At 41.7% G+C, this 72,089-nt stretch overlaps 3 protein-coding genes and 2 long non-coding RNA genes across 5 annotated transcripts in view; 3 read left to right on the top strand and 2 right to left on the bottom strand.

Moving 5' to 3' along the window:
- Window positions 1-4,189: 4,189 nt before the first annotated feature.
- On the top strand, window positions 4,190-6,092 carry LOC147798360 (uncharacterized). The gene is made up of 2 exons (XR_015426175.1): window positions 4,190-4,371; window positions 4,580-6,092. It is a non-coding gene; the product is annotated as an uncharacterized LOC147798360 (long non-coding RNA).
- A 2,749-nt stretch (window positions 6,093-8,841) lies between these two features.
- On the top strand, window positions 8,842-16,127 carry LOC147798359 (isoamyl acetate-hydrolyzing esterase 1 homolog). The gene is made up of 6 exons (XM_087140154.1): window positions 8,842-8,990; window positions 11,002-11,054; window positions 11,500-11,698; window positions 12,588-12,696; window positions 13,196-13,314; window positions 14,299-16,127. The coding sequence occupies exons 1-6, from the start codon at window positions 8,946-8,948 to the stop codon at window positions 14,467-14,469; spliced, it is 696 nt and encodes a 231-aa protein (XP_086996280.1). The 5' UTR covers window positions 8,842-8,945; the 3' UTR covers window positions 14,470-16,127.
- Window positions 16,128-18,543: 2,416 nt separating this feature from the next.
- Window positions 18,544-60,817, bottom strand: LOC147798358 (glycine receptor subunit alpha-3-like). The gene is made up of 10 exons (XM_087139970.1): window positions 60,484-60,817; window positions 44,928-44,998; window positions 35,005-35,072; window positions 28,862-28,933; window positions 27,961-28,205; window positions 24,900-24,982; window positions 21,560-21,694; window positions 21,151-21,380; window positions 20,698-20,787; window positions 18,544-18,771 (listed from the first exon to the last, which is right to left on the bottom strand). Exons 1-10 carry the CDS (start codon window positions 60,540-60,542, stop codon window positions 18,544-18,546), a joined length of 1,281 nt encoding a protein of 426 aa, XP_086996096.1. The 5' UTR covers window positions 60,543-60,817.
- On the top strand, window positions 36,476-43,709 carry LOC110988551 (uncharacterized). The gene is made up of 3 exons (XR_002599457.2): window positions 36,476-37,049; window positions 41,652-41,744; window positions 42,264-43,709. It is a non-coding gene; the product is annotated as an uncharacterized LOC110988551 (long non-coding RNA).
- An 8,716-nt stretch (window positions 60,818-69,533) lies between the features above and the next one.
- Window positions 69,534-72,089, bottom strand: part of LOC147798357 (uncharacterized) — a 3,959-nt gene continuing 1,403 nt past the window's right edge. The window contains exons 1-3 of the mRNA XM_087140521.1: window positions 72,015-72,089; window positions 71,342-71,505; window positions 69,534-70,617 (exon numbers count right to left, since the gene is read on the bottom strand). The exon at window positions 72,015-72,089 is cut by the window's right edge and continues 1,403 nt beyond it. Of these exons, the coding sequence (XP_086996647.1) occupies window positions 70,472-70,617; window positions 71,342-71,505; window positions 72,015-72,089 (385 nt within the window). The 3' untranslated portion in view covers window positions 69,534-70,471. The remainder of the gene's footprint in view (window positions 70,618-71,341; window positions 71,506-72,014) is intronic.

Here is a 72,089-nt window from a genome sequence, read left to right as displayed (position 1 = left end):
AAAACAGTGTTATAGATTTCGAGTGGGTTATTTAATAAGAAGAAAGTGGTCAGTTAATTCCGGAAAATGATGTTCTTGAATTTTTGTCCGCTCTTCGAGGGAGACGCCTAGGGCATGGCACCCTCCCATAAGAAAATTGTTTTCTCCGTGACATATTTGACTAGGTACCGGTAAACGAACAGCATACAGCATCACATTACCCTCCTGAAACGCAGCGCGCCGTCACTGTTCAGCCGCACATTTTGCGCAAAAAACAATGCGCGGTGTCCTATCCAGTCTTTATAATGCGGATCAATGTGTTGGATGCACTCCCGCAAAACAGTTGTTCCTGTACACGCACAAAACAAAATGGAGAACTATCTTGCTTGTGCTAGTACAATTTGCCCTAAATAAAGTTTGTGTATACTTAACATTCGGCTGTCATTTCTGTTTTCCACAAACAACGCCAGACAACACACGCCAAACGGCACGGTAGACACAACGTTGGGTCTATGCGCACGGCCTGCGCTCCTGCTGGACATGACAAGATTGAGCGGGGGAGTGGATCAAAGAGGGGGGGGGGGGCTGGAGAGCGTACAATGGCTATTGCCAATTGTCCCGACATGTTTGTCCAGGATTGTCTGGTTTTACGTATGCCCGCTGATGTGTGTGAGAAGGATAGAGTGTGCGAACCGTTTTCGGCACTGGTCGATTCGATTTAACACTAACTTGAAATGAGCATCAAATGCGCCGAACTCACCCTCAAAACATCACATGCATTGGCACGATTGCATAATAGACCCTACTCACGTGGAGGCCATTTTCGATCTTATTCCCCAAATCTGTTGTATATATTGCAAAGTGTCGATTAGGATGGCACCAGACTGTTTTGTAGTTTCGTGCCTTGTGTTCCAAGCCTCCCTTTCAGTAATGTTCACAATCTGGCGATGTACGATTCTATGTCTTGAATCATGTATTTCAAATGATTCATCAGAGTAGACACTCGGGTGGAAATTCATCATGAAACTTCATTTTATTGCTTCATGTGTGCTCTCCACTTTCAAAAATGAAGAGTTAACAACGCTTTCAAATTCAATGTGGCCGGCCCCGTGAATAAAGTCCATATCTCAACCTTCAGCCAATAGAACGTCCGTAACGCGCTAATATATTAGGGCGCGCGGGTGCGCGCGCGATAGGTACAAGGCACACTGCCAACGTTGGGCCACAATGCATCATTAAACAACTTGAGTCTCCCCCTTTCTTTTTTTTTTACGGTTTTCATGGATCACCGTTACATTGGACTGTAAAAAAGGGACTAATAATAAAAGGCAAGAATTTAATACGAAGAATTACACTAATGTATTCACGTCAACATTTCGCACAACTGAAAAGACAAGTGAAGGTGTACAATGTTGAAAAGGAATTATTATAGTTCAACAGGAAAGTGCTTTTTCAACCACGTCTCTATAGAGAAAGGATTCGCTGAAGGTGTCTGAAGAGCTATACACCACAAATCAGATGCACCAGACAGTACCTGTTATTCAGCAGAACCATTGGGTTCCTGATTAGGCTGTCACTTTATGCTAGTAAAGGAAACGAGAGAAAACGTACCCCTCCCCCCAACAAGGGCAAAAGTGGCGTGTCATTCACATAATACTGTGAAAGAGTTGGGACATATAGACAGGTGTATCCGGTTCGTGAATGTGACGTCACTTCAGTTTAAACCAGGCGCTCTGCGCACGCACTGCACATGGAGTTACATGCATCGCTCGCCGTTATATGGAACCATGGAACCGGAAGTTAACGCGCAATTTCAGCGGCCGTCCAATGGGAGCCTGCAAATCGTGGCGCGTCCGCGCGTATGACAGAGTTACTTACGAACCGAATAGACACGGTCCGGGGATTTGCCCATGCTGATTCGCGTTCATTTAAAAAAAAAATGGTACAGAGAAGCTGTCAGGGAGAGCATTTAATTTTGACCTCCATTGTTTGCGTGAATGTGTATTAGTTTTTGCTACGTGATGCACTATTTTAATCACTCGGGTATTTACACAGCAAGATTCTGTGCAGTGAGGCTAATGACTCTGTTATATCCTTGATATGAACAGCAAAGACCAATATCTCTGAGATGGCCGAGTGGTTAAGCGCGCGGTTGTCAGATCGTCAGACGGTGGGTTCGAATCCCAGTGGTGGTTTTTTATTTTCCAAACGCTTGCCGTCAGTGAGTGGCTATAAGAGACTCTAATTCACCCCGTCAAATACCAGCAGTACCTTAGCCTACTGGATAAGCTCTGCGGCTGGCACTGTCCGCGAAGTCCAGGTGAGCGCCTTAGTACAGGTTCGAGACGTATGGCCGACTCGGCGGCCAGGGCTTAGGGGCCTGTCTCGTTCCTCCCTTGCATGGTCGCTCGAACCCTTTTGGGGGTTAAATGGATGGGCAGGGAGGAAGTGCGTTGGGCCGGGAACCCCGAGATCCCAGAAGAGTCCTATATGGAAGCCGGTAACTGCGATTCCTTGCGAATTTCAGGAGTCCGTGCGCCTGAATGCTTGGTCAACACCGCATAACTTTTGTCTTTTTCCGCCTCGGCACTTTTTTTTTTCCCCCACGTCCCCGGGCGCGGAAGAACCCACAGGGTAATTTTCTAGGTTTGAATACGGTGAGCCAAAGGATTGATGCTGATTTACTTTCATTTATAATATTAATTTCCTAAATTTTAGACAGTGATGCCGACCTTAACCGTGTTGGGCCCAATTTTCTTTTCAGTGATCTCAGTATTAAAAGCTGTGTGGTGTATAATGTTTATTACTGGTGATTCAACAGTAAGAGATCCAGGGTGGCACAGTCGGGCTGCACTCGCCTCCCTATTCCATCGACGGAAATACATTTTCATTGGTTATAACAGGAAATTTGGTTCGCTTTCAAGTGCAGAATAATTTGATATTTGAAGAGAAATTCTCACAGAAGATACGTCTCGCATATCTTCTTGGGTTACCCCCAAAGTTGCAACAGGTGCGCTGCAACTGCCGCTCTTTCTTGCGAATGGTTGATCCATCGCTGGCCGGACAGGTCTGCCCGAAAAATACGAGCAGGAAAACGACGAAATAAACTCCAAAGAAACGAACCATCCCCAGGTGCTGGAATTTCAACAACAGCAAATGATATCGAGAATGCAATGGATGTCAAATCAGTGAGCACGTTAGATTTAATTTGGATGGGACTTCACTTAATCCGTGCCTCTTCGGCCATAACTTGAATATCGGAATTCGGAGTTACAAAAATGCCACGGCAAAAAAGTCACCATTGCATAGTCAAGCAGATCCCCTTTCGAACTCGGATAGAATACTGCCAAAATGTACCCGTCATTTCTCATAAGTTTACAAAAATCAAATGCAAGTATTGGCCCTCGCACATTTCCCTGGTTGCCGGGCGTGAAAACGGCACGATGGGCACCGTGAGTTGTTTCTGTACCAAAATGGGCCCGACATACACAAAAACAGTAGTATAGATTTCGATTCGTATTTTCCTTCACTCCATTTGAAGTACACTGATCCCTGGAAGTACACGACACTCCATCAGAAATACACCTCTGACAGTCGACCTAGCCACGTAGCTCTGGAGGGTGCATGCCGCACCTCTAAAAATAAATTCCCTTAGACACCAGTGATAAAACCCTATTTCAATTTGTACTCATCTCTCCTTCAGTTTTTAGTGGGTTGATCGACGAATTTTTGAAAAATTCTCACCCAAATTTAAATCAGACTACCCCTCAAATGAAGGAAATTTCACTGCTGGGAAACTCAGCCATTTGAAAAATGCATCCCTCTGCAAAACGGCTAAATAGTGCCACTTTCGGACCCAGTTGCATCCAAGTTGCTCAGGATTGGAAGCCCCGAGTCCGGGCCTGAGGTTTAGTGCCACATTTCTTGAATCCTCCAGTTCCATGGCTCTCAGGACGCTGTAATATAGAATAGTTTGAGTGTATAACTTTTATTAATGAGCTCCGCAAGGCCCTTCGCATTAACAGAACACATCAACGAATTTTGCACGTGCAGTTTTGGGCAGAAATGCCACGCTGCATCGTCTACGATCATTGATCTCCGTTGTAATTATAGACTGGGTAGGACATCGCGTCCAAAACGCGTCCCGCGTATGCGTATTTTCAGCAGGGTAAATAACGATCGTTGCGACTTTTCTTGCGCGTACCTTCAAACGGAGTCTTTCAAAACCTGCTCGAGGTTATTGTACTTCAGTCGTCAGATTTGGAAGGAAAACTGAATTCCACACCTGAAAAGGATAAATTTGGAAAGAGTGAAGGTTGACGTGTGCACACAAGCAGCGAATTGCCGGAGATTGACGGTAAATCAACTTTGGGAGGGAACTGCTTTTGACATGTGAGCCGCACTTTCAATTCAGAAAGTTTCAACATGCCCTGTACTTTATAATGCTAGACGTAAAGCCTGTTATAGTAAGAAATGTGCGACAGTGTATCGAGCCCATCGGGCTCAGTGTATGAGACTACGCTATGTCGCAGTTCTGATATACTTGTTGGCAAATGTGGTTTCAAAACATGATGATTACTTTGTCTTTTATTTTCCACAGATTTCACAGGAAAATTATCCAAGAAAGCCACGAGTTGTGTTTGTCGGGTCTGCAGAGGCAGTGAACCCAAATCATGAATAGATTTCGATTGAACCAACCCAGAGTGAAAATGCCCAAGCAAGACCGCGTAGGCAACACGTGTGAAAAGTGAATAAAGACCAAAAACAAACACACACATACACAAAAACAGTGTTATAGATTTCGAGTGGGTTATTTAATAAGAAGAAAGTGGTCAGTTAATTCCGGAAAATGATGTTCTTGAATTTTTGTCCGCTCTTCGAGGGAGACGCCTAGGGCATGGCACCCTCCCATAAGAAAATTGTTTTCTCCGTGACATATTTGACTAGGTACCGGTAAACGAACAGCATACAGCATCACATTACCCTCCTGAAACGCAGCGCGCCGTCACTGTTCAGCCGCACATTTTGCGCAAAAAACAATGCGCGGTGTCCTATCCAGTCTTTATAATGCGGATCAATGTGTTGGATGCACTCCCGCAAAACAGTTGTTCCTGTACACGCACAAAACAAAATGGAGAACTATCTTGCTTGTGCTAGTACAATTTGCCCTAAATAAAGTTTGTGTATACTTAACATTCGGCTGTCATTTCTGTTTTCCACAAACAACGCCAGACAACACACGCCAAACGGCACGGTAGACACAACGTTGGGTCTATGCGCACGGCCTGCGCTCCTGCTGGACATGACAAGATTGAGCGGGGGAGTGGATCAAAGAGGGGGGGGGGGCTGGAGAGCGTACAATGGCTATTGCCAATTGTCCCGACATGTTTGTCCAGGATTGTCTGGTTTTACGTATGCCCGCTGATGTGTGTGAGAAGGATAGAGTGTGCGAACCGTTTTCGGCACTGGTCGATTCGATTTAACACTAACTTGAAATGAGCATCAAATGCGCCGAACTCACCCTCAAAACATCACATGCATTGGCACGATTGCATAATAGACCCTACTCACGTGGAGGCCATTTTCGATCTTATTCCCCAAATCTGTTGTATATATTGCAAAGTGTCGATTAGGATGGCACCAGACTGTTTTGTAGTTTCGTGCCTTGTGTTCCAAGCCTCCCTTTCAGTAATGTTCACAATCTGGCGATGTACGATTCTATGTCTTGAATCATGTATTTCAAATGATTCATCAGAGTAGACACTCGGGTGGAAATTCATCATGAAACTTCATTTTATTGCTTCATGTGTGCTCTCCACTTTCAAAAATGAAGAGTTAACAACGCTTTCAAATTCAATGTGGCCGGCCCCGTGAATAAAGTCCATATCTCAACCTTCAGCCAATAGAACGTCCGTAACGCGCTAATATATTAGGGCGCGCGGGTGCGCGCGCGATAGGTACAAGGCACACTGCCAACGTTGGGCCACAATGCATCATTAAACAACTTGAGTCTCCCCCTTTCTTTTTTTTTTACGGTTTTCATGGATCACCGTTACATTGGACTGTAAAAAAGGGACTAATAATAAAAGGCAAGAATTTAATACGAAGAATTACACTAATGTATTCACGTCAACATTTCGCACAACTGAAAAGACAAGTGAAGGTGTACAATGTTGAAAAGGAATTATTATAGTTCAACAGGAAAGTGCTTTTTCAACCACGTCTCTATAGAGAAAGGATTCGCTGAAGGTGTCTGAAGAGCTATACACCACAAATCAGATGCACCAGACAGTACCTGTTATTCAGCAGAACCATTGGGTTCCTGATTAGGCTGTCACTTTATGCTAGTAAAGGAAACGAGAGAAAACGTACCCCTCCCCCCAACAAGGGCAAAAGTGGCGTGTCATTCACATAATACTGTGAAAGAGTTGGGACATATAGACAGGTGTATCCGGTTCGTGAATGTGACGTCACTTCAGTTTAAACCAGGCGCTCTGCGCACGCACTGCACATGGAGTTACATGCATCGCTCGCCGTTATATGGAACCATGGAACCGGAAGTTAACGCGCAATTTCAGCGGCCGTCCAATGGGAGCCTGCAAATCGTGGCGCGTCCGCGCGTATGACAGAGTTACTTACGAACCGAATAGACACGGTCCGGGGATTTGCCCATGCTGATTCGCGTTCATTTAAAAAAAAAATGGTACAGAGAAGCTGTCAGGGAGAGCATTTAATTTTGACCTCCATTGTTTGCGTGAATGTGTATTAGTTTTTGCTACGTGATGCACTATTTTAATCACTCGGGTATTTACACAGCAAGATTCTGTGCAGTGAGGCTAATGACTCTGTTATATCCTTGATATGAACAGCAAAGACCAATATCTCTGAGATGGCCGAGTGGTTAAGCGCGCGGTTGTCAGATCGTCAGACGGTGGGTTCGAATCCCAGTGGTGGTTTTTTATTTTCCAAACGCTTGCCGTCAGTGAGTGGCTATAAGAGACTCTAATTCACCCCGTCAAATACCAGCAGTACCTTAGCCTACTGGATAAGCTCTGCGGCTGGCACTGTCCGCGAAGTCCAGGTGAGCGCCTTAGTACAGGTTCGAGACGTATGGCCGACTCGGCGGCCAGGGCTTAGGGGCCTGTCTCGTTCCTCCCTTGCATGGTCGCTCGAACCCTTTTGGGGGTTAAATGGATGGGCAGGGAGGAAGTGCGTTGGGCCGGGAACCCCGAGATCCCAGAAGAGTCCTATATGGAAGCCGGTAACTGCGATTCCTTGCGAATTTCAGGAGTCCGTGCGCCTGAATGCTTGGTCAACACCGCATAACTTTTGTCTTTTTCCGCCTCGGCACTTTTTTTTTTTCCCCCCACGTCCCCGGGCGCGGAAGAACCCACAGGGTAATTTTCTAGGTTTGAATACGGTGAGCCAAAGGATTGATGCTGATTTACTTTCATTTATAATATTAATTTCCTAAATTTTCGACAGTGATGCCGACCTTAACCGTGTTGGGCCCAATTTTCTTTTCAGTGATCTCAGTATTAAAAGCTGTGTGGTGTATAATGTTTATTACTGGTGATTCAACAGTAAGAGATCCAGGGTGGCACAGTCGGGCTGCACTCGCCTCCCTATTCCATCGACGGAAATACATTTTCATTGGTTATAACAGGAAATTTGGTTCGCTTTCAAGTGCAGAATAATTTGATATTTGAAGAGAAATTCTCACAGAAGATACGTCTCGCATATCTTCTTGGGTTACCCCCAAAGTTGCAACAGGTGCGCTGCAACTGCCGCTCTTTCTTGCGAATGGTTGATCCATCGCTGGCCGGACAGGTCTGCCCGAAAAATACGAGCAGGAAAACGACGAAATAAACTCCAAAGAAACGAACCATCCCCAGGTGCTGGAATTTCAACAACAGCAAATGATATCGAGAATGCAATGGATGTCAAATCAGTGAGCACGTTAGATTTAATTTGGATGGGACTTCACTTAATCCGTGCCTCTTCGGCCATAACTTGAATATCGGAATTCGGAGTTACAAAAATGCCACGGCAAAAAAGTCACCATTGCATAGTCAAGCAGATCCCCTTTCGAACTCGGATAGAATACTGCCAAAATGTACCCGTCATTTCTCATAAGTTTACAAAAATCAAATGCAAGTATTGGCCCTCGCACATTTCCCTGGTTGCCGGGCGTGAAAACGGCACGATGGGCACCGTGAGTTGTTTCTGTACCAAAATGGGCCCGACATACACAAAAACAGTAGTATAGATTTCGATTCGTATTTTCCTTCACTCCATTTGAAGTACACTGATCCCTGGAAGTACACGACACTCCATCAGAAATACACCTCTGACAGTCGACCTAGCCACGTAGCTCTGGAGGGTGCATGCCGCACCTCTAAAAATAAATTCCCTTAGACACCAGTGATAAAACCCTATTTCAATTTGTACTCATCTCTCCTTCAGTTTTTAGTGGGTTGATCGACGAATTTTTGAAAAATTCTCACCCAAATTTAAATCAGACTACCCCTCAAATGAAGGAAATTTCACTGCTGGGAAACTCAGCCATTTGAAAAATGCATCCCTCTGCAAAACGGCTAAATAGTGCCACTTTCGGACCCAGTTGCATCCAAGTTGCTCAGGATTGGAAGCCCCGAGTCCGGGCCTGAGGTTTAGTGCCACATTTCTTGAATCCTCCAGTTCCATGGCTCTCAGGACGCTGTAAGATAGAATAGTTTGAGTGTATAACTTTTATTAATGAGCTCTGCGGACATATCTCTGGCCTATTTGCCTACTAAGTTACGTTGGTGCACCCTGAAAGCCGTTTCATTTAAGGCGGCCAGCCATCGAGCGCTGACACAGTTATCATCTCTTGGTGGCGCCCTTGAGAAATATCCAAACGTGTGGCGCTCTTGCCCCATTTCGCTGCAAAGGGTACCGTTACATGTTATTTAATCGTGTCCACAATGTCTTGGCCAAAAGTTGTATTATTTGGAGATTCTATAACACAGGTAAGTACAGGTACTTGCTTACGTTGCACTTTCGCCCAAAACTGGGTGAAATGAAGTAGGCACGGACACTCCGTCATGCCCTGTTCCTCAAGTCCGAGTAGGCCACCTACTGCTAGGCCTAGTACTAGTTACATTTATTATATAGGCTAAGTAAGATTTTGAGCTTTGCGTGGTGGAAGAGACACGAGAAATAGGTTTGTGGATACACCATGGAATCAATCTCTTTTGGGTGGGGTGTGGTTCTTAAAAGAACCGGTGAGTGTTTACTCGACGTTTCGTCCAGTGTTAGTTATTTATTCTTCATTCGACATTCGACATTCAATGTGCAACACGTCACTGTTTGATATTCAACACTGAATTAGTAACCAAAATGATTTGACATTCGGTGCCCACACAGGTCAGGATGCACATGATGTACGTCCTTAGAAATGAGGGAGTGCAAAAGGGACAAAAAACAAACTGTGCGCACCACCTACATTCTTGTTGCACACCACCATCATTGTTGAAGAGAGGCAAGATCATAAGTAAAAGGTCTGAATTCTGCCAAAAATAACTTGTAAATGGTCCAAAACCATCGTGATTACATGTTAATGAGACATTATTTAGTATGGATGGCTTTTTGGGGACGATTTGATTGAAAAAGTGCAGTTTTAGGCAAAGTAAACGGGCACATTTAGAATCCCATAGCATTTCAAAGCAGTGCAAATTTTGAACTGTGAGTCACATGGACACATCATGTCCAAGTTTTGAAAGAGGACAAAAGGAGCAAACATTGCCTCTTTTACCCTCCCTATGTGGATATAGTGATAAAAGGCATATGCCTGATCGTATTTACACAGACTATCTTTTGTGAAATATCAGCAATAACTTACATCAGCAGAGATGTGTTAAATGTGTGTTCAATGCCAAGATAAAGAAACTCATTCTACTGTACCATTCAGTTCTAAGCAGTGCTGAACGGTGCAAACAAAACAGTCGTATTTGCACAAAAAAAATGATATCCAACCAAATGTTTTATTCTTATCTCAATTGCGACCATGATTTGTGCCTGTTAGTCGCCCGCCTTGTCAGTTGTATTTCACGAATGATCACTGCCCAATTTTCTTCTCCGTGCACCGAGCAATGCTTTTGTAACATGATCTATGATCGCGCGGTTTATTCTCCGTCTTACTACGGACACAGCATGAGCCCACGTTAAACTGCAACGTAGATGTAACGTGCATGTAGATACATTCACTCACGCACAGGTACTAGGTGCTAGAGTTGACTGGTTTGTGGTTGCGGTTACCGTTTGTACAAAAATCGACCTGGCGCCTGGCATTTTTTTCTAAGAGCCAGTGGCTCCTTAACAGCCACTGTTACAGCAGAAGATGGTCACCATAGCAACATGAGTCAGGTCATCCCTTGGAATGCATCTTGGGAGAATGATGCGGCCCCAGGTGGTGTTATAACCTGAGAAGCCACTGTTACACCAGTACAGCACTGGTTCTAAGAAGTGGCATACACGGTGTATCTAGGTACCCTCCTATACAGGTCTTGCTCTTTGGTACGGAGCGGGAAAAGGAATGCAGGAATGTTGTAACTGTTCAAATTTGTGGTAGTTTTTAAAATGCATGTACTTTCAATTCCATACAGTAATTCTAAGTGGGAGATACAGCAGGCCCCCTCATCTGAAATTTGGATCATGTGAAGTAACCCTTACTTTGCTAGAGGAATATTTGTCTATGGGACTGGAGCCAGTCCGATTCATTCAGTAAAACCGTGGAGAAGTAACAATGATTAACTCACAGTGCTCTTAAAATATTTGATATTATGTGCTTTCATTGGGGGCATTTACAAATCGACTCAAACATATTACTTAACCCACAACAGATGATTTACCAAATTTTCAAGATCTTTCAAGGAATGAATGAAATGTTTCGCTGATGCTGTACTGACCATGGAAGACAAGTAAATCTTGTCTGGAAATTTTGGACTTCTAGAAAGTAATGAAAATCTCTGTGTTTCACAGTTGTCTTTCGGTGATGGAGGATGGGGTGCATCTCTAGCAGATCAGCTACAAAGGTAAACAGAATTTTAACCATGCAGCGTCTTTGTTAAATTACAGGTGGAACTTTCAGATCAATGGTTTTGTGCTTTCTCCCGGTGATATGGTTATAAAACCCTTGTGCACTAGACTCCAGCCACATTGACAAAGACAGGCTATATGAACAGGCACTGCAACAGTGTGCACCTGTGCACTTTGTTTTGAAATCTAGGATTTGGTGTATTTTTATCAAGATCCACCAATAGATTGTTATAAGTAAATACTGAAACTCATAACGAAGGAATTACATGTTTGTTTGTAAGTAAATTGTTTGCCAAAAGTTGCAGTATCCTGTTATTTAATGAAGCAGTAAAATTGGATGAAAGGCCATGAATTGAAACGCGACTTTTCAGCACTGACACGACGATATAATGATGGACACAGTACATGTCAATACATTTTCTCCTTTTTTATCTCACACAGAAAGTGTGATGTTGTGGTCAGGGGCTTCTCAGGTTATAACACCACCTGGGGCCGCATCATTCTCCCAAGATGCATTCCAAGGGATGACCTGACTCATGTTGCTATGGTGACCATCTTCTTTGGAGCCAATGATGCCACCCTAGAAGTTACAGAGAGCTCCAAGTATGTCAGTGTGGATGACTTCATTGGAAATTTACAGGTGCTTTGTGCTCAGTCTGCTGATACAGTGAAAGATCATGCAACATTGCAGATCATTCAGATCTGAGCATAACTACATGTACCTAAAAGAACGTCCCAAGATGAATTAGTTTCTGAAGATATCTTTCAAAGAACTCTGAACATTTTGCAACGGAACTTCCTAAGCATCATCACCCTCATGGCCTTTAAATAGTCCCACTTACACTGTATGTAGTGCATTGTCATGAGGATGGATCCAAGTTCATGGAAAGATAGAAATATAATGGAACATGCAAGGCCATGGCCTTCTCGTACATCTACATTATCTGACCCTTGCCTTTTCTATTCTAAATAACCTAGCTCTGCCACTGCTTACCTCGTCCATTTGATAATCCAGTTTGGGAAGTGTTTCCTTCCTGACTATGTTTCCTCCTAGGAGCACTTAAAGGATGCTATGTGTCAGCTGTGTTTAGGTCGATATCACCCTCTAACATATAAAAGCTGAAATGTCTTTCTTTTTCTTCGCCCATGGAGCTGAAGGAAGATATTACATGAACTAAAGCAATGATCAGAGGGCCACAGAAAGTTGGAATAAATGAATTTGTTGCAGAATATCCAGAAAAGTAACCTCATTAGAAAGAGATGAATACTCAAGTATTAAAGTAAAGTACTGTTAAGAATGACTTTTTAGTAAGGCAGTGACATTTTGGTTGATTACCCAAATTATGCAAAGTGGAAAATGGAGCCTTAATTTGTAAATTTGGAGTGCACTAATACTAAATAGAGAGACATTGGTTGGCTGGATGGAAAGGATCAAACTGTTGTTAAAAAAGTGAATTTTATTTTTGTACATGGTTCAGAATAATTATGGACTTTCTAAGTTTCTTTCTCCTACGTAAATGTTTCTTCAGGGTATGGTGAAATATTTAGTGGAGGGAGGAGTCAGCCCACAGAACATCATCATCATTTCTCCACCGGCACTGGATGACAAAACCTGGAGTGAAGGATGCATGAAGAGTGGTAAGTGCTGAATGCGGTAAGGCTCAAAGCAACCATTTAGTGACAGTCGTGATGGTTTGAAATGGATGACTTTGCCATCACTTCTCCGATATGTTTTGGAGGATTCTAAGGCAGATAAATCAGAGAATTGTTCTGGTGCATTGAACCTGCACTGCAGCTTCCTGCCTGGTGAAGGGCATTGCCTATTGGCTGTTTGGAAGAACTGTAGAGGGTGCTGTGACTGTGCCACCAGGGGGGGAAGTGAGCAGATACCAATTAAAGTAGGCACAAAAGTGGCAAAAAGGGAAAGGATAGGAAAGGAAAAGAGTCCAGAATTTTAAAGTCCACTACAAGTCAATCACAAATCTTAGAAATCTTGGACTTACCACATTTTGCCAAGCCTGACCTAGAAGGGGGGGGCTATGTGTGCAGCACCAGAGGAATGCTGGTGTCAGAATAAGCGACACTCTTCAGTAGTTTGCCACTGTCCTGTTTACACCCATGCTCTGTGTTTTATCAGGTGGCCCAGTCAACAGGAAGAATTTCAACACAGGTCTCTATGCCAAAGCCTGCTGTCAGGTGGCCAAGGAATACTCCACGGGAATCCTTGATCTCTGGACACTCATGCAAGAGGAGCAGGTGTGAGCAGATTGGTATAGCAATTATACTGAGACAGCTAGAATAAAGTACCACTTAGCAATGTTGCACCCAAGCCCATGTTTGGATTCTGGGCTTTGAGCTTTTAGTTTGATTCAGGAGATCTTGAGCTACATGTATGTCTAACATGTTTCCTTAGCAAAGCGGATTGACTAATGAACGACCAGAACCAGTATGCCTCACAATACTTGTGGCCTGAATGTTCCATTGCTTCGTAATTGCACAAGGTGAAGTGCATTCAATTTTTAGAGATCAGAAAATGTTGACTTTAAAGTACCCTACTTGTTCCCAATCCTGCACTAGGTGTAAGACTGGGAACTATTAAAGTTAGAGCGTTAGCCCCCAGGTTTCTTACATTAAAGTCATATATATTCAATTGGACCGGGTCAGGCGGTTCATGTCTCCCCTCTAGAATCCAGCCAGTGAAATTGTTTTCATTCCTTGATTTCTATCCCTGGTCCCTTCATGAACCCTGCTGCAGTTTCTGGCAGTTGCAGTGTGGATAAGCTTATTCAGTACTTATCTTACTCAAATGTCAGAGTAGAAATAAAGATTTAAAAATACTCTGCAATACCTGAGCGGTTGATTGAAGTTTCTCAGGGGGATGAATCCGGAAGGAAGCAAATTGCTCAACTGACAAAAGGCATGCTGCTTCAAAAAAGGGACTTTTTTATGAGTATGGGCCGCGAGCTGCACCAAGAGAGGGTGCTGTTTTCTTAGCAGCAGAGGCTCCTTTGGTCGGAAATGAATTTTGGTGGGTCACAAACGACAAGGAAATGCACGCATCACGGTCGCATCGCTACCAACTAATTGAGCACTCCCGACCAATGCGGCTCTTTTCAACTGATGAGGTAGTGCTTCTGCTCAAGGCCTATACCTAAAAGGAATCTCTCTGTTATAGAAGTACCACAACACCATTGACTTTAATGTTTAAGTTGAGAACAACTCTGTGCTTCCACCCATCAGAATTGGCAACGTTTTTTAGTGGACGGTCTCCACCTCTCGGCTGAAGGGTCAAGATTTCTGGCCGGGCATCTGTTGGAAATGGCAGCCATCAGAACTAACCACCTACCAGACCAACTGCCCGACTGGAAGGACATTGATGTGGCTAATCCCGAGAAGAGTCTGATGGCTTGACGTGAAAGGCTTTGGAGTGGGAGGTGAAGAGTGTTCTGGAACTGTTCAACGTTGCTGGCATGTACATGTGTGTGCATGCTGAGACATTGCCATGTCACTAACATCTGCTTGTGCAACAGTTGATATGACAGATGGATCTATATTGGTAATAGCTTTTCTATGAGTCTCTGTACAGTATTTAGATTGTTCAGTATGTTATGTTGCTTTAAGGGGGAATATTTTTGCTGTTGTCTTTCCTTTGAGTCTTAAAAGATTGCTCCCCTAATGTGCACCTTCAGTGGTCCTAGAACTGGGCCCTCATGCAAATCGGTTTCAACACTCGGACATCAAACAATAAAAACACACTTACATGTACACACCTGCAGCCATGACTCAAGGCCGACATCCTAGAGTCTTCCACCGCCTTGCCTACAACACAGTGTAAAGGCACCTTCATAGTCAAATATCATCATTTAAGACCATCATTTAACCCCTTTCCTCTAACCCTCCCAAACCGTATCATAATGCTTTTCCAACTGTAAAAGAACGAGAGAAGGGGCTACTATAGTTCATGAATGATGAGGTCGGCACTTTATACGTGTAGACTGCATTTCCAGCAAGGTTTGAGGAGTTGTGCACCAGTGAGAACTGAAAGGTCCTGACGTAAGAAGTCAAAAGACCTGAAAGGGTCGTGTCGGTCGGTGTTTCAATGAATGCATGATAGGGTGACATTGTACATCTAAAGTGCCCGCTGCCTGGAAACTTAACTGTATCCTCCTTTGGTATTCGTGTGAGGATCAATCACAGATCCTTCAGTCTGCAGGTAATTAATGACGGATTCCTCGTAATCGGTGCTAAACTTGTGAGGGGCTTGAGAATCTCCCAGTGGATTAAAGGGTTTCGATAGGTTTGGGTCAAGAAGATGAAGTTGTTCTATTGGTGAGACACCTGAGGTGCAGGGTTCCCACTCTCCTGGAAATCCTGGGAAAAAGTTATCCTAGAAAGACATGGAAAATAATATGATGTCATGGAATCCTATTGTAAGAGGAAAAAAGTGAGGGATGTGTCATGAAAATCAAGATCATACAAGGGTTATTTTTGATAGGCGGCTGTTGAATTGAAAATGGAATAATGATGAACTCACAGGCAGCCCTTGTCAGTGTAGTAGTGTCTATGACAGTCTTCCAATTCATAATATCAAATTTTCTCTGCAAAATGGGGTTGAGTGTCATTGAAATGGTCATATTTTAGCCCTGGAAAGTCCTGAAAAAGTTACGGAAATTGGTTTTTACGTTCCTGTGGGAACTCTGACGTCTCGGGCCAAAACTTTCAAGTGGGTTGCACTGACAGTGTGCAAAGATAGAATTCACATTGGCGAGCGGAACACACGAAGTGGAGGCCCGTCTATTACATCACAGATTGTGTGCTTTGGTCAAAATATTTTTTACTGTTTTTCAAGATTTTCGGGGTTAAAATATAAAGCCCCAACTTGTTTTTACCTCTGTGTAGATGGTTATATTAACCGAGTTCAAACCTTTTTTCTCAAAATTAAAAATTTGGAAATGCTCAGTGTTTAAAAATATCCACAAGAGGGTCTTAAGGGATTGTTCAAAAAATTGTTTACAAATTTGGAGTGCAGAGGTGGCAACTCAATTACCAATAAATAAGTGTAAGGATGATGGCTTCTTGAGTTTTTTGTGTGTCTCCTCAGTAGGGGCCCTGAAACAGAAGTGAACAAAATGTTTCTTCTGACCAGGAACTCTCCAGTTTGTTCAAGAAAACACACCTAATACGGCAGCCTACTATGTATTTGGTGTGTCTTCAGTTTGAAAAAAGTCAGGTTCACTTTTGCAGAATAAGAGGTAAGTTTGTAATTTTGTTTATAATCCAGAATATTTGTTTTATCACTGTTTCCCTAAACCTGATGAATTGCGAGGATTTTGTGTACCAGGAAGTAACCGAAGATGATACGTACTAAGAAAATTTCTGTATGATAGACGTTGCGTTTTCTATCCAGTCTTGTTTAGCAAAGGCGGTGACCATTTTGAGTGTTTGCTTTGCGATGATGATTGTGGTGGGGAAGGTGGTAATGGTTTTTATGAAACTGAATGAGCGATTCTGACAAGCATTTGACACCGGGAAATGTGAAAATATAGTGCAAAACAAACTTGAAAAAAAGTTTATTCGGTAAAACCGGGATGTATCAATCGACTAATTTGCCATCGGCAAAACCAGCAGTGCTTACAAGTCCTGTTCATGCTTGATTACTAATTTGCACATTTTATTTTATTCAAGCATTTGTTTTTCACTCGTGTCGATGAAAACCACCGTTTTACAGTATTGTTTGTTGACATAAACAGTAACTCAGTTTGTACATCTCAATCAAAATAGGATAATCTTCAAGAACCGAGGTAAATGTATGCAAGGAATTGTACATGTCTTATGTCAAAAGCCTTTCATTCGTAAAAAATACCTGCAGAGTTTACGAGGAATACGCAAAGTTCTCCGATTGGAAGCTTTCAGATATGATGTTTAATTATGGATTAATTAACTCTCATTTAATTTGACACCCTCTTGCACATATTCGAAGTGTCGTGCTCACAGTAAACTTACACATACTATGGAGCCCCAAGGTTAACTAATGCCCTTGCATCTGGCATTCCAGTTACAGCAATGTACTCTCAGATTGATTACAATGCAACACGTTACTATCCGGGTTTTAGTACCCAGAGTGAAGCAGCGAACAACCCTGGAAGAGTAAAGTTCATATAATACAAATAACTCTGGGTTGAAAAGTATACATGTGTATGTTTATACATCACGTTTTGAAGAAATATGGATCGAATTTCACACTTGCACACCAGGTCAATGATGTCAAATACTTGGGCATACTGGCCCTGATATTTAGGATAAAAGTATTTCGAGCGATTCTCCAAACCTAATAGATGTTGAAAACATTCCACACTGGGCACGGGTACCGCTTGACAAAAGTAGACAAGCAAGCCCTATAACACCCCCAGGGAGTTAAGTACATAAAGTAACTGTTTGCTTGCTATTTTGTCGAACGTAATGTCCCCCATTTTCTCACATTCTCTCCACATTGTTCAGGCCATTAGAATTCTCAGTGACCACTCTCAAAACGTTTTGCCTTTCGCTAGTCTATTACCATGGCCTATTTTTCATGGCCTATGGGTTAGAGAAAGCTGGACGTATAAAGCAGTCAAACGAGACAGAAACTTGTTTGCCTCATTAAAATATGGAGAATATTATGCTCAGTGCATTTAGGAAGAGTAGCCGGGGTTTCAAAGTCATGTGGAACACTTTGAGTCATAGAGAAAGTAATTGAACACTGGTCCACGTAGGAATCACTTGTTTGAGAAGCCAGCTTCATTTAGTGACTCACGGTTCGCCAGTGACTTGCAATATTAAGAAGACGCTTGGTGGCAGCAGCTTACAAAATTCAAGGCAGCTCTGGCGCATATACGCTCAAGCCACGCTCCACTGTGGAAATGTATCTAGACACAGAGGAGCATGCTCACAGCTCTTGTTGTGGGGATGGAAGGGTTGTGGGAATGGGTAAACAAGTCTTGTAATCTGCCTCCCGAAACTGCAATTCTGCACGTAATTTTCGAAATATCAACATGAGAAAGATTCATAATATAGGTTCCAAAAAATCACCCATCTTTCATTTTTGAGAGGGAGGGGGTTGCAACAAGGACGGGTCGGGAGCAGGTGGTTGTTGTAGGTGTTAAGATAAGTAGACGCTTCAGGCCCACTTTTGTCATGATGCTGGCAGTTGCTGATCTCTTTGGACAACATGCGGCGAAAATGCCATTTGATCAACACTTATGTGGCTCACGCACAACCCAGTCATGGCCGTACAAAATAGTGCGCTGGAGAATCAGTATGTCCCATTGTCTAAGTTTCCGATAAGTTGGCACTTGGAAAAAGTGGGGGGATGCATGGTGTTGGCCTGTTATTAAGAAGACACCGCCGTCCACGCCAAGTGGGTTTGACTGGCCCCCCTTTCCCTGTTCCACAATGGCGTCTTCCGTTCCAGACAGCTGAAACACCTTTGCGTTGGACAGTGGTGCGTCACGCCTTCAAGTAAACAGGCCAGTAGATTGCGTTGAATAATGCAAAAACGACAGGAAAAGAGTAGCGGCAGATTCTGTCCAATTTGTCTGCGGTCAGTGGCTCACGGTAGCCGGGTCGCCTGGCCACTCCTAGGCCGTAGTGGAACTCGAATACTCGCAAGTGGTCTACTTTCTCGTTGATTCCGTTCCCTAGTTTCTTGGTGTAGTTTTTCAGCTTCCGTTTGTTCTGAAAGAATCATAATGGCAGCTCATTACGTGGGTGTGTACGTATAATCTTAAAACCTCGCACCAAGCATGCCAGTGATTGTTCAGTAATTAATGGAAGATTGAACATGAGGCCACTGATGTAACTTAACAAACCCAGACTTTCAAAGGGGCAGCGTAGAATACCTCACGGGTCAATCGTCATTAGTTATAATCAGTTCGAGAGATGAACATAGAGCATCTTGCGCTCAGGAATGAAATTAATGTAATGAAATTAAGCGACTCATTGGCACGCAGAAACTTGGGACTTAAAGGGTTTATGTAGTGCACGTGTTTCAATTACACAATTCACATTTGAGTTTGAGTTTCAACTGACCTGATTGTTAATATGTGTTTTACTATTTGAAAAGGTATTATGGCACCTATTCTAGTGTTTAAGCTAATGTGAATTTCCATATTTATGAGCACAGTTGTAATGTCATTCCTGGGAAAAAATCTCATTGTTGCACTGATTTTTGCTCAACTCGTCTGAAATTTGTTGACATTTTGCTCCTCTAAATTCCCTTTTCTTTGGTGATTCATTGAAATGTTTTAATAAGCAAATAGTGGGTTCACAATTTAAACAGAAAGTCTGGTAAACAGAGCAGTATCTTCCCTGAATACCAACTGCTAAGCCGGTGTCCGGAAAAGTTACAAGTTTACACAGCCCCACCTTTTAATTTTCTCATTCCTGGAAGGGTGTCCAGTTGTTTTCAAACATTAAAAAGGTTGCGCAAAATGTGTGTCTGAGAAAACGTTGTCGCCTGGAACCTTTAACGAAATTTTGCTTTTGTTGGATTTGCAGCTCTAGAAATGGGTGTGGCCTTGGACACACTGTAACAAATTGTTTCCATAACTAGTATACGAAAGAGTTTGGCTTTTTTCCCATAAGCAGCAAATCATGTTGGACTCAATGAATCTTTATTGCTTCATTGGTGCTTGGCACTTGTGCCTCAAAGTTTTCGCTCCTTAAAGCTGCAGTAGGTTAATGTTTTAGACTGAATCAGAGACATTATTCATTAACTCAGAGGGAGTGACATTGAGACACTGACACACCCGATCCGGCTACCAAGCGCCGTTACAGCAAAATGCCAACATTCGAAACGTAGAAGTAAAATGTCACCGTATTATGTGATATAAATACCACGCTAATCAGAGAGGCTCAACGTCGGTAACGCGTTGACGTGGACAATTTTCCCTCAAATAAAACAAACTTCAAGGCTACTCATATGGAATGAACTTAACTACATTCAAGCTTAACAAACTGATCTTTCCAACGGAAAACAAACCTGAGAAAAAAGGGCGGAAGTGGTGCCTATTATAATTTAATGAGCCTTAAATGCGAGTTACATTTAAACAAATCTGGTACACTGAGTTATCTCACTGCATTTAAACATGAAAATTTGAATTTCCCCAGACTAAAGACACTGTTGCTATACCTCGTGATTCGGGGAAAGCTTTTGCATAGGTTTCACCATCTCTTATCCACTGAAAACAGTGTATTGGTGCAAGGCATCTCTTAGGTAACTAAGCAAAAGCTTGCCCCGAATCACTAGGTAAAGTAACAGTGTGTTCAGTCTGGAGAATTCAAATTTTTATATTCATGTGAATTTAAAAAACTCAGTGTACCAGATTTATCAAATTTAACTCGCAAAAGGCTTATTCTGGCATTCTTTGCACAGTGGCATGAGCACTTTGTTGTAAAAGCCTCATTTGTTATTAGCAGTGGGTAGCAGGATTGAGAGGCCGAAGCGTGTCCACGAGTAACTCAATTATTCATTTAGAATGGTGGTAACTCCCTGATAGTATTGACTTTAAACGCATGTAAATTAATCTACTGATTTTATTCCTCCTCCAAGATCCCTGCCTAAATGCTTATACCTCTCAACATGTTAACCTGCACACTTACTTCCAGAATGACTAAGTAGTTCGCACAAGCATACTCCATGAGCGATGAGAAGACAAATACGAGACAGACGGTTAACCATACGTCAAGGGCCTGTCAAAAAGTTGCAAAACAAAACACACACAAAAAACGGAACAAAGAGGGAGAGAAAACAACTAGTTATGGAGAGAAAATGAACTAAAAATCAAATTTTTAGAGAATAGTTGGCATTGAGTGAGCTCTAATCGCTTTTTGTTGCACCAAATAGTAACCGTTCGTGAACACCGAACAGTGTCACTGAAGGAAGAGAAAGACAACGCAAGAGAAATCGTAATACATGTATTTTGATTGCAAAATATTAGTCTTATTTCAAATAATTTCGCGCAAAGTTTTAGACTTTTTTTTAAATGTCCATCATAATACAGCATAGTTTGCATACACGGGGTCCCACTGCATACCGTGGCAATGGGAACGTACCTTGGCGTACGTCACAAGTGGCATTGTCTCTTGCATGCCAGCCGTCATGGTCGTGATCGTCAAAACAGTCGTTATCCCCAGGGATACGCGCGCGGGTGCAGCCTTGGCGTCGATCCAAAATGACAACCACGCAATGACGACAATCAAGCTGCTGGGTATGTAGACGGTCAGGATGTACGACTGAAGGTGACGACTGAAGCTAAATATGACCCTTGCCACGCTGTAATTACCTAGTGTGCCGCAGAGAAAACGGATTAACAAAAACAATCAGCTGAAGCATGGAGGTTTGAACATTCTCTTCCAACAGTGTAAAAATGGAGTAACATTCCTTTCTGGTACCCTTTGCAATTCAACAGAATTGACAGTGTATGTCTTGGCACTTGATTTGCATGTATTTTAAAAGTCTTACCCGTCGGCCCATAGCCAATCTCGGTCATGTCGGTCTTGTATCCATCCAGTTGAAATCGCGGAATTTGCAGATCGGCGTCAATTTCCAAGGAATTGTTGCTGATGGTGAGGATCATTTCGTTGGAGTTGTAAGTGTCTGCAAAAGTACAGTGACAAAACATCGGCTAAGCAACACTGGCGATTACTTGAGATGCATTTTTATAGAGTTGGACGCGATACAGACTGAGCTTTATACCATAGAACAGACTGGAGAATGTTGGTGGATTTCCTTCATAAACTTCCCGTTTCCAAAAAGTATCGGTGGCAATAGGCCTTAATATTAAAACATATGTCACCGAGTAATTGAGATATATGTACTCTGTAATACCTTTGGGTATACGTGCGAGAAACAACATCCAGCATGCCCTCTTCATTTCTGACCAAATAAAAGAGTGATCGCTTAGCCACTCGTGCGGATATTCTTTATAGGACCTAAATATAATAAGCGCAAACGTGTCTGCATTAAAGTCTACGAAAAGAAAGATTTGCCAACTTGTTGATGTCTCATCAAAAGGATCAGAGGTTAAAAGCTTATTTTGTGTTAACTGAGATTTACAAAACAATTGTTTTATTCCTCTATAAAAAGGTTTTACAAGTGTAAACGTACATGGTCTGGGCATTATAATATAGATAAATAAATACATTATTTCCATGTGTATCCTTTTAAAACAATGCATCGTTATCAGGTAAATGTCATCATGCGACAGTGGTTGCACTTTTTTAACGTTGTCTTTCTTTTTCTCGCGTCGTCAGCAGTAGGGCTTACTCGTAATGCAGTCCACGTGTACCCATCAGCGTAAAATCACTCAAGTTAAAGTGCAGTACAGGTGCATTTTTTTTTCAAAACGATGTTGTCAGTAGACCAACAGCTGCCCCCACAATCTTCTTCATATGACACTTGAACCTGTGCATGTCGGGAGGGTACCAAGGCTGTGTCAGTCACTTGGGATACACGCAGGATACCTAGGGTTCGTGCAAAAAGTAGCAAATCCATTGCTACTACGCACTTGCTACGAACTGAAAAGTGACATGGAAGACAGTTCTTGACGTACTTCTTCTCCGTAAATACATTGATGACTCGCTCGTGGGACCGGATTTACATCACATCGCTGCGAAACTGCCTTGCTACATGAAGGGGCGTTCAGTAGATCAGTAGATGGTTTCGATTGCCAGTTATAATTTGTTATCCATGTCAGATTGGAAATAAATCACTTGTGAATGTGATTTACCCGTGGGCATTCCTTTTTGCCCATTTAATGGCTGAATCTGGAGCGCGGTTTCAACATGTCTCGTCTACTGCAACCATCCATTCATGTTGACTGTTATCTGAATTGTAATTTTCCGCTCTGAATGCGTCACCAGCATGTCTCCCATGCACGCTGTTGACGTGCGCCCTAAAACAAGCATATCACGGCTATTTCTGTGACGGCGGCGCGATGTGATTTGCTTTTCATTTCCCTCCTTTGAGGAGAAGCGAACTGGTAATACGTTTCCAGATTATGGTTGTGATGAATCTACAACAGTAAGAAAAGAACATGACCACCAAGTCTGCCAGAGCACGACGTTCAGCAGCAAACGAGACTCGAAGTTGTTTACTCTCGCTCAAGGCCTTGTGATCTCCTAATCCGTGCAATGGAAAATTTGGGAAAGTACCCTTTGACTTTTGAGAAGTCTGCCAACGGGCAACATTGTGTCGATTCTTGCACATTCGTTAGGCGCAACACTGCGCACCTTTAGATTGAATTTGGAGAATCAATCTGTTTTGGCGCCAAGTTGCCTGTGTCCTTCAGTTCAATTCATGAGTAGGGTCCTCGTTCCCATGAAATACACTGGGGGTTTCAGTAATGGTACGACCTTACTTTATTTTTTAAGTTCTCGGACACTAGATTCGCTTCGAGGCAAACATAATATAATGGCGTGATGTAATAGGGCAATATTTCTGATTGGGCAACCGAGGGTGCAAACATCTTGTCCCAGGGGCCACTGAAAGCGACTTAACTGTAGTTTGTACATAATTGGGCAACCGGGGTGGAAACATCTTGTCCCAAGGGCCACTGAAAGCGACTTAACTGTGGTTTATACATATTTGTTTCCATTCCAAAATCTAAAAAGGGGGCACCTGTAATTATGCCACTGCCTCCAGGGCTTCTAGGGGTGAGTGCAACAAAGCTCACAGGGAGTATTCCCCGAGCGTGTTGCCTATTCAACAGAGATTTTACGGGTATTTTGAGACAATGTCAAGGAGTAGTATGGTCTAGCGGTCCTGGTATCTGAAAGACGCAAGAGTATTCGCGGTTCGAACCCAACACGTGCTATGGAGCTTGTGTTCCTCCCGTATTTTAGCCACAAATGCCAATATGATGCACCACACGCAGCAAAGGGGGACCCGTCTATTTTGTGTCTTCTTTTGTGTTGTAGGTATCTTGAGCATTGTTTTTAGATTTTCAGGGGTATGCAGTATGTACATATCATGCAATAGACATGGATATATAGCTTACACATCACACGAGGGCCCACTTTTGCCTCACATTGTCATGCCTGTCAACCTGTTGTACTCCTTCCTGAGGTCAGGCATCATCACATAATTGATTAGAATTTTAAATGAACTGGGGGCTCATTTAAATAAATTTTTAATCTATTGTGTGATATTGCCTGACCTCAGGAAGAAGTGCGACAGGTTGGCAGGTCTGCATTCTGCTGGTTATCACAAGGGCCTCTTTCCCTCCAGGACTAAGGGTACTTAGGAGTGCGGCTATCACACTGCGCTGATCTCCAGCTCATGGTCTATGTACGCCTGTATTGTTGGATTTTTGGGGGGTGGGGGTACTGTGTTGTGGGCCTTTTTGGTTACCTGATCCAAACCCCACCCCAGCCAAAATACCTAGAGAAATATCCCCCCAAATGGTGGAAAGTTCCAATGCAATAATAAACCAGCCTTTAAAGGTAATATACGGAATATCAAAGATTCCCAAAACTGTCAACCAAAGTACCAATAACCTTCCAAGAGTATCACTTTGTGCGGAAAAGCTTCACAACCACATGAAATGGTCCTAATATGTCTTGTGACGCAAAACCTGGGAAACTGCCCAATATGGTTTTTAGAAAAACCAGATTAAAGTGTGAAGATTGTGAGCTGTTTGGGTTGTTTCATAAACGAGTGCTATCAATCCCGTTTTGTTTAGCGCACATAAAAAAACAATAAGGTCAATAAGGCTATTAAGGTCAAATCTGACTGTTTGAGATCAAATCGACACAAGTCTATGAACAAAACTGCCCTTAAATGAAGCCAACTTGGTACTTACAGCTCATCATGATCATCTGACACTCTTGGGTGTCCATTGGAAACCTCGCCAAGTCCATGTTGCACGAGAGCGTAACTGAAACTCTGGAATGAATTGGATGTATAAATTGGACGTATAAATACATTGATTTAAAATAGGAGTCGACATAACATAGAGCAGGGAAATAGCCTATGACATTGACATGACACAGGCATTGTGGAATAGTGGTATACTTAGTCGATTGGTCATTCTGCCTCATCAGGCCCCGCACACGTCATGTTCTCGCCATATATCACGACATTCAGCCCTCACTCGAAGTATTCCTGCCCGATGCACTTGTTCCACTCAATAACATGATAAATCACATCGGTCGAGTGCTTAAAGTTGAGGTTCAATCCATGTCGCCGTTCAGTTACTATAGAGTTTTCTGTTCTCTGTTTTCTGGGTTTTTTTCTGCATCAATTTCTGCTAATGCGGTTTTATGCGAAGGCTGGTTTGCGTTTTTGACGCGATAGGCCGACCGGACAGGCATCTAGATCTTGAAATATAGAATTCTTGTGATGCTTGTGGGAAAAAATCAAGATACTTTAAAAACAAAAACCGGCACAAATTGTTCTATTCATCGCAGTCCTCAATTTTTTTAACCTTGAGTCCACACCGTGTTCATTGTGAACGCACATTTTGACAATATGTTGATTTCACTGTACTCGATATCAACATCTGATTATAGCCTGATTATGGGAGACAGAACTGGACCAAACCGACCCAACTAAGCCATTTTCAGTAAATTTCCATAGCTTCAATGCCAACATCTTTTCTTTTGCTATGCACTTTTTCGCTGTCTTTGACAGTGAAGATTTTGTTCATGCCTAAACGGATTTCAGCCATAGTTATTTTAGCATCGCATTGTGCGTCTATTTACTCGAATGCATGAAAGGGAGGTAAGATCAGTTAAATTGAGTTGAATCGAATAGAAATGAGCAGGCAGGGGCTATAGTGTTAATACATCCGATCTCGTCGATTGTATCGACCATGCCGTTGCCTCATTTGACATGACACAAAAAGTCAAGTTCGCTGATCAGGCCGGGTGCATCTGTGTGGAGCATCCTGCACTTTGACTCGATGCGGAACATTATTCATACGTAATATATTTCAGAAGTTTATCACCACGCCAATCGGTCGTTCAAATTGAACTCTTCCTGTGTCTGTTTTCCCCTCTTGAATTCCATTTACTGTTTAACTTTGCGTTCAAAATATCACAGTTTATCCTTGAAGAAACTGTCCTGCACGTAGTTGTAACAGTACATGTGTTTATCTGACTTCCAGCACAGCGTTGTTATTGCAGTTTATACAGATTGCGCGGAGACCGTACCGTGAAAGTGGGATTTCCATTTGGTAATATTAAATGTAGGACGGAATTGATCTTTGGGCGGCACATGAGTCGCCAGCTCAGCCATCAAGTCACCGCCTTAATCCTTTTTTTTAAATTCTTGAACAGGCCTCTTATCCTACGTACCGTCATTTCAACGCACGTGCATTTAGAGTAGTACTGTTTTATCAAGGCAGCCGCTTGTTTCATATCAAATTAAGTGTCACATGGGATGTAACGTTGGACAGTCTAAAAAGGCTATTGTCTGCCTGAGGATTGGGATAATGATTACAGCACTGGCAGGGTTCAACTTCTTGTCGGCTATATCAGTGTCACAAGTTTAATTAGCCAGGGGCCACATCACAGTGGTTACCAAAGTGACGGGAATGAACAGTTGTCACATTTCATTCGAACAACTCATGGCACAGCTTGAGACAGGATGAATTGTGATGGACTGATAAGCGTTTGTTTTGGACTGGTCCAACTGAATTCTGGAATAAAGACTGGTTCATACAATAGGCAGGTGTGAACGTGAAGGGCAATCTACTGATTGCGCCCGCGAAATCACGTGACCTATTGTGGGAATCAACCCCATAGCAACGTGTGTTTTGAGTAATGTTTACAATACATCCAAGTTACGGTATAGCACCCAGCAGATCAATACTCTGAGTACGGTACCTACCGTCGGCTCTATTTTTGGCAAATGATACTTATGCAACACTTTGCTTTTGGTGGACAAAGTGCTTGTTGATATAATAGTAATACCTACTACAGGTCATGTAACCTAACGGACGCAGTCAGTTCGACCAGTAGTCAGATGCTTTTGAACAGTGCGCATGCGCAATGCAGTTACACTCGGGCGACCCTAGTCGACCTTTTTTAAATTCTCATCGTATTACTCACATTTTCACCGTTGGCTGCGAATCTCGCAGCGAACATGGCCACTGAAATCTCTGACGTTTATTTTCATGTGAATGGTTCCCTCCGTAATGATAAATGAAATGAGTTATCGATAACCAGCGGTGCGACCATGCCGAGGAGCCTGGTCCCAAATGGTGGACTAGATAGTCCAAACTATCTATCGTTCGGGCAGTTTTAGTCGAAATAGTGATTTATAGTTGTCGCTCGAACTTGCCAGCAACGACGCCACGAAAGATTTGCAGCAAAATTTCGCTCGAGGTGAAAGGTGCTCAACTTTTGGAAATTTGCAGCGCGAATATTTGACCTGAGGTCACAAATTTGCATTTTTCAGCGCTTTCGCGCCAATTATTAACTGACCTTATGGAGAATTTTACGAATACCAATAAATAAAACATGAAATTCGAAAACCTGTTAAGTTATACAGGATTAGGTTCAAACACAAAGGTTAAACTCCATACGCGAGTCACTCTGGCTGTACTCAGATTTTTTTTGGAGGGTTGGGTAATTTGTGTTTGCAGATGCTTCGAGGCCGACAGGCATTAGATGAACAACGCAACGGCTCAACAATGTACAGAAATTAAAAGATCAAAAGTCACTCTTCATTATTCCCGATCCCTTGACGGCTGGGCGCTGTGCGCAAAATGGGTGCGTTGGATTATACCTTCCACGGGGAACGTTGACCTGGGATTACCGTTTGTACATGTGGCAAACATACTAGACTGTGAGAATGGGGTTAAACCCGAGTCAACTCGTGGAAGCCACTCGGACACGCCCGATACACAGCAGACTCACCTCGTGCTCATCAACACGGTGCCGTTCGGGTACAGCCGGATCATCCGGTTGGGCACTGTGACGTCGTGGAACGTGGATTCCTTCTCGTACAGGAAGAAGACGTCTGGAGTCCATATCGTGCTCATACGGTCCCCCTTGAAGTTGACCACGTCCCGGCCGACCGAGGCGTTGGCCACTAGGCGGGAATCGTGCCAGAATTGTCGGAAGAACAACGTCATGGTGAAATCCTGGGTGGGCGCAGACGACTACAGTGATCCACAGTGTTTCAAGGATTCATGCAGTTAGTAGGAGGCTGAAAATGGGTGATCTGTGCCATGCATTTTTTTCACATTGTGACCCCGTGCTTTCATAACTTGACATCTTCATAAGAGGCGACTTCGTTCCCAGGATAATTTGGATTAGGAGCACTTGTTTTTTCAACATTACGGCCTGGTGCTATCATGCCCATCCCCCAATTGAAATCAGAGCCGGCGAATGCTGGTGTTATGGCCTATCCCCTCGTGCAAACGTGTGTTTGATACCTGTTTGGATTTGTTTTAGAATTTCTTTTCATTTTGGACACATTTACCGAGTTTTTGTCGGTGCCCCTTTCCATAACCCTTCGAAGAAAACAAAATCTCACAGGTTTATGCACTCGAAGATCTAGTAGAGCGAAAAAGGTGGACAAAGGGGAGGTTTCAAAGATGTATAGGGAAGGGCATTTTATACAACGAAGACAGGGGAGCACAAACCCACAATACATTAGTGTATAATTCATAACATGGCAATGTTTAATTTGCGGTTTGTCCTGAAGGATAAGGGGAGGTACCCAACCCCTTGATCACCCCTATATCTGGGAATGCAGGCCAAGGCGCAGAGCGCACGACAGCCTCTTTAGATGAGATATATCTATGAATCATACTTTGCTAGGAGGTGACTTCACGGTATGTCTACTTTGAACGAAGGATTTGGTGACCACTCGCTGGCTGGATACCTAGATGCGATCAAAAAATGCAAAAGTGAAATATTCTATGGAATGCTCCTTTTGTGTCTCATTGATGAAAGGTGGAGGAATCAGTTTTAAAAAAGTTGCGTGTTGAGTGAGTTATCACAGCTTACATAAAAAAGCACCGGGCAAATTTCATCAAATCATAGACAACGAGAAGATAAATTGGTACTGGATGTTCACCAGAAACGGAGACATGACAAGGAGGACTTCTAATTGCCATTTACCCGCTTACCCATGGCAGTGTCAATCAATTTAAAATTACAACGGTTTATCTCGTTAGGCGCAGCCGGAGAAATTTAGCGATAATTACCACTCACATAAGGTGAACCTCACGATAGGTTTGACATTTTTTGTTTGCCTTGGGCGCTGCGCGCATCCTTACGTCATTCATCATATGCCTGTCGATGCGTTGATCCGCAAACCAAATAATTACACTGCGACGGATGTTGGACTTTGCGGGAAAAAAACATACAAAGATGATAATTACCTACACGCTCAATGGCACTGGTGTCACTTCTCGATTGTGTTTAGAGTTAAAAAAAAGCATACTGAACGCAACGCAAGAACATTGTGTGATTTCACGGCCTCAGCATGCTGATTGGATGCGTGTGTCATAAGATTTCTCACCTAACGTCAGCATTTAAAAAAGCTAACGAAGTTAGCTTGCTATTGACCGCTTCTTATCTGCAGAACACTGGCATAATTATATTGAGTTTGTAACAACTCGGCATGAAATATATTATTGTGACTGACATGAGGTTTAGTGCTCCGAGTAAAGGGCACATTTGACATTCTAAAGGCACCTTTCCATATGTACTTTTTGTTGCACTGCGTGCACGATGCGTTCATGCATTTCACTTTTACCGACACGAAAATCGACACCATTAACACAACACATTTGCGTTGCGTGCGTTGCGGCTGTCTAAATCGCTCCGGGAGCGATTCTGAGGGATACGCAAAGCTTGGCGCAAGTGTTGACGCGCGCATAGAAAGGCGCCCTAACACGAACGACACGATGTTTGGATACTATTGTTATTTTCTTGCCAGAAGACTTACCATGTTGCACTTCACCCCATTCCCCTCTATTTCCCGGCGGACTTTGATGAACTCTCTTTTTTCTTATGCTGTAAACATCTTGTCGTAGACGTGAATTCATTTAACCCAAATAATGGCGACAAAATTAGGTCCTAATAGTCAGCCCAGCGAATTCCTCATTCAGCCAACGAAACATTACGTTGCCGCATCTTGTAAATCAAATGAACTAGGCCTATGTGGTAATCAAATTGCAGCATTGGTGCTTCGATTGAAAATGTATGCTCCAGCAATTTGGGGGGCAGCTGGAGTTAGGTGGCGGCAGTCTCAATTGAATTTACTGTCTTATCAATACTAGAAGTGTCTTCGTGATTGATTATTTTACGTCTCTTTGAAATTCCGTTATTTCCTATGGCCTTGGAGACGGGTTGGTCGTTCGAAAAAAAGTATTTGTTGAAAAATACGTGATTGCACGTATTAAAGCGACATTAAGATGATGCATAGAGTTTGATCTTAAGATAAGTACATGTAAAAGGAACAAAACCCACCGCTAGCCACATTTGGTGTACGTTACACGAAATGAACCAAATTTTACCGTCCATTCACATTTTCCTTTCAAAGCAAGATTCGTGCCGTTTCCTTGCGTTCATTCCCTGGCTACAAAGTACAACAGCAATCTATATAATTGTATGACTCTCACAGTGGATGGGACAAGGTTTAGATTGTTTTGGAAATAGCGACTTTCACGCTGTGACTACACATTATTGGTTTGTTGGTGTTTTTGTAACCAAGGGTGTCTCCATCCGTCCAGAACAGATATCAAAGACTCTCCTGATGTTCCGAAAAATGTATGCGGTCCCATGACCTCAGAAGCCATGACAATCTGTGCGATTTTCAGCTTTAGTCAGAGATCCTAAAATAGAAACACCTCGATGCGTCGTAACGCAAGGCACGTGGGATGTGGATTCCAGAGCGGGTCAATTTGAAACAAGACGCACAAACATTTGTAGGGATACACCGCAGCTGGTTGCTCCTCCCGAGAGAAGCATGTGAAAGATTGATGTGATTCATGTAGACGGAGAGCGCAGTAATTCGGCCAAGGGCTCGGCAGTGTTTGTACAAGGAATGAGTTGCTACGTGCAGCCACAACCCTATTTTTCCCAATGGTTCACTGTGTATTTTTTTTACTTCAAGGTAGGCCTATTCGTATTGAAAATCGGTACCAGTTTTTGCGACACTTATTTGAATTCGGCTAAGTTTACGTTGTGTAACAGGAACTACGCTGTTATCAAAGGTTTCGTCGTCAGGATTAGAGTCTAACTCTCCGCAAAGACTCGATGTCTCGCTAGCTGATATCAAGATGGTGAATCGGTATCGTCGTTCGAATATAAGAATTAAACTGACTTGTCTCAATATTTGCTTTCTAGAATGTACTCGCCCGCAAGCTGCACAACGAGAAAGGAACGTATTTTGGCGCCAAGCTTTGATAATGCAATTATGAATCTTCGGGTATGCACGACTGCAAGATCAGTCACGCTTCCAAATTATACCCAGTTGGCCCCGATATTTTCTTTGGCCTGTTGTTCACCTGTTGGTAACCTGTGGGTGAATACGAGCACGTGAAAGTATATTGTGCCAGCTGCCTTCCTGAAAACAGGTCTTTCAAATGACATCTCGCCACTGTTTTCACGAAGAGGCGGAAATGTCAAAAATGACATTTCTTCGATTTCAATTTTGGCATGCTCTGGCAAGCAAAACGTTGATGTCAGCATTGCATTGATGTTGCCTAGGGCAAAAATCTCGAGAACAGCATTTCGCGTTTTTATGAAGAAACACAAATCTGTCTGCCGCTTGTGTACGTACGAAACCTATCGCCCAAAAAGGCCTAAAAGTAGTGTTCCATGCAGAGACGCACGGCTTCGTTACATTCACAGCTGCGCAAGCGTAATAGGCCTACGGAAAAAAATACATTGAACATTATTATTAAGGGCGTCAAGGCAGGAAAACGTGGTTATTTGTATCCACGACTGGACGCACTTCTAATTAACAACCAAGTTAAGTTCAATTACTGGATTCATACAAAGTTAAACTCTCAAATAATAGTTTGAAGCCTTTTTATTGCATATTAAAGTTGTCACAAATCAGTACGTTTTATTTTCACTGTTTTAAAGCAGGAGAAACTTCTCTGGCGATTATCTCGAAAACTAAGATGTTTTTCTTCAAATGCGTGTCTCGATGAAATCACAAAAAGCTCTCTCACCCCTCCCCACAATTTAAATTATTTGATTACTTAGGTTTGCTAAGAGACAGTGAGAGTCAGTTTCCTCCGGATCTCAGCATTCGGCCTAATGTCTCAAGGAGTCATTGCATTGCTCGAAAATCTAAGAGCTATAATGAGCCGACAGCAGTTCATAGGAACATGGGACTTTTCCCCAAGAACTGATTACACTTTTTTTTACCCATTTGTGTATGCCAACGTGGTATGTACCAAAGGAGTCTCAACATAATAATTTAATAGCATTTCGTATTTGTCCATAACGGAGACTCGAGTGGTAAAATTCCCAAAGGAATACGTAATGGATTTTGATGAATCGATGACGGAGAATATTATGGAAATGTCGGTCTTTGACGTTTAAAAAGTGTTTTTCGAATTTATTCATCTTCCAATTTAGGCAAAGTTTTAATTGTATTATTTCCCCGTAAAACATCTGGTCATTGCACGGTCAGAAAAAAAACTGATTATAAAAAGATCGCCATCACTGAAATTCGTCTTTTTCTCCTACATTTCTGTCACTGATTTCCTTGTATGCCAATACTATAAGGCGAAACAGTCTGTAACCCGATTCGCAAGTAAATTTCAGTGTTTTTTTTTTTATCTGCATTCCGACATTGCCTCCCGCTGAACAATCATATTTAGCGCTGCAAACTGAACTCGATCACAGGCGAATGGTTTCATATTTGCTATTTTTATGAGCGCAACAAAGCGACCGTACGACTTCTTGAAATAACACTGACCGGTGTTAATAAGGTTTCCGGACCTATACGTGGATATAGTCAAATTGTACTTCAGACTATGGAACATCGGGAAAAGGTCAGACGCAGAGGCGCAGAGTGTCTGATGCCCGAAGGCCGCTTCCGAATTTGTCCGGTTGGTTTTTTTTGGGGGGGGGTTATAGTGTAAGCTGGATACGAATTAACGCTTCAACGATGACAGGGAATGGATAGGTAGACGTTGAGGACGGCACAAGTATGGGCTGATTATACACTTGTCGATGACGAAGAGCTATTTACGAGGATTGCGATTGGACGACGTCTAATTTGAGGTGATTGGATCGCACTGCTGGAATGGAGTCGTGGTCAGGATGATGGATGGATGGTGGAGAAGGATGGACAGTTAGATGAAAACTTGTAGATAAGGAGGAAACACCACGATATAAAAACCGACAATGCGTGCTCTAATTGAATAGGTATACTGGTTTGGGTGGGTTCATTGGGAGAAGTGGTTGGATTTATGCAAAGAAGGTGTGGGTGGACATGGGTGTAGGATGGATGGATGGGGGTTAAGGGTGGCCATATGGGTGTGAAGGGTAGGCGAAGGGTGATCAGACAAATACAACACACTCCGCCAGAAATGATATTTATACTGGAGACATAAATCTCTAGCTCGATAAAGGGTTGTTGATTGTTATCACTTTGAGGGGGTTTGTGCGTGGCATACCGTGAACGATATGTATCTTGTGCAATAACGGTAGGATGGAATGCGAGCTGAGTCAAATGCATCTCCAGGACTTGCATCATTTCTAACGGCTCCTGTGGGCTGTGCTCGAAGAAGGAACCTTTTGGTAGAAATGATTTTGTCAACATCATGTCTACTCCGTCAACGTCCAGATATCGATCATTCAGAAATAGTTTTTATGTCCTGCACAACCTCTTCTTTGGCATGCAAGAGAGGTGTCGTGCAAAGACTATGCAATGCCTATAATGAACTATTTCAAACACACATGACAACCTGAGCTAATTCTAAAGGTTTTAATGGGAAAATTAAGCTACGTATTTCGCTGCATTTTCAGATCAGGATCATGTCTGGTTTCACTCAACTTTTTGGTTTGGTTGGGTTGGGATAGGTTGGGTTGGTTTGGTTTCGTTTGGTTTGGTTTGGTTTTGTGACTATTGCGAGATCCTGCTCAAACGTGAGTTGTTAAGTTTGTTTCGGGGAGCAAGTCCGCAGATGTCGTCACAGCAAATTACGCAGCCAGGGGTACCGGTAGCTAGCCATGTCAAGTTTTACTTCGCTGTCATCAACAGTAATTGGTTTCACGAAACCTACAGTGTAACCCCATGCACGTAATGTCATTTTCGCGAGAGGTTCCCAAGCTTGCAGTTGTTACGACGACTGTCTCTTTACGATTTTTTGATGGCCACAAACATGTCGTCGATTTAAACTTTTTTTTAACTTGCTGGAGTTGTCTCACGAAAGCAATGAAACAATTATTTCACTATAGGCTAACTCGTTGGAGAAACAATCATTTCTCGCACTGACTTAGTTCAAACTGGACGACAGAGTGCTTTATGACGATCATGATTAGATGGTCCGTTTTCAATATCGCCGCACACACTTACTTAAATATATATGACTACGTAAGTTATGCCACAATTTATCATGCAGTTTGTTGTAATTAATTTAAGCTCTGCGTCACTTTGATGCGCATGTAAACCCTTTTTATATGAGGTCAAGCAGAGTTGCACACATTTTTCCTGGGCACCGAAAACTGATAAACTACGGCTTCTACATTAAAAATTTCAAATGGGGGGCACGAACTTCCGCTGGGTACGTGCCCTGCCCCAACCTTCCCTAGTTACACCACTGACTGACGCGGTTAGACTTCGTTGAACCTGAGATTAGCTAGAGGGCGTATATTGGGAGGATATGATTGAAGTCAATTCACATGAACCCGTTTCAACGCTAGGCTATCACCCCAAGCAGAGAGCCCACAGGAGACACGGAGATAACCATAATACCCTACCATTGTTGATTCCTTTATCGTTCCCATGCTTTCAATGTAAAAGTGAAGGCTCACGTCTACTGGCGCACCTGTAAAAAAGGACACCAAAGATATTAAACGCAAAGGAGTTACTCTTTTTGTATGGGAAAAACATAATGGCAAATGGAAATAGTATAACTCGACGTTTGTCCACAGATTTGTCAAGCAAAAATGGTGAACCCTTGCAGGATGGGAGATAGATTTCTCAAAGTTAGTCTCACATGGTGAGATGGAAATAGGCCGACAAGAACAGGCATGTTTAAATTTGGTCAGGTTGATAGTTTGTAAATACTTAAGTGAGGAGAATGGACATGTTCAAATTAATTGCTCTTCCAAAAAAGAGAGTGACCCCCTATGTCAAGACGAAGTGTGATTCACGTCGCTAATGGATTTCACCCTCGTAGACTAGTTTTACACAAAAAAAATGTTAAGTGCTTTTCGTTCCGGTGTTCACTCATAAGGAAAATGATGTTCCATTACACCGTGTGATCAATTTCGTTATGGTTCGTTGTGGACTGATTAAATTTTCTTTACGGATGGGTAGCAGATCGCGCTTCTTGATCTGTCGAGGTGTTGTGATCCTCTCTTAAAGGATTTCATGTACAATTTGTTGTGAACAATTTGAATCAGTTCAGTGGCAGCTGCCCATGAAGGGAAAACATTTTGGTGAGTTTTTCTTTAGGTGTTTTAACCTTTCAAGCAATCAACAATTGCCGTGAAAGCGTACAGCGAGCGAGGTTTGTTACATCAAAGCTTTGCATTTGGAAGAGATGAACTCCTCTTCAACTTTGCGAAGTTCGCGGAAATTCGTGACGTAAAGTGTGAACTGACCTTATGATGAAGCCATTTTATATCTACCAAGAATGCAAATTCGACTTGGAGACACATTCTCGGCAAATTTCGCAGGAGTTTAGTTTAAATAAGCTTTAGCGAAGCCATTTCTGTTTTCTAACTACGCAGATGCGAATCACTGTATGTTTGACTTAACTACTCTCGAATGAAGCCATAGAAATAACGACGTTTGAGCTCAATATCATAGCGGGTACCCGCCACAGGAAAAACCCTGAAAACAGACATCCAAACGCTTTACGACATTGCAAGCGCTCTGAAGTCCTTTAAAACTATAACTGATAGGTTTGCCTGCCTATGAAACAGTTTTCATATCGTAGAATTGGTTACCATTAAATTTCCTTGGGACTCGTGTTGGTTTATCTGACGGGATAGAAGTCGTGGGACATACACGCCAAAGTGAAAGTTAGCCAAACGTCGATGCATATTTGCGAGGACCTCTCCCGATCTCTTATATTATTATGCATTGGTTTTAAACGTAGACGCTGTGCAATTTGCTATTGGTATAAATATTCTAAAGTTATTTTGTTTTCAATGTTTTTCACGTCTAAATCCGCTGCTGTTCAAATGGTTTTGTATTTGCATTCGTCTACGTCGTACGCACTTCAAATATTGGTACAGTTGTGTAAATAAGCGCGTGTGCGAATGGTGTTTGTGGAGTCCCTGTTTTTCTTTCATTTCGTATGGATATGTCGATGACTCAGAAAGCCCAACTCTACTGTTCTTGACGAGGATTGGCGAGCATATTTCAAATGTGTCATGCTGTACTTTTCTAAACACAGGAGCTTTTAGCTTGTGCAAAATATTTCGGTATTCCAAACGCGCATGCCCAAAATGAAGCGCGTCCGAGGTCATTCGAACGCACGAGCGATGTCTGTCCTATCAGCGCGTTCCTACGCGGACTCGCGAATAACCTTACCTTAACAGAGTGCATCGTCAAGAACCCAATGTATGCTAAACATCTCTCCAATGACATTAAAGAGGATGGATCTCCACATGCATCAAGTGAATATTTTAAAAGGCTGGAGACGAACTTTCACAAGTTGTCTTGACTCGTCAATCTTGTTTACAGTTCCGCGCACACCAAATGGACGCAACCATCAATATTTGATTTATAATGCAAGGCCTCAAACATGAGATGCAAGTCGACGACCCATGCGAAACATTCTGCTTTTAAGGTGAGTGCATGGGTGAACTTGAGAGAGGTGTACTTCTGGAAGCATTTTATTTCCTGTGAGACGTGCCTTGTTCTGGTATTGAACCTCATTTCATGATGACTTCTTTCATTAAAAGACAAACGCAAGAAACAGAAAGACTGCCTCTTGAATTCCGGAACTTTGATTAAAAACACAATAGCAAGCTCTGAACACGCCATAAAGGACAAAAGCGATTTTTCTTGAAAATGAAATTGTATCTGAAACCAATTTTATTTCATGAAGGATTAAAATTTCGCCCAATTTCTTTCTGAATAAATTGCATCTTTCCTTGTGCTATGGAAGCCTCGCTAGCCGTGACCTGTTTTCGTGTTATCAATTTTATCAATCGTTTGATCACCAGTGGGATATAACTCTCGAGCAAATGGGAAAAAATGCATTATAGATTCTACTGTTTCCTGCCAGGCTGCCTTTCGTGCCGCGGCACAGTTTGTTTCTTACCTATAATTTCCCCCACTGCACCCATTTTGACATCGGATAATGGAATGTTGGGACTAACATGACATGCCGTCAAAGATATTCCGCACCAATGGCGACGATAACACTGATCAGCAACTTTTAAAAAGTTGTCTGTTTTGGAGATAAAATGTGCTATTCATTGTGCATTTTGATGTGCAGGAGGATTCTAACAGTTAACATAACTGATTGGCTACCATTTCCAAGATGTTTATTTTAACATTAAACGTACCATGTGTATGGTGTACATGGCAGATTTTGAATCATGAACTGTATTCCCCCAAGTGTCCACACCTTATGTAGATAATGACATAGTACTATATTGAAACTAGAGCAAAATAACAATTCATCGTCTTTTTCACGAAAAGACAGGCATGTCAAAACTGACATTTGTTTCAATTTCAGTTATTTCACGGTTTTGTTTCAAAACAACGTACTTAACTACCCATCCTTAAGTTTTTAAAACGAAAATATCAGTTTATACGCAATAAAGCTGAACAAGTGCTCACCGTTTCCAAAAGTTTACCGAATTTTCGGACGTTTGTATCTCATCAAGGTGGCGGTAAGTTACTATAAGGAAACACAGTGAATTCCCCGTCGATGCTGCGTTTCTTCACAGTAACTTAACTCCACCTTGATTAAGGACAATCGTCCAAAAATACAGTAATTTGATGACGGTGAGAGCACATTTTTTTACTGTATTGTTTACCTTCGGTTTTACAAGAGCTACGCAGTAACTCCTGTTCTGTTTGAAAATCTCAATGGACCTACTTTTGTGCCTTTCCAGGCAGTACATTCTGTACGTGTTCAAGGGGCTGCTAGCATGTTGACGTGTTTTTGTGAAAATAAAAAAAATTTAGCTATCGAGATGCCTGACCTTGGCATCATTCATGTCATTTATAAATTAATAATATTTTGCTTAAGGAAGCATATCAACATTCATCTTATGTTACATTCTCAGCTGCGCGCGTGTAAACATGCGCGCCCATTCCCTACGGAAAACCCTAATAAAGAGAGGGGCGTATTTCAAGAAAACGAAAATTTACGTTAGGCCTACATTTTTACAAACTTATTTTCAGTAATTAACTACCGCTTTCATTATTGTTGGGAAGTGGCAGTCTGCAGTTTTAAAACTTGAAATTTTTAATCAAAAACGTTTTTTCTTAAGATATCATTATTTTCGTTCGGATGGTTTTGCAGTTAGTGCCCATCACTGTAAGCAATCAGGAGCTTTCATATTGCTTGCTGAGAATATATTACGCACTAAATAAAGCATCTAACTACAACTTCGGTGTCCGTTATGAGCATAAACCGAATAATAACAGAATTCCAAGACATTCTTTTTATGGTTCACGCAATATCAAACTGAACTGGCATAAAAAAGAAATTTACAACGGGTTCAGATACTGCTCATTCTGAAAATTCATTTTAAAAATCCTTACGTGTACCGTGAAGATTTCTGCTCAAATACAAGGTGGTTCAAAAAAAGTACACCCAAGTTTAAGGTTTATTACTCACATGTCATTCTGGAGAATTTGTGTTGACCAAGTGTTGATGAGGAGGGAGTTTAGCAACAATCCTGAAAATTGGTAGGTCTAGCTTAATACATCCATTGCACCCGCTAAATAATGTGACCTACAGTGGGTATCAACCTCATAGCAAAGTTTGTTTTGATTGTTGTTAACAAAACAATACAGCCAAGTTAGGGCATAGTACTCAGCATATCAATAGTCCGAGTAGGGTACCTACCGTCCGCTCTATTTTGGTAAATGATACTTATGAAACACTTTACTTGTGGTGGATGCCATGTTTGTTGATATTTAATGCCCACTATAGGTCACGTGACTTAGCGAGCGCAATCGGTCTATTGTATCTCAAGATATCACCCATTACCAATGGCAGGTGCAAAACGGGTTTGTGCATTCTTTGCTTCGTCGCAAAGCATGATTTAACACAATGAAGATATGTAAAGTGATTTACTTTTGACAGTCATTTTCTTTAGCTTTAGAAGTAAAACGTATTGCCTGCTTTGTCTGGAACATTAGTCTGGTATGCGTGGGACCACTGTTGCATAACATTACGTAACTCATTTTCTCTGATGAATGGGAATGGTAGGCACAGATTGGGAATGCTTTGTCAGAGCGGGCTTTTCAAATTTGCAGCGAGAGCATGCTGTGGACGAGTCAGATTTGAACATGCCATTTGTAAAGGGGGAATTAAGCTAGACCTATACCATTTTTTTTCAGTATCATTGCTAAACACCCTATCCATCAACACTAGGTAAGTTACACATTCCCTGGATTGCAGGATGCGAGTTAACAATCACCTTAAACTTTGGTTAACCTTTTTTAACCACCCTGTGTATATTCATATATGGAAGAAATGAACTTGCCGGCCCCCGTAGTGTCAGAGAGGTTTTGATAAAATGTGGAAAGTTTGGACTTACATTCCCGATTGATCCAAGCGGAAACTTGTAGGAAGAAAAACTTTTTATTTCTTAACTATTATTGTAATAATATTATGTGTTGTTAAACTATTTTTGATATTTATCTATAACTTATAGAGGGCCTGCGTATGACGTCGCAATAGAAGGCATTTCATTCTTCCTCTAGGGAGGCATGTGGCCTAGTGGTTAGGGTTTGTTCTGATCATAGGATCAGGGGTTCGAATCCATCTGGTGGCAGCATGTTGCGATCCTGGACAAGTCGCTTTACCCCTATGAGCCTCTCTCCAACCAGGAGTAAATGGGTTCCTGTGAGGGCAGATATGGTAGTTTAGCCGTTTGCGCCAAAATGGCAGAACCAGGCTAGTATACTCCCCAGGGAGCTGAGATGGTTTCAGGAATGTTCAGATGATGTGTGAGCCCAACGTGCAGGGATAATGATAATGCAGCGCCTCGGAATGGTTTGCTAGATAGATGGCGCTTTACAAATGCTTGTTATTGTTATTACTGTTATAGGCTCAAGTAAACCTTTTGTGCATTCATTGTCATTAACGCTAAATAACAAAACGTCCTCTGGGAGGGTGCTCCACGCAGGCCCTCTCTAACTGTGTCTTAGGGCCTCAAAATGCCGGCAGTTTTCAAACCACACCAAGCTTTTTATTTGTGGTACGTTTCAGTCGGTTTACAGCGTCGATTTATGGATAAATGGTATTGCCCGCGCAGTGGGAAAAGTATCGTACATTACTGGGAGTATTTCAACCATACATTGACCGCATTTCAGCAATGTTTAGAAGGCAGCGAGTCGTCAGGAACTTTTAAGGAAGGTCTTTTTAGCCCATTTATGCGATAAAAATAGCCACATATGCTTGGTAACCAGCTTTATTGGGGCAAATAGAATACGCCGTATGTCATGAACAATTCCTTCTTTGGCCTTGAAGCATTGGGAGATTACTCTTAATTGTCTTATTCGTTGAATTCTTCTGTATCCAATCATCCTGCAAGTGGAATCTCCGTGACCACAATACCCAGTTAAGCCACTTTTTCCCTGAAATGTAAAATGCATTACATTGTTTTCCCGTCACGGCAATTTCTCCGTCGGCCATAAACACGAACAATACTCAAATAAACGAATTTGGAGCGCCGTTTTCTTTATTCACTGAGCCTTGAAAATTATTTTCCATCTGGTCCCTACATGCAAATCCGATACTGCACTGATTAGACACGCATTACTTCCTTGACAGAATTGGTACTGATGCATAAATACACGGCGCACCGCCTTTTATAGGGAATTTTACATCCAATGCAATGAGAGGCAAACACCTACGCGTTCATTTGCAAGAGCTACGACTACAGCTAGCACAGGGCGATGCATGGGTCTTTGAGCAATGTATGAAAAGCCGGGCACGATGTAACGTCTGCGGCTACGGCCGTTGTATGTCTACAGTGCATGACAAGGATATGGGGAAGTTTTCCACCTAGGAAGATTAACTCATCTGGTCAATTCGATTTATTTCATTTTTCACTCAAATATCTCAACCCTAAAAATAAGTGTAAACATCATGTTAAACATTAAAAGAGATAAAATAAAAAGACACCACGGCAGGAGACCTCTCTAAACTAACTGCTTTTAACTTTTTTTCTTTTCTTTTACTTTATCACTCATTCAGTGACCCGTCGCGGCTGTTGGTGGTCCACTTGAGCGATTGGGAATTTGAAATCAGCGAACTTTGTTCGATGATGCAATACCTCGACTCTCAAGGGTAATTTGTCACACCGTTGTTAAAATATGCTCCTATATGCCAACTCTGGGAATTGCCCAATCTTCAAATTTCCAATCGGTCTAAGATTTCCCTCGTCGTCCTTTGCAATTCCAGATATAGTGTTTCCCCCAACCCTCTCCAAGTGATGGATTTTATTCTTTGTATGCTGCAATATATCGTAGCTGGTCTTTGCACTTTCCAATCGCAACTTTTCTCTGGGAACTCTGATTCTCACTTTAGGGCCTATTTGTTTGTCTGGGCGAAAGTCATTTATAACGTTCTGAGCGATGGAGAAAGCAGTGCCGTGATAAAGTAACGCACTTAGTCAGGAACGCGTGTCAATTCTTGTGGGGGCATGCCCTAGGCATTTCGATGTCGCTGTCACTCACACTGTATGCTGGGGCCTATCAAAAGCACGGTCGTTGCCATTTTTCTTCGCCGATTTGATAATTTTTCCATGCAATCTGATTTGAATTTTTAACTAAAAACACCCTTAAATATTTGTTTGATGTATAATAGCTAGAGGAAGACATCGGTAAGGTTCTGTGTTCTCTCGATGAACGTGGAAATTGAAAGGTGAAATGGACCATAACTTGGGGTTGAAGCTTTTCGTCTTTGTTGAGATGTTGATTTTCCCCGTGAAGAGTCATCACAACACAGCGTCCTCGAGGTGGGTGCCTCTCTAGAATGAGACATGTCAAAGCAATCACTCGCCTTCGGAACTTCTCCCGAGAGCAAAGTGTCCTGAATGATCGTGTCTATTCTCAAGCAACCCATGACGGTCTCCAACTTAACCAAACAGCACTCTGCTTGTAGTCACTTTAAGAGCTAAACTAAACCATCCCTCACTGCAGGGCGCGGTATTCACAGGTCCAATCCAATACAACATTGTACTTTGGATCTTGGTGGTGTACCTGAAGCACCCTTTATTTAAAGAAGTGATCGCTTGCATGCAGCTCGGCATAACGGGTTTGCAAACCTGCATTTGTAAACAGATTTCCTGTTATGTTTTAAACCCCGTGTAGGAATCTACTGTGTGAAGAAATGTAAAAACAATTACATATTAAATTTACTTGTACGCGTTCACTTCCATCAAAGCCCCAAATCATCCGTTAACAGTTTATTTTACGTCAAAGACGACAAGTAGCTTCAAAAGTATGGGACTTTGATGTTACTTTAAAATCTTACTGAAAATGTATTATGAAGGTAGTGCCAGGAATAGGGGCACAGTGTAATTCACGATTTCTTCAGCATCTTCATCATGAGCATAGTTTGGAATAGCATAATTGCAAATTGATTGTTTCTGATCAATCTGAATATAAAATTTCAATGTTTTTTCCATACACTCTTAACTCTCTGCTTGTATCTTGCGACAGTTCAGTACCGGTGGTAACTGCTACGAAATGGCAAAATGCACAGAGTTCAACTGCAATTAGACATTCTATGGCATCTTTTATTAGCCGACTAAATTCCTGGACCGAACGCATAAAGCAACCGTTTAAATGGCATTTTTGCCTTGTCCTGTGAGGTTCAACCAATCTGTGGTCGTCTACCGGGGAATGGGTCGTAAAAGTAAGTCGTTTAACTGATGGAAATCTATTAAAAGATGGCAGACAAGGCACACTAATTACAGTAGGCCTGTGTGTACCCCTATCCGATTACCTTTGGACCATAATCGTTATGGTTCCACCGCAGTAAGACGTATGCATATCTAGGATAAACGCAACACCCCACATTTCCTACAAGAGTTTCCCTTTGGAATTGGTAAAACCTTTTGAAAACCGTTTATAAACAATTGCAGAACAGAAGTTAAACAGCAAAGGGCTAAAGCATAAACATTGAAGCAGGTCTCGATTCAGTAATTGAGGGGGGTGCGACTTTGTTGGAATTGTTTATAGGATTAACTTCTTTATAGATGCGAAATGGCTCCATTGAGCAATAAAAGCAATTTTCATTAATATTGGATTCCATTGTATATTTTCCTTCACTTTTATTATGGCAATTCTTGACAAGCGGAGTTCTACGTTTTGATAGAGGCAACCTCCATAAACGAAGAATATGAATTGCTTGTGGTGGGTGGATTTACATTAAGTGGGAAGAGAAAAGTCAAAGGGCAACAGATTGTACGTAATAATTTGTTGCACTACCTTTATCGTTGTATAGACTGAGTGCACCTGCTAAGTCATGTGACCTATATAGTGGGTATCAAATATCAACAAATATGGCGTCCACCAAAAACAAAAAATAAAGCCGCAGTGGGTACCATACTCAGACTTCTGATGTACTGGGGTCTATAACGTGACTTGGCTGTATTATTTGTAAACAAAACTCGAAACAAACGTTGCTGTGGGGTTGATACCCACTGTAGGTCACGTGATTTCACGGGCGCAATCAGTATACATGTATTAAGTTGTGTAAAAATAAATCCAATCCAATACATTTACAAGGGAAACAGAACCAGCAACAATTGGACTTTTAACTTGATACACATCAGTGACAAGTTGCCTTCTTCGCGCTGTTGTGTGGTGTCGCTGTAATGAAACGGGTATGTGTACTTGACGACAGCGAATCTTAGATCTCATAATCGGCAGTCAATCATCTTGTAACTACAGCATCCGCGCTCACCGTGGTTGCCTCAATTAAAATTTCGTCAGTCGCGCTCGAGGTTCAGAAAACAACCTTAATTATCGTGGATCATGTCTTGAATTCGTTGCCACGGTCATATGGTTTATCCTGCGTAGCAGATTCATGAAGGCCGGGTATGAGGAGGTTATGGGCCTGCCGATGAGACCCGTTGGATAGTGACCATAATGTATTCAACGTTGCATCCGAGATAGTTCCATATGGTTCTAGTGCATAGGTTTGCTATGCTACATGTACATGCACGTATTTGGTTTTCCAGAGGATGCCGTTTGGTCAGGCCGATAGGGTTTGAGCATAGTGAGAGACCTGTTTTTCTGAGTATAATGTGTGAACTACACTTTGAAAAGTTTCTTAAGATTGGGTGAATTGACTATGACGAAATAGGGCGGACCCTGACCATTGAAATCACGATTCTGTTTCAAAGCTTTTGTTGAGACATTTCCTAATGGCCGATGCTTTCGTATATCAGACAGTCTTTGTTTCAATGTTATTCTATCTGAATGTAAAAGTTTGTTCAACTAAGATGCTGCTTATACCTACCCGTGCTATTGGGCCTAATACTTGGATCATAGTCAGCCGCAGCTGAACATGACAAGGGCTGGCCACCGACCCTGCAGTACAGAAAAACATATCAGATTATTAAAAACAGATTAGATTGCGTGTATTCGGTTAGTGTGCTTGAGTTAACTTCTTGTCCGGTAAGTTATATGCTTTCGTTATGCCCTTGTATACATTTAGTAACCATGCAGGATATCATCAAGATGAATGTATTGCGCACTGTGATAAACTTACTGATTCACTATACCTTTACGGCTTTTGTTCTCAGGCCACATTATGTCTCTCGGTTGAGAGTTTATTTTTCAAAGGTATTTTTCTAATTGTGTTCGAAAATTCAGTCTGAAAACGGACGGACCAGCAGATAATTGCTGAAGGAGTTCGTAGATTGCTATGACAAGGAAGGTAAAGGGTTTCACATTTCATACAAGTAGTCTTGTTACATCTACGAGACCAAGAACCTCAAGCTGCATGTATCTATAGCACAGACAACCGAGAAGATGGCCCAACCGATGGCCTAATAAGCTAGGTATAGAGGCTCGAAAAGTGAGTCCAGAAATGCTCTCAAAGAACTTAGACACGACCAAAGTGCATGGCAGGTAACGGGACTAGTTTTACCTCTTGTGATCCAGAGGGTTCAAAATACATATTTGCCGTGGGCGCTGAAGCTTGCAAAAAGGAACTACAAAGTCATTAGGACGAAATTGGAACCCATGTTGCGGAGTCCTTGACGGCTGGGAGGCACAGGAGGATCACATCTTTGATAATGAGAAACCAATAAATGGGAGAGCTGTATTTGATCTATGATTTACGGACATCACCTGCCGTCTGCGCGAATTAATTTCATCGGCGAGGGCAGCTAATATCAACTGCTGTACGGTCCCCTTTGAATATCGCCCGGTGTCTCCGGTCTCGCATTTCATGAATTGGTAATCCAGGGTTTATGTCTTCTCTATGGTTCCCTGGGGAAAGTACGTTCAGTTTCGCGATAATGAGCGTTATGAACGTTCATTGCGAGTGCTGAGCTATACTCTTGTCGGCCTTTTTGGAAAACCCAATGCTTCTTCCCTTATGATGTATAGGTAACACGTATGAGATGTTTGGTGTCGCCAAAATGACCAAATCTGTAAAATTAGTGACAAATTTGTCGAATAATTCCACTTGAATGACTCATTTCATAGTAAGACATTTATCTTTGGAATTCTGCATGGATGATAGTGAACACATATCTTCCACGGGTCGAGGATTCGTTGAACAGGTGCCATGTCCACGGGTCACTATTATGCATTGTCAGAATTGTCAGAAATCGCTATTTTTAGGTATCAAATCAAAGCTTACGATGTTATCATTTTAAACATGAAGTCTTCATTTTAATCTGATATGTTGCAGAGATAATTAATTACTTAAGACAAATGTTTTTGTTCTGTTTAATGGGATTTACCACTACAATCAAAATACCATGTTTAAGCCATTTAACACCCTTTGACATCAGTGGAAAAGGTTGCAAGATATACTGAATTGAACAGGGTACTGTCTGTTGTGATACGTGAAAACCTCTTATTTTCCATCAAAAAATGGGATCTTGAAAGGGTACAAAGTGGTTGAAGTTACAAAAGCACATGTTAATATGATCAGCAAATTATTACAAAATTTGACGTGGGTAAACTGCCCAGCCAGTTAAACTGAAGTTGTTTTCTTTGAAATACACTTATTAAACTCTGAAACTGCACAATTAAGTAAACAACTTAAATTACGGGTTTTGCCCTTGACTGACGTATGTATTTATAAACACTGTATACACAGTGCTCGCCTGAGAGCTTGTGAAATAATTCCCCGGCTTACTCGAGTGAGACTCAAACATCGGGGAAATTGCGCCTTCTCTTCGGCTGTGTACTGATGGCGTCCCACTTATACAGAGTTTCGTTGTGCGCTATAAGTAATTTCGCGGATAATTATCGGTCATGAAGTCATCAACGGACATTATATTATGAGTTTCTCTAATGCCAGTAGTCATTTATTGGGTCATTTCGCCTCTCTGGTGTGTCTTCGCTTCATTCATAACGAAAAATTGCGTGTATTTGCTCACAGACCCACTCACACATCATCGTTTAAGTCGTCATGCATCGTCAACAAACACGGCTCAGCCATGCGGGTTATGTACATTCAAATCGCTTCCTGTGTTTGAAGCGTAAAGATATTGACATTTTACTGCGGCTGGTGCAATTGAACAAGCAAGGAATGTTCTGATGTCGATCTGACAACAAAATAAGTGCAGTTGGACGGGGTTTAACTTTTTGTCCTCTCACGGTTCAGTGGATGGCTAGTTGAAGCGTAAGCCATTCCCCAATCTCACATGATGTGGTGCGAAATCTTTCCTGCGTGCTATGTGGTCTGCGCTGGGGACTTGTCGGACTTTTGCTGTAAATTCAAGATTATCATCATTTTGTTCCAACTTCAATCTAAAAACAAATGCATATTTTTGTGTGTACATTTTTTAGTACAAAAATATTGAGCAATATTTTTCTTAATATCAAAACAATAATTAAACTATGCGTTTGCCTCTTGCTTTTATCTTATTTGGTATTACAAGGTAAAACAGGACTTTGATCACAAGGACAAGCACAAGCAAAGAATTAAAATCAAAATATTGTTACCAAGTAAAGAGTTAAAGAAACATTAGCACGTACCCCATGCCACGTGTCTAACTTGTTTTGCTGTACCCATTGAAAAGTTTCACTTTACCACGAAATGAGTAAAAATATGACCACTGTGCGGTGTAAACAGGCACGCGTAATTTCGTCTTATGCTCAACGCTGTGTCGTACATTTTCTACGCGTCTGAATCATGAAAACCGTCCGTAAGACCTAAACAGTATCTGGATAAGAGATGGCACAACACGTGGGTAAAATGAGGGTTGGATATATAAGTTTACCCACAAAACGGGAATCTGGTCGACACAAAGTTAAATTTTATTGTATAAATCTACAACACAATAAGGGATAAAATATTAACCGAAAGAGCACAATGACCTCTTGTGCAAACGTTTTATTGACGACCGTGTTCCCTTCTTACTCAAGAAAAGGTTAGAATTTTACCCATGCAGTACATGTACTTGGCTATGAATTTTAATTAAGAGTGTTGTAGGTTAACCCTCCTTATGAAGCTCGATACATGTGTGCAGAGGAGGCACAAAGCAAATACATGTATGAGAAAAACGATAGTTGAGATCTCATATAGGAGTTCCTGCCCAATCTTGTTCATTGATTTTCAGATGTGCAACAAAAATGAGTTGATTGATTGCCACGCCTGAAGGGTGCACGAAATTTATTGTCTCGAGGTGAAATCGACCATCTTGTTATTCGTGTGATTGCTGGGGGAAGGAATATCTAAGGTCAATTTTTTTTCCCGGATAAACATAATATAGGGTTTGGAGTGCCAGTGGGTATTCCACTCACAACGTTTCCTTCAAATGCACAAAGCATTTGAGTGCTTGTCGCTTCTAAGTCTCATATGAGAACGAATGGGCTCAGAAGCATCCAGCGCTGTTTTGTTAAGTGAAAGCAGTTTCGACTGTATTCCATTGTGTTTGCAGGCGAGGAAATGGGAACTTGTAAACAGTGCTGTGGTTCACGCATGTGTATCGGCCACATGCATGGCGGCTGCGGCTGACGGCCAATGGCATTTAACCGGCCTAGAAGTGCAACTGATGCCCAAACACACTGGCGACTGGCAAGAGCAGCCATGCATGCATATGCTCATAGTTTGGTGGCTTGTATTCACTGCCGGAAATAAGAATATCAAAGCTTTAAATTGAATGCCGCATGCATTATTTAATAAAATCGATTTTTTATAATTTCTTCAAGACATTAGGCTAGTGCTTACCCACGCCTTGAATATATTCCAAGTAAACAATTTAAAACAGCGCACTTTTGGTCATTCGAGGGCAGTACGCACCTTTAACTGTCTATCTTTGTATACGATGTAGTCTGTATAACGTGCGCGTGCATGAGAAGTCCCGAGAGCAATATTCTCTCTGTTGAATGATTCAAAGCAGCGAGGTATTTCCTATGTTAATTCACCTAAAGAAAATCATTGATATTTTATAACCTCGCACTGCAAATGACTGCAATAAGTGAGTCACAGACTGTCAAGCGTTAATCTTCCCTCATACAAAACTATTCTGAGTGGTGGATGAAATTGGCATATCTCGTGTAACGCGAACGTTAATCCATTTAGTTGGTGTATATATTCATGATTTTCCCCGCGGTTTGCAGCCATGGCCAAGAGTGGCAACAGTGCAACATTGTACGTTGAGTAGAGTTACTTTGAGAGTATCAGTCGATACTACCAAGGTGATTTAAAACGTACACTTTCTCTTGAAACGACTAAACCATGGCCAATCTTACACGCGAGGACAAGTGCGAACCCTATTGTAAAGGTGAGAATCGATGCCCGACCTTGCGAACCCGGTTCCCCCAGCTATGTGGCAGTGTAATTACATTAAAATTTTGCTCACGGTGCTTTTATCTGCCCTTCTGCGCTGGGTCTTGATTATCACAATTTCCCTTTATCACCCTTTAGAGTACCAATAACATGTCCGTGCGAATAAATTCTGCCTTGAGGGAACCATCCCGCTAGGGCGCGTTTTCACGTCAATAAATCGCCCACTTGCAAGACGTCCTTTTCTTCGTTCGCAGTGCAATTACCCTTTTTTTTTCTTCGACAAACAAATGTAAGCAATGCACACAACGTAAACACAGGTTGCTCTCATTTGCCAAATGAAAGACACGTAAAATGCACAATAACAGTATAGAATAAGGTTTTCATTTGGCATTTATTAAAGCCTTTAACCCAGTAACCGCAGTGTTTGATTAATTATGGGATTTTCGCTACAAAAATTGAAAATCGTGGTTAATGGGACAAGAAGGAAAATCTGCGAAGACTGCATGAAATAAGCCTATTTCCTGTGCCCTTCAAATTGAAAGACGGGCGGCCTAGCACCGCTGTAAAGTTCCGTTCCGTTTCATTTCTTTTTCATTCTATTTCTTATCGTGTCGTGTCGTTTGTTTCGCCGCATTTTTGTTTCATTTTCATCGTGATTAGATTCAATTTATTAATCCACCAAGGGAATCGCATTTGTTCATCGGTCCACTAAAATAAATAACAGTTATCACAAGTCACAGAACCACGACATTAAAATTATAGATATTAAACTAGAGTCTTGAAGCTTCAAAATCAAACTAACGTAGAAAATAATTTTGTAAACATAACATAAAATGTAATGAACAAAGAATGAAATACCCCGCCAAACACCCCCCCAAAAAACGTTCTGGATATCATGAACGATTCCACGATGATTAACCAGTCCCATGAAACTGTTGCGTGCACAGCCGTGCCCATTAAATACCGGACCTGACGATTTTTAGCTCCACGCCCTGAGCCTATTTGTTACTTGGTATATTTGGCTAAAGCCGTGTCCGAAACAGGCTTCCAGAGCTACGGCTAGGTCTATTGTCTGCGCGTCTCCATACATTTCCAATGGAGCGAAGACCTAGACCTAGCTCTAAACAAGAGATTCGGATGCGGCCTTCGGCGAGTTAACTACTTCCCAGATGTTTATTTATCCACCGAGTCAATGCGCACTCAAGTGTAAGCAACTTGCCAGGTATGCACTAAACGATGTTGGTATGGTCGCTTCACGAGATGGCCATTTCAGACCATGCTCCCCGTATACCCCGCAGCGGGAGTGGGCCTGACTGTTTTACTACAATTTCAGGTGTAGCCTCACTTTGAATTGTTTTCCATTTGGACACAAAAGGTGACCTGACTTTCCATCCGTAATTTGGAGCTACTCATTTGGAGCACACGGATGGTTATCTATATTTTGTACCTTCTGCATCATGTTCGTTCCCACACATATTAAGTTCTGAGAAAATTCTTTACGGCGATAGCCTGGTTTTCGATTCAAGATGGCCGACTCGTGAATAAGACCAACTGAGCGAGTTGCTGTGACGGTTTCAGAATCCACCGTGTTCTGACTATTGCGATAGGGAATATACGATGGTACTCTCTCCAACTATAGCCGATCATTTTATTTAAAAAAATGATAAATGTGGGCAAGAATCTGCTTGAAGTGCTTCGTCCATGCGAACCTTTCCCACTTTTTTTCATCTCTGCAATTTTTAATTTAGTTGTAACATCAGATAATGTTATAAGACATTCAAAACGCTGCATCCTGATCGTTGTAATCCAGGGTTTACACGGCTTTAACAATGTCATATAATGATGAGTAACTAGCTAATTGATGATTTAAGTGCTCAGGATATTCGAACAGCTTGGACCGTTCATTGTACTAATTTTGACTGTGGTGAGTTGTTCCTATATTAGCTGAACACACATCAGTAAGTAATCGATTAAATGTTTTCCACAATGTCGATATTTCGTTGTTATTTATTTGGAATTCTTTAAGATAATAAGACAGTGCAACAGGAGACAAAGTATGTCAACACAAGCAGACTGAAATCACACACCAACACACAACAGAACCCTCCAGGAAATCTAAACGTCAGTTCAATACTGTGACCCGTGCAGGGCCTCCTCTCTATAGATACAGGCCATATGTGCGCACATACAACACACACACACACAGTCGGGTAATTCATGATTCAGCTGCAAGTAAATGCATCAAGAATAAAAAATCAAATTAAATAGATGGATTCAAAGGGAGCCGGAAACCAAATAAAATATTCAGCATCACAGACAACTAATCTTGTCAAAATATGTAATTCCCCAAAGCTAGCCGTAGCGAAAAACCAGATGATTCATATCAAGGAAGAGGATGGCACCATCATCCGAGGGACAGAATAATCAACAGAACAGATGAGCTCTACCAAGAACTACACAACAGCAGAATGGCAGTGCCAGATGAGGAGCCATGCAGATCACGAGAAGGAAAGACATTTTGGAAGTGGGACAAGACGGAGTAGAAACAGCCTGGAAATCGATGAAGGATGGGAAGTCATTAGGACCAGACAATGTTACAGAAGTACTTAAATGTGGAGGAGAAATAATTACTCAGAAATCTCCTAATAGTTCAACAATGTCTATGAACCAATACTATACCATCAAACTGGAAAAGACAATGCTAACATTATTATTCTCCATACAAAAGGAGACAAAATACCTCACAGAAACCATCGACCGATCAGGCTGCCCTCCAACATGTATTCTTCACCAAAGTTATCGCAAATACATCAACCGAGAAACTGCGGCATGAAAGTCAACCAGTAAGCAAGCCGTTAGGCGAGACTTATCAACAATGGACTCTGAATCTACAGACTATGAATCAGAATATAGAAAAAATCCAAGAGAATATCAGCTGCCTCTGTTTGGTGTTTATAAACCATGAAAAAGCATGTGGCTCTGTGGAAATAAATGCAGTCATTCAGTCTTGGGAAAAAAAACAACAAGCCATTAAAACAACATAGGCCTACATCAAGAACATCGAACAACATACAATAATGAAACTACAACACAACTACACCAAGATGGGGAGTTCGACAAGAAGATATTATATCACACAAACTCTTTCTGACAGCCCTTGTAAGAATTTTTCAAAAGGAATATCGGGAGGAGTGGGGGTATCAATATCAGTGGAAAGAAACTAAACCACCTTCGCTTTGTCGACTTTTTAGAAGATCTAGTTGTCATCTCTGGGTCAGCAGAACTATATTTGTCAGATCTTTGGACGGCGAGCCAGACGATAGGTCTAAATATGAATATGTCAAAGGCGAGGGCTGATCCAGGTTTTTCAGAAAGGGGGTTGCAAACTTGGAGGATCAAATGCGAGCCTGTTTTGCAGGCAGATGAGGTGGGCGCGCGCTCTAAATCTGCCACTAGTCAACGTACACGCAGACAACAAGGAAATTAACATTGGAAGTGAAATGAAAATTATTATAATCAGTAGCCAAACACATATAAATGTAACCAGGTGAGGAAAGATGGCCAGATGGTAACCAGAGCCAAGAAATCAGTATTCGGCATGCATAAAGATACTGATAAGACAATACCAAACTGTATCAACAGGAAAATCAGTGTTCAATGTGTTCTGTCATCCATGACTTAGCGGCGGAACATGGTCTTTGAGTAAGGAAATGGAAAGAAATATTCAAACAGGCCAAAGAAACATGGAACGAATGATGGTTCGATACACAAGATGAGACAACAAAACAAGTGCTTGGATCCAAATTCAAACAAAAAAATCAACGATGCATTATTAACAGAAAAAGTATAAAATGGAGATGGGCTGGACACCTAAGCCGAAGAAAAGATGAAAGATTGAGTAAATCACAACAGAATGGCAAAAAGTACACAAAGCACAGGAATACCTTTCGCAGCGTGTAAGAGGCTGTCGCCCAGCAGTGGGACGACATGGGCTGATGATGATGAATTCCCTTTTGTAAGTACATGTACATGTATTTTACGTACGTGTAAACAAACTGTCGTGAACGGTGCAACGTCGCATATAAACAGCACTTCAAATGCATACGGAAAAAGTTAAGCATCTGCAGCGGAACTATACTAAAGCTCATCGCCCGCGAGAGCTATTACACACAAAGGATAATTACGTACACGTTCAATGGCACTGGTGTCACATCTCGATTGTGTTTACAGTAGAAAAAAAGTATACTTAACGCACCGCAAGAACATTGTGTGATTTCACGGCCTGGACATGCTGATTGGATGTGTGTGTCATAAGATTTCTCACCTAACGTCAGCATTTTCAAAAGCGCTATCAGCCTACGAAGTTAGCTTGCTATTGACCGCTTATCTGCAGAACACTGGCATAATTATGTTGCGTTGGTAACAACTCGGCATTAAATATTATTGTGACTGACATAAGCTATAGAGCCCCAAGTAAAGGGCACATTTGACCATGCAGGTAGAATCATTGACATTCTAAAGGCGTCTTTATATGTGTGCTTTTTTGTTGCGTTGCGTGCACGATACGTTCATGCGTTTCACTTTTGCGGACACCAAAATCGACTCCATTAACATAACACATGTGCGTTGCGCTCGGCTGTCAAAATCGCCCCGAGAGCGATTCTGACGGATACGCAACGCTTAGCGCAAGTGTTGACGCGCATATGGAAAGGCGCCTTTATTTGTGGCTGTTCGATCAGCACGTAGGCCAATAGCTCACCGTGTGAGGTTATATTTTTCTGCATTTTCTGCCTCGTGAGACAAACATCTGTCCCGTTTGATATGTTAAGCCTTACGAGGCGACAAACGCAGTGAAGGAGGCAACATGAGCTATGTGCTGAGGCTACCCCATATAAAAAATTATTATTTAATTAATAAAAAATAAGTTGATAAATCCATAATATAAACAAATGAATAAATTCATTAATAAATCAGTAAAAATTATTAAATAAGAGTTAACTATTTAATTGAATAAATTAATGAGTAAAATAAAGTAATTAGTTTACTAGCTAGCTTGCTGTGACCTAGCCGATGAAACAATGCTTGCATCATGGGTAAAATTTAAGCACATGCAATAAGAAATAAACATGAAAGGGGCCGTCCATAGAGTACGTAGGTAAAACGAATAGGCTGCGAGAAAGTTATTCACAGTATCGGTATGTTCGCTATGTTGGTTAAGCAGATTAATATTAAAATCGCCCATAATGAGGCATACCTTTTGGCTTAGGAGACCTAACATATCAATAAAATCTTTTATAAAATTCATCACAAGAAATATCAGGGGTCTATGAATTACTCCAACAACAGCACTATTTATGTCCACAGAAGTTTCAATTTTTTTTTAATTTCAAAAAAACATGATTCAGTATTCGAATTAATTTTACTGATATCATTGCGTACCTTGTAAGTTATGTCCTCACTCACATAAAGTGCAACTCCACCTGCTCCTTTATCCTTCGATGTTATAATATGACATCTGAATGAGAGGGTCATCTACATCTCTAAGCCAGGTCTAAGTGATCATAATTATTGAAAACTCATCTTGGAGTAAATTAAGAGAGTTAGATATAGTACAGACATTTTTCTTCAAACTTCTTGCATTGATGTGTAAAATTTGGACATTTGTATACTGTCTTTGAAATAGTCAGAAAATGAGTTTTAATCAAAATATTTGCATGCAATATCAGGAGTATCGTAGTTTAAGTCAGGATCAATGTTAAGATTGACATTATTAAATGAGTGATCCCTATTAAAATTTAGATTTAGATGATGCCGTATTCTTTCGCCATTGCATGTATCATGCGAAAATCGGTTTTGTAAACTTGATTAACACCAGTCTCATCCATCATCACTGAGACATTCTCTATACTTCACCACGAGACAAATCACACTTCGAGAACAGTCTGATGGCTTCTTGCAATGCAATATTCTCTAAACGCAGTGGGAAAATGATTGTGCAGTCCTTTAGATAAAAAAATTCCACTGCACTGATTTTCTGATGATAAGGTTCACATTGGTTGGTCATTTCCTGTTCAATCAACAGCTGGCTTTCAAGCATGCACTTCTCGTAGAGCATTTGTAAAATTACTAAGGAAATCTGGCGTTTTGTAATCGCTCACACAGGATAGACTGAAGTCTATCGATAAATATCCGTGCGTAATAGATGCTCAAGTCTACGGCCTACACGTAATTATTGTGGAATTATGCCAGAGTCCGTAGCGTTTTTCTCGTGGTTTGACCGGCAATAACTGGCAACATGTAACTTCTCGACGTCTGCATGAAAGTAGACATATTCACGAATAATGAGCTGCAGGTAGGCCTATGTTTTGTCGTTCAGAAACCGTAACGCTAACACTTCACGCCAGTCCAACATCATTACAAGAAGAATGAAACATGCGGGTAGAAAAAACGCCCCGGTGATTAAACTTGAACAATATCAAAACAAATGGGAAGTGTGAATGCACACTTTGATAGTTCATGCTTGACAGTGCATTGCCAAGTCACCCATAAATATCTGGGTTTTTATTTTTTATCTCGGCGTGTTAAATGTTGATTGTAGAGATGTCTCCCTTAATTGTTTTTTCGTCAATGTTGACTGAACTGGCTGATTGTATACGGTAGTGATGTACTGTATGAATTCAGTCAGCTGTTGTTTTTATAGGAATAATTCATTTTCATCTCATATTTACTTTAATGAGACGACGGTGCAAATTTGTTTTGGGAAAGGGCTATTCTAAACAGCTAAAATTCAACCTGAAATCCATGCATTGATCACAACCGCTGAGTGTGGTTGCATTTCTTGTAATAAATGCTCCTTGATTCATGGTTTAAAATAACAGCTTTTCCCAACGAGTTCTCTTTAGTATTGGCAACTTATTTCCCCACCATCTGAGAAAAACATGTCTTTTTTATTTGTGAAAGTTTATTCTTTAACAACAACGTGTGTTAATTCTTAGCTTCTCACCCACTGGTATTAGGTTTTGCCATGTTGCCTGATCTGAATGTACCCATTATGGTGATGACAGTGTGTGTTGAGATATCACCAGCTGGTGGAACTTTGAAAAGCGTTACTCCTTACGTTTCAAAACTTGCAAGGTTAAGGAACGTGTTGCCACCCTGAATGCCACTGACTAAATTCCACTGACTAAACGCATACGTATTAAGGTACAGATTTCAATGTCCTCAGAATTGAAACGTTCTCAAAGGATGAATTGAGGAATTACATTTGTTTACCGCATAAAGCGTTTGGGGCCTCGGTATTGGTCATAGGCTCAGTATAAAATCTTACAATGCTAAATATTGATAGCTGGATTATCAACTTTTTCGACCGGAATATACCAAAACAAGTATTACTTAGCCATTGCCATATGGATCGTCCTGTATTCTGTTGATTAAAAACATGTTTGGCGGAGTTTTCTTTTCCAAAAAAATAAAGGTTAGTGATCGTTCTCCTAACACACTACAGATCTTCTAAACTAGATTTACGACCCACCTAGAACCTAATTTCACATGAACATATAGATATATATCGATGCCTCTGGTTTGAACAAATAATAGCAATACCGTAAAGGCCAGTTCAATCCGGTGGTGTAGCTAGGATTTTACAAGTTGGGGGCACGAAGGGGGCACCAGCATTTTAGGGGAGGCACCAGCTTTCATTGGTGTTTTTTTGGGGGGGGGAGAAAATTTTTTGTTAACCTTGTTCAATATCCAATCGTCCTTTTTTTAGTGCAGGGGCACCACCTGGGGAAGAGCACCGGGAATTTTTGGGAGGGGCGGGGGGCACGTGCCCCCTCTCCCTCCCTACCCAGCTACGCCATTGGCTTAGCACAACACGCGATCATGAACTGCGATTTGACGACGCCAGATCAGTATTCGCGCCGCGACCTTTCAAAAGTTGAAAATATTTCAACTTACGCGATTTTCGCTGAAGACAGGAGGCGTCAAATTATTTGTGTCCCATTTGCATGTGTTGGCCTTTAAGAGAATCGAACAAGAGTGCAATACGCTGGCGCGTTTTTTTATGTATTTTGTAAAAAAATGTCCACTGCCCAGCCATCGATTGGGAGTCGTTTACTGCTTGCTCTATATTCGTCGGTCGTGCTTCGCTGGACACTTCGTCGTAACACTGTCAACCCTGGGGACGCGGAACGTTTGAATCAGAAAAGTGACCCACGGCTCATAGGAGACAGATTCTTCGCGGTTGATCGGTATTTGGTGTTGACTGAGACAGCACGTATGAAGGTGTCCTCTAGACGTATACATCTGTATCCCTGCAGTCACACCATCCTTCAGGAATGCCAGCTTTATACACGAAGAGGCTAGTCACGATGACATCGTCGATTCACCTCTGTCAAATTTTCAATCTCGGACGATCACGTGCTTTGTTTAAGTTGTCATCAATCTCGCAAACCTTGCCCAACGAATGCAAAAAATCCTAATTCATGTCCTTAGCTAAATGGGGGTCCCTTACTTATGTGTTTGTTTACAAATGCCAATGGCGTAAGGTCATTCCAAAAGTTGTCAAGAATTCTGTTGTGAAATATGAGGGGGAGAGAGCGGAGAAGGGGACGGTTCATGGACTTTTTTAGGACCCTTGATATCTCACAGATACCACACCAAGAGCTATACCGATAAAGAAATCTACCGTATTTTATGCAAACTGCATGGTTTTTCTCGGAAAGAGCCCTTGCTCGTACCTGCTATAAATTAATAAATATGACTGGACAGGCCTGCCCAATTAAACCTTGCTTTCAGCGAAATTTTGCTTAGCCATGATATACGAGATAATGATCCGTTCCTTAATGGCTGAACATAAACCTTGCACATTTGCCAGTCCGTACAGGACGGTTCTTGGACTATTTTAGGACCCTTGATATCTCACAAATGCCACACCAAGAGCTATACCGATAAAGAAATCTACAGTATTTTATGCAAACTGCATGGTTTCTCTCGGAAAGAGCCCTTGCTCGTACCTGCTATAAATTAATGAATATGACTGGACAGGCCTGCCTAGTTAAACCTCGCTTTCAGCGGAATTCTGCTTTAATAGCCACGAATTAATAAATAAATGCTATAAATTAATGAATATGACTGGACAGGCCTGCCTAATTAAACCTTGCTTTCAGCGAAATTCTGCTTAGCCATGATATACGAGATAATGATCCGTTCCTTAATGGCTGAACATAAACCTTGCACATTTGCCAGTCCGTACGCTGATGATAGAGGGAGCGTACACAATATGCGCAAATATTCAGCAATTGATCTGTTTATGAGCAATAGAAGTACACCTTTGCCACAGCCTAAGTGCTTGAACTTAACCTGGGTTACCTTCACTAGGTCATTGGTTGAATATCTGTCCCCGAAATATACACAGGTACCGTGATTATCACTCGTCTGCTTAGTAACAATGCACCCATGATGCACGCTCTCGGACGTACGTTTTCAAATTGTACACATTATGCACTTCTAGGAACCTACAATTAAGCTTTAACATAAGAAGCAGGGTAGAGGGACTGGCTTAGTTTGAAAGCAACCCTGGCATTTTATGATTCAAGCATTACGTTCAAAATTCACTGCACTTTCCAGTTTCGGGTCATCTCTAATTGCTATAAGGTCCCGTGAAACATTCTACACGCTCAGTGGGGTTCAGACAAAGCTTACAGTTTGGGAGTTCACGGCAAATACTTCAACGAAGTAACATTTACACGGTACTTCCATTCTAGGGACACGCTAATTCCCTAAGAAAAGTAAGATCTTAAGGATTCGAACCCTGACAATGGTCTGTAGTGCAAGTCTGGCTCTTGTTCATAAGAATATTATGGCAAAATTTGCCGTTTTTCAAAACACAACTATCCTGAGTTAATCGATCTACATAAAAAAGACTATGGCGGACACGGTCTCTTGAAGCAGTTACAAAAGAAAAGAATGAAAAAGGTACCGCGTCTTCTGAGAAACCACTTAATTAAGCTCAGCCCTTCAGCGAGGTCCGTTGTGGTAACTCAGAGATCTGATTTCGGCCTTCTGAGTAAAGATGAGCTCATCGTTTATACTAAGAAGTCAGAACTATCAGTGATACAGTAATCGATTATCATATTCTAGAGAGAAACGTGCATGCTATTGATTAGCCTCGATGCTGACAGTTGGGCGCTGTGCTCTTTGTTGGGAGGAAGGTCCACTTTGGTGACCGGATTACCCCCATATAGCACCAAGATATTTGTTGTACTTGGGTCATTCTGTAAATTTGGGGTCCAAACGTGTGAGACTTTCGTGTCCCTGTTGCTCCTGGCCTGTGTTGTTTCACAGGGAAATATCATTAAGATTCACATCGAATATTTCTATTTATTTGGCAGGTGATTTGTATTGCTGAAATAATGTTGCAAATTAAAGAATGTGTTCTGAACAAAAAAACAAAACCATTAGGGGCACGAAAAACATTGGACCCAAATATGCACTGATCCACAATACTTTGCAGGCCAACAAGTTTCCATATTTCACAAGAGCAGGCACATATTAATAATCCTGTTTTTGTAAATGAATGAAGCAGTCTCTATGGCTATGGACCATCCCTCTGCTAGTAAGTCGCGAGCACGAACCAATGCTTGACAGTAGGGCCTAAACCGTAGCTTCCAAAACCTATTTATGTCGCCAGTTGTGTTTAACTTTGGAAAGCAATTATTGTTTGCCAAACGATAACGCAGGCCCACCCATTACAACAGAATTTACCAACGTCTGGTTCATTGAGGACTACCAAGAATACTTCTATAGCGAGAAACAATAGAACGCGTCGTAATATTTAACCGATATACAAATATGGTATGGATAGCACATATTGTGAATACCCTTCCTGAGAGATCATCACCTCTCCAATACTTTTTAAAATGAAGCTGACCTAAATGTCAGTGTTATATATCACAAGTCTGTCCGACTAACTATATACTTCCAGAACAGTTACGTCCACAAATCGATGCTACTCTCGATTTGGTTCGTGTGCTTTCAGTACTGAACATCACACCGGTTGGTAGAGATTTCACTTCGTTGAGACAGTGGCAACACGTACCTGGATTTGTTGGATGCCCACACGATGACAGCGTATAAAATCCACGTTACGGCCCCCATGCCACGTGTGTCGCTCAAGCTCTTCCCCACGACGAAATGCTCGATTTCACAAGCGGACTCCAAACCATAATACTAGAACGTGTCATGTGCTCGCATGCATTTGCCTTGTTGGCAGAAATTGCTACGAATGAAGACACACAACCGGAGGAGATTCAGTCAACGTGATGGCGGGTACCTACCCAATGTTTACTCTGTGGCTGTTTATGAGTGGGCGGCGCGAAACGAAAGAATTGAATAAGGAATATTCCTGATATAATGTCTTGTACTCTGCCCCAGTAGCGTTCATGTGGTTTTATTTTTGAAGGGACATGCGCAGTAAAAGCCATCAATCACTCTTTCTCAGTCTGTCTGCTCGATATTAAAAAGCCAGAAAGAAAAGGATACTCAATCGTCGAGTGAAGTCCTTTCAGTGATAGGCCTACTCCATACCCGAAAGCGTTATTACACTTCTTCAGGTTTAAGAGCAAATTGGGCTAGATATATGGCATCCAATTACGCGTTTATTAGACCTAATTTCCTGTGAGCCCAATGTACCATCATTGCCATTGCCAGGCAAAATGACTTCCACCTAACAAGCAGTTTGCAACACCGACAGTCACTGCGTTATTCGATCATTCAATTAACAAAACGTAGTGAACAAACGATTTCCGAAGCGAAGTAAAGTTTTAGAAGTGTGCACAGGGTATCTTAGAACCTACCTGCAACGCCTTCAGTGGCGAAAACACCTTAGACACCCCCATCGGCAAATTATTAAGCCCAAAACACAAGGTCATTCGGGAACAAACCACCTGACATCATACGACCTCGGAAGTGTTCTTTCCTTTGAATCGGCGTACTGCCTTGCTGATATGGCCGACTGTAGATGTCGGGATTTATTCCAGATCAATGACACCGATCTGGCAGGTGTATTGGTGTTCGTGAATGATCCACGATCCACTTCGTTTTGTGCATGCGCTGTCACAGTACCAGAGTGGCTCATTACCTTTCACTGAAAATTAACAGGCTCTTTAAGTAGGCATATAGGGGATAGGCTGGGCCAAATCTGAGAAGACAAGAATGTAGGAAAAAGAAAACTCGTCCTTCAGTGCACTGCACTGACATGGTACAAATCAATCAGCTAAAGCAACGGTGAAATATTGTGTTCGGGCTTCAACGGGAAATAATTTATCACAATTCTACAACAGGAAGATAATTTGCCACCCGCGTGGATAGATTCCTCAATTCGTAAAGGATTGCATGCATTAGGCGGCTCCATAGCATGTGCCTCGCAATGCTGCAGCTGGTGACTAGAAAGAATGTTTAATAGCGATCAATGTGCTGCATAATCATCTCCGAATTGGCCGAGCGTGCATTATTCCTTCCGAATAACTTCTGTCGTATGTGGTGCTCGGTTTATTGGGCGCTGCGGGGCGAGATTGACGTTGAATTAAAGAGGCGTGCTATGGCGTGTGATGATAATGAAAAACGTTGGGCGGATGATTGCTCACATGGGAGCACAGGAAACGTGATGATTGACAATAGTCGTCATTCCTTGTTGGTCATTCCTCTGGACCGTCACTGAACGGAGTGATAAGAGACGTTGAGCTATTTAAAGGGGAGGAGCACGGACGCATATAAAAAAAACCTGGATTTGCAACGCCTTTGTATGAAGAAGAAGCCAACCAGCGACCATTTTACCGAGCCGGGTACATATGGTGGATTGGCTCCCCTCTATTGACGTTAGGAAGAACAAAGGCAGGCACCGCCAGGAGAGCTTTGTATTCGGCTCTGTAAAATGGCCGCGAGTGGATTAATGATCCCTATAAGCTGATTAAGGGCATTGCGAGTCCAGATTTTATTATACCCCTCCGTGGGGAGGAGGGGCATGAGGGATCTTGCCCATTCATGCACCCATTCCTATCGTGGCTATGAGCCTTGAGCTGGACCAGCAGAGGGCGCGATTTTCTTAGCAACGGAGGCGCCTTTGGTCAGAACTGAACATTTTGCTGATTCACGATCGACTATGAAATGCACGAGTTACAGTCACATCGCTAAAATGAACGCTCTCGACCAATATGGCTCTTTTCAACCAATGAGGGGGCGCTTCTGCTCGAGACAGATAGATGCTGATGAAGGTCTTTGATATTTTTTTAGATTATTGCAGCCTTTGTACCAGTGCGCGTCAGTGACATCAACATTAATGTGGAAGGTGATTTTGAGTGGGAGTGTTTTAGTCTCTTGATTTTAAGTGGCTACACACCTTTGACAGAATCAGGGTAGGTCTAACTTTAATCCGTAAGGAGGTTGTGATGATGATAGATCGAAAAGCTTAGTTTTTGAAAGAATGTGCCTTTTGCTGTCTAGGGGATTTTCCACAACAACGTAAACATTACTGGATGCTGCCGACAGTATCCCCCTTCTAGTTCTGCCACTGGAATTAATAATCGCAAAGTGAAAATCATTTTGAAAAGGAGTCTGGTGCTAGACTTGACAGTATTTGGTACATGCAGGCACACGAAAGTAAATGGAAAGAATACCTGCAGAGTCAGAATTAAATATTCAGGCGGGATGTTTTGTGGGGGACGGAAATTTAGGAATTTCTTTGTGTAACCTTTGTCAGGGCTGAAGCTAGATATTCATAGGTTAGAAATGGTCACCCTAATATCGTGTTTTTCTCATTATTCAAATGAAAATTTAACCCTTTTAGGGGGCCCCACCTGGACCCGCCAAAAGAGCCTAAAGGGTAAAAATCACGGGGTGAGTACTACGAAACTCTTGCATGGCCCGCCTAAGGGGATTTTAACATTGGGTCGCCCCATCACGTTCTCCCCAGGAAATAGTCCTGTCGGAATTTTATCTCCCTTTTATCTCCCGAGAAATTGTGGAAAAATTTCCTAAAGGTTGGGTAAACAGAATTTCATGCATGAACTTTCAAAACTGGCACTGTCGTCATTAGGTCACCGTGTCTGTATACGTTTGTTGGCACATCATATCGTTCAGTGGTAACAAGAACATACAACGTTGTAAAGACTTACCTTCCTGCTTTCAGCCAATGAGTTCTAGATTTAGTGGGGGCTGGCCTGGTGCGTGCAGTTCTTGTCAAAGGTGAGATCTGACTTTAGATTTATTTTCATAAAATGGTCATTATGCCTGTAGATTTGTTGAAAAAATTGTAGCCCGTGCAACTCATTTAGGTCTTCTATTTCAATTTCATTTTTTATATGTAGACCTACCTACAGATCGCGGTGACCAGAAAATAATGTTGTGCAATTAACTTGTGCATTCGATATTTTCGGTAGTGAAAAGTCAGGTTTAGTATGGTGTTTCTCTTTCAGATCAAACCTTTTTTTTTTAATTTCCATATGTTTGCAACTAATTGACAAGGGACGTTATCAGAATTGATGGTTTGGAAAGCAAGGGGTTCCGGAAGCGCGCTACCAGGCGTCAAATTTCAGGCTCTGTGACGGTAAACCCAGCGGTGGCCCAGTGAGGACATTTTTGTGTGAACCTTGTTCATATGAAGGTTTCGACTTTCGCCAACAACGATCCGTTTTCACGATGTTTAAGTTGCATCCTTCTTTCATGGTTGCACGGTGCTTGATATAGCGATGTCAACATTCCACCTTCGCAATAATTCTGAACGATACAGCTTGGCGAAATGAACGTTCAATCTTGGATATATTAACCAAAATGATTGATTCGGGACTAAATCATTTGTTCTTTCAAAGCATAATTTTTAAGACTTTACTTTTTTGCAAATCGTTTATGTAAGGTTGCAATTTCAATCATATATAATGTATTTTTGATAAACAATATTCCGAACAAAATAAAGGAATATCGCCCCCAACTTGGGAAAAAGCCGTGTTGTTTTCATATAAATTATAAACATGCTCAGGTATCTCAAATGACGGAATTCCTAAAAGGGATTGTCTGCATTGGTACAGCGGAATGGCTCAACTGAGTCATTTCTCCTGTGTTTCTTTTAACTTTCTGTAAAGATTATCACCGCAGCTGAGAAATGTCAATCGATGGATGACATTAACATCGTGTAGTTCGACCTGCTGTTGCATTGATTGCACTGCGCACGACATGAGTGTGTAACATCAATCCTTTGAAATTACTTGTAAAACCTAGCTGTTATGTTTATTGCAGATATGGGCAGTTTAAAAGAAGTACACTTAAAATTATGCCTGGAAAGTATCAGCAATTTAGGCCCTGGAATTGGCGACATGAAACAGTCATCCCATTGTTTCCCGTGTCCCGTTGGTCACTCAAGCGAGGACACCGTAGTTTATTCAAAACTTCAGGGGCCATGGTTATCTTGCCAAAGAAGCTTCGCTCATCGTTAACATCAGGATGGTGCAAGGCCATCAATAGTGCTACGGTGATTTGTGGATAAATGGCGAAGATTGACAATGCAACATCAATTATCAACTCGAGCACCGTTCATGCTAAAGTAGCCAAACTCGAACGTTCACTTCACTAAAGTACACTGTTCACGTCGCAAACGTGGAACTTTGACACAGCGCGCGAAAGTGACATTCTATTCATGTTAAGCGGTAGCTCTTGATTGCTTCAAAATATCTCTATCTACATCAAGATAGTTCAGAAACATTTGATATATTATATTCTTTTCGCTTCCGTGAGCCGCACATCAGTCCGTTTTGACCCTTGAATACACACAATGCAATCGGCGAAAGTGGAAATGATTTCGGCATATCTCTGAATCGATATTGAGATACCCCCAACACATTTAGACATACCTTGAAATCTATCTCAAGATAACTCTAAATCCATTTCAAGATATCTTAATGATCTAAAGATATCTTGAAATCCTTTCCTGATATCTTTAAATATTAAAAAGCTACTTGCTTTAACTTTAATAAATGTCATTGCACGCCAAAACGAAGGTTAAAATTGCTAACGGAAGAGTTGCCCCTGAAGGCATTTTTAAAATTGATTACGGGAGAACTCTTTTTAATCGTATAATTGGCCCTTCTTCCTAAAGTGGAAAGGGACTGCAAAAAATTATTCCACTTCTCTTGAGTGTAGAGTTACCGGGGGCCTGGTGGTTGGTTGTTTGTGACCGACTCCAAGTCCAGTTAGGCACTTGCGAGACCTCAGTTGGTGTAGGCTAATGGGGAATACATGTTACTGCTGGCTAACAAGTATAGACAGCATTCAGGAATGGCACACCAGACAGTGTTCTCTTAAGGTTTTCCCAGGTTTCAGCTTTTATGTGTAAACTCTTCTCAGTAGACAAAGTGAACAAGGGATAACAACAGTGGTTCGTGGTGAAGGCCTACCGCTGACACTGTAGCCTCTATATATCACTTATGCTGTTAATAAAATGAACAGTACATCATGCTACGTTTACCCTAATCAGCATTTTAATTATTTTATTCAAACCAATGATCTATTATACCCCCAGTCTGTCAGATAGGTTAATTAATTGGAAAAGAACCAAACATAAAGTTTCCCGACTGAATTCGGAATAATATCAAAACACAGGTCTCATTATCTGATACTTGGACATGGGTTAAAACCGGAACGAATACATTACAGATTTACCACAACAGATCCCCAATACCTAAAGTTATGATTGTACATGAGTGAAGCACTGGGAGGACCTATTCGTCGGTTTATAAACAGACTAAATATTCGGGATAAATTCTTTCTTTAATATGAGTTTCCTTGAACTATTCCATTCTCCAGAATTACTCATATTGATCAAAACGTTTATGAGGAAAAGGGACCAACCCAATCGGGAAACGATAGGCCCCTTTTAACAGAAAATTTGATTTATTTTAGCCTTGGAAAGGAGAGTCTGACAAAATGGCAGCCACAAAAAAAACCTGACGCGCACACCGTAGCACGCAGAACAGCGCCCTCCCGCACATACCAAAACTGAGTCTTCTCAGAAGATCAGGAAATTTGCAGTACACTCGTCAAAGTTTGGCTGTCGTACCGACTCCTCCGAAACTTAACCCTTCGAATTTGATTCTGGATCCGCCCTTGACCTTGTCCTCGACTCGTTTTAGTGGCACATCTCTCGACCTTAACTTCATTAATTATTTTGCTTATTGGCGCTCTCATTTGCACAACCGTATCATGACTGTCGCCTCATTTAGTTTGAGAAATAGCAGGGACATTTTAATGGAGATCGTCATGCATATCAAATTTTTCTCAGCTTTTATATGGTTAGCCACCTGATCATGCAGGGTCTGCCGCGTGCACCAGATGTCATGAGTCGATCACGTTTACCGAATACCAATTTCTCTCGAGTAAATCCCAATAGTGGTCCTCCAGATTCCAGTTACATGCTGTAACAGACATGGTTTATGATACTTGGTATATAACTTCCTTAGGACGTCTACGTTGTCCAGGGTTAGTTACGGATGACTAAACATAAAAGGCGTTTTGAGCGGCGAAGTGGCGTCCAGTCTTCGTGTAGTTTTGATTTAGAACTGTGCTATAAAGGCATTTTGTACGGGACATCGATTTTGTTAAATACAAGAGTCTATCTGACGTAATAATATGAGATTTTGCGAGAGACCACAAGCGTCTCCTGGAACATGGATTTCTAAAACTCTGTTTAGCAATAAATAACAATCTTGCTATCACTCTTTAAACATGTTTCGCTACTAAGCATTAATTGGTGTCCTGTATGGCTTAACACTGTCCTTTAAAACTCTAAAAGCTACTGAAATCTTTGTTTTTAAGTACATGTGTACCACAGAAAAAAATGAGATAAAGCGGTAAAAAAGCCAAACAATCCAGCTGAACTGCCTTTGCCGGTCAAGTGACGTCACGTGAAAACCCTCTTTTACAGAAATCAGGGGTATTCCACTTACGCCAGTTTGAGCAAATGTTTGAAAGCCGTGCGCCATATTAACAGTCTGGACCGGAACGCGCCGTTTCAAACGTCGTATGAACTTTCGCCACAGTTTATAAACATGGCAGAAGAGAGCATTATCTGAATTGGTGCAGCCAGAATTTTGGAAATATTCCTGATTTGGTTTCTGACATACTTTGGAAATTAGTTTTAGCCAACACAGAAGTTGAGAGCAAGTATTGTTGCGATCGTGTGTGAAATGTGCGGGAGCATATTTCTGCTGAAGAGGGACAATTATTTTATTCACCAACTCGGACCATAAACATTTTAAAATCAATGAATTGTAGTTTTGTTGCATTTCATGTATAATTCGATTTGCAACACTTTCGTTCGGTCAAGTTGAGTTTCGGGCCTGATCGAATAACCATCACTTTGTCCCCGCTTTCTCTTTATACTTGTCATTCATATTTATTTGTCTTTACACGTTTCGTTTGTATTTTGTAAGTGCTTATGTATTTCGTTCATTTTGTCGCGCTGGCGGGTTCGGTCGGTGGGGGCGCCAGCTCGGACCCGCATGGAGCAAGCTGGCTGCCCCACTGGTGCATGGTACATGGTATGCGAACGGCCTGCGGTTTTCCCGCCTCGCGCCTGGAGCTTGTGTGTGTGAAACAGCTTTTTGACTTCGTGACAATAAATAGAGCAGTTTTTGCCTGGAACGGCGATTTGCGTCTGACTGAGTGGTTCTTGTATAGGTTCTTGACAGCGTCAGAGCCCAATAAGCAGGACACGCTACAAATTTTATATTTTTAGTTTGTATTACATTTTGTATGTATATTTACATTTCTTGGTTTTATTTATACTTTTCGTTTTGTCTTTTTCCCCTCAATGGCCGCCCATAACTACTGCTACCACCACGCGGGATGTGCCTGTATCCGGTTCGTAAGTGTGACGTCAGTTCAATTTAAACCTGGCCCACTGCACACGTGCACTGTTCATAGGGTTGCATGCTTTGATCGCCGTTTACAAGGAACCATGGAACCGGAAGTTAACGCGCAACTTCTGCGATTGTCCAATGAGAGCCTGCAAATCGTGGCGCGTCCGCCATTGTGACGAAGTCACTTACGAACCGGATTGGAATACATTTGATTATGACGTCACCTCGTTAACCGCGTTTGCCAAATAGAGTTTGCGTTAATCACTTTTCTAAATCCCTGTGCTTGCTTTTCCAATAGCTCAAAACTTTATCCATCACAAAGTCATCTTTCATGAAAATAACTGCATACGACTTCCAATCAGTTTTTCCAGTTGTCTTCTTGGGTTGCACGACACTAAATACGCGCCCGTAGAAAACAGTGCAAAATCGGACAGAAAAAGCGCCGCCTGGTGACTCCCAAGGAGACGTTAGCCTCCCGCTCCCCGTTGGAAATTCAAGATTATGGCCAGAAGTCCACTTTTCTGTCCAATTCTATAGGGGTTAGCTGCGCTGCCCTTTGCCGAAAACACCCCCAAAACAGGAGTAAATCTATGCGCTCAGCTTTCAACTAGCCGCCTGCCTCTATGCAAAATAGGCCCACGAGTTGGTTTTTGTGAACGAAATGGCCCAGTTCGACGCCAGAAGTCCCAAATTCGTGATTTTGGAAAACATCTCTGATTTCTCCCACTGATAGCACCTGTTATTGTAAAAAATCCCAACAGGATCACAAAATATTAATGAGCTCGTGCGTAGAAATCTACCCATTTAGTGGACTCGGAATGCACCCCTGAACCAGTGTAGTCCAACACGTACGTTCGAGTAAGAGAAGTCGGGTCGAAGTTCAGTTCCTCCAAAACAAACAAACAAAACTGTTCTCGTATGTTTTAAAAAGGAAAAGAAATGTGACAATTTAGATTGTCTTCGAAAGTACACACATTTGTTTAAAAAATACTCGTGCAATTCTTATTTTAACTAAAGCTGAGCTAGCTAGCGTCTGCTGTCCTCGGTTTTTTTAGGTGGTATTTGTTTTGGGGGTTATTTTGGGGGGGGGGCTGTCAATCAGAGTTTTTCTTGTACTTCAACAAATAATGCACTGCAGTTTATTGAATTTCTCTGAATAGAATTGTCTCCTATCACTTCATTATGTTTTATCCAATCATTTGAAGTAGGCCTACTCATAAAAATTTCAGTATCACATGAGATCTTTCTATTTGTGAACATTTATTAAAGTGATCATCCGTTTTCACCCTTTTTGTCAAGAGAGAGAAACAAAACCTCTTGTTCTCACAAAACATTATCATAGTCGGAAAAGGATATAGCTTGGGGGAAGATGAGAAATAAAGCGAAGCGTCCAGTAGAGGGCTTGTCGCAATGTAAGCAACATAATGGCTATGTTTATGCCAATCCGACACTTGGCTTTATTGTAAAAAGTGCAAAGTACTCACAAACTTGAATACTTAAACCTGTAAAATCCTGAAACCTGAAAAAGTCCAGAGAAATCATACCCCTAGTTTTGGTATACAGAATATCACATGATATTTTTTGTTCTCAGTACCTATCTAACCGCACACTATGGGACTTATCAAAGAAAACTGGCCGACACAAATCCTCCAGGAATAAGTCCTTAGTGAAGAAATAAGTAGCAGAGCCGAGTACTGGCACAAGATATGGAAATGTGGTTTTTTTTCCTGAGAGTGACCCTCAGTTCATTCATGAAATGGTAATTTTACAACAGCATTTTTCCAACACAGCTGGGTAGAACTTTTCAAATTAGTACTAGCGTGTATAATTATTAACAGAAGAAAATACTCTTCAGCAAAATTACAGAGTATTCCTCCGAGAACTTGAAAAGAAATCCTTTTTTCAAAGTGCTATGAAACAATCAATGTATTTGACCAGCACTGCATCCTTGTCGAGGCTTGTTGAATGTCCTTTGAATTTTTTGAAGGTAAAATACATTAATTTTATACCAGTTGAGGTTTTTGGCTAAAACAAAATTGCCAATTTCTCCAACTGAATGCTGTTAATGACTTGATTAGTGGTTAATTTCCCTTACTTTTTATGAACTTGTATCTACTAGTAAATACTTTGTGTATGTGCAATATGGTTACTGTGCAGATGCAGAGAACGACCTAATGTAAGCTAATCTTCATCACTGTCTGACTCGACGATGCGTCGCCTAGCAATCCGGTGGAGCGGCATGTCATCATCTGAATCCTGTGTGTCACAGTCCATCACTAGATCTGTTGTTGGGAAATAGGCATGAGTCTGGCTGACTTCTGGTGTCTCTGAAGACAAACCAACACAGAACTGGCATTATAAATACTACCTTATGAGCTGTGCACAAAATCACCCCCATGTTATCAACTTGTGAAACATTACTTTACTATTCATGCACCATACATATTCATGATTGTGAGCCAAAGATTCACTGGTTCACCATCAGTCATTATTCCTGCCATCTACCTGGTAGACACCAGGATACTCACACAGAATAAATGCACATGCACAAAGGACTATCACACAGCTTAATACCTGGGAGCTAGTCTACTACACAGGTGCTATAATACCATTGCAATGGGATAGTGCATATATGTCCTGGCCACATGTAAAGACAACACAAATAAACTATTAAATCAATATTTTCCTGCACTTAATGACTCAGGAACCAGTTTGTCGTCTTTAAGTACCCTGAGAGCGAACCCAAGACAGCAAGTTTTGAGCAGTGTTGGGCTGGATGTCAACTGGGAATTGAGTCGGAAAGCTTAAGTAAGATGACACCATCTTAATTGCCCCATAAAGAAATTTCCCATATGGGAAGACAGCAAGTTTGGAGAAACCTGTATGCTTAATTCAGTCAATTCTGCACTGCAGCGCTGTGTATTATCCACCTTAATGTCACAGCTCACAAATTTGCTGAGCTAACTCGGATACTACTTCACAGTTCCCGCGGGTCATCAGTCAATCTCCCCCCCCCCATCCTCTCTCCCACCATTTTGGAGAGCATCTCACCTTGTGAATGCATCTGGGAAACTCCGGTCTTGGCTGCGCCAGTTTCACTGTCACTGTCATTGTCACTGGACAGCAGCAGACGGCTTCGTTTGGCAGCAGGCTTACTCATAGGCAGCTCAGTCTCACTGGTGACTGGGTCATTCTTTGGTGGTGACTCAATGGCACTGAGATTTGTTGAGGGAAGATATCGGTAGCTTCAGTTGATCATGTTAGGGTTCACAATAAACCAACATTATGGACAAATTAACTTAATCTGGGAATGGAACTTGGGACCTTGTAAAAGTAGAGTCTGATATTTAAATGCAAAGCTAAAAAGATCAAAGACCACAATGACAAAAAATTTGCATATTCCAAGGCTTAAAAGCCTTGGCCTTCTGTGGCCAAGGGGTGCATTCAATCAACTTGAAGCAGGAAAGTCCATTTTTTAGTGTCAATGTATAAAAACAAATAAAATTGTTGGCTAAGCAAAACAGAATGGCTGGTTCACACTTGATGTGAACTGCACATGAGCAGCAAACGTATGGCATAAATAGAAAATATTTGTACAATGAATTGAATAAAAGCTGTACTCATCTCTAAAGTTTTCACCATAATTGTTTCTTAGTGTTTAATTTGCTTCACAATTCCTACTGGTATGTGGCACATACAAAGCAAATAAACAACCAACTCTTACCTTTCATCATCAGATGAATCGCTCTGCAGTGCTCGTTTGACCCGACTTTTCCTCTGACCAGACCCTGGCGATATT

The sequence above is a fragment of the Acanthaster planci genome, linkage group LG08 (assembly GCF_054643075.1).
Source record: "Acanthaster planci isolate LZ-2023a linkage group LG08, COTS_SCS, whole genome shotgun sequence".
NCBI classification, from domain to species: Eukaryota; Metazoa; Echinodermata; class Asteroidea; order Valvatida; family Acanthasteridae; genus Acanthaster; species Acanthaster planci.
This window is presented reverse-complemented; position numbering and strand designations above follow the sequence as displayed.

Bases quoted from the DNA above. Each gene is read 5' to 3' on its own strand.
- LOC147798359 (XM_087140154.1), top strand. From the start codon at position 8,946: ATGTCTTGGCCAAAAGTTGTATTATTTGGAGATTCTATAACACAG. The intron at 11,055-11,499 runs GTAAACAGAATT...TATCTCACACAG, and splicing joins CTAGCAGATCAGCTACAAAG to AAAGTGTGATGTTGTGGTCA. The intron at 13,315-14,298 runs GTGTGAGCAGAT...TCCACCCATCAG, and splicing joins CACTCATGCAAGAGGAGCAG to AATTGGCAACGTTTTTTAGT.
- LOC147798358 (XM_087139970.1), bottom strand. From the start codon at position 60,542: ATGGGGGCCGTAACGTGGATTTTATACGCTGTCATCGTGTGGGCATCC. The intron at 28,934-35,004 runs GTAGGGTATTAT...GATCGCATCTAG, and splicing joins CGATAAAGGAATCAACAATG to GTATCCAGCCAGCGAGTGGT. The intron at 24,983-27,960 runs GTGAGTCTGCTG...AATTCATTCCAG, and splicing joins ACCGTGTTGATGAGCACGAG to AGTTTCAGTTACGCTCTCGT.